The following is a 63,067-nucleotide window of genomic DNA, read 5'->3' as shown; positions in this document are numbered from 1 at the left end:
TGCCATGTAAGATATGCATTCACAGGCTCTGGGAATTAGCATGTGGACATCTTTGAGGAGCCATTATTCTGTTTACCACTTGTTTTAACCAATTTTCTAGGTCAAGGGAAGACAAATACTAATTCTACTCCTCAAATGGGATTTAAGAAGTTTCCTCTACCAGGACCAACCAATGCATAGCTCTTATACATTTTAAAAGAGATTCTAATTTAAAACAATGGCATATGCCCTGAGAAAACCATAATTCAAAATGAAACATGTACCACAATGTTCACTGCAGCACTATTTACAATAGCCAGGACATGGAAGCAACCTAAGTGTCCCATCAACAGATGAATGGATAAAGATGTGGCACATATGTACAATGGAATAGTAGCCATAAAAAGAAACGAAATTGAGTTATTTGTAGTGAGGTGGATGGACCTCTGTCATACAGAGTGAAGTAAGTCAGAAAGAGGAAAACAAATACTGTATGCTAATGCATATACATGGAATTAAAAAAAAAATGGTACGGATGAACCTGGTGGCAGGGCAGGAACAAAGACGCAGACGTAGAGAATGGACTTGTGAGGACGGGGGTGGGGGGGGCGGGGGCGGGGGAGCTGGGGTGAAGTGAGAGTGGCATGGACATATACACACTACCACATGTAAAACAGATAGCTGGTGGGAAGCAGCAGCATAGCACAGGGAGATCAGCTCGGTGCTTTGCGATGACCTAGAGGGGTGGGATAGGGAGGGTGGGAGGGAGATGCAAGAGGGAGGGGATATGGGGATATATGTATGCATATGGCTGATTCACTTTGTTGTACAACAGAAACTAACACCATTGTGAGGCAATTATACTCCAATAAAGATGTATAAAAATAAGATTCTAATTTAGAACCTAGAGGTGGTTCCATATTTCTGCTCTGTCCTCATTCGTGCACATATCTGGCTGACCTACTGGACACTAATTTTGTAGTATAGGCATTGGGTCTTAGTAACCATTATATTCCCCACTGTGCTGTGCATTCCAAGTAATAACTGCTAACAGTTTAAAAAGAATGCTACCAATGGGTCTCTGCTTATGCAAAAGACTGAAATGAGATTTACAATCTAGGACTTTTAAGGATATTTCATCACAGTTGCTGGGGATGGAAATGTTAGGATTCTGGAGGTGAGGACTGGACAAATCAAGATTAGAAGAGTGGCCTTGGTGTGGAATGAAAAGGGATGAATTAGAACCCCTTTCTGCCTTTTTGTAAGGAGCTGGCAGTAGGAGTGGAGATTTCCTTTGCTCCGCTGCAATGCCAGTAGCAGCTATGGTAAACTCTCAATTGAAGAAAAGAATGGGAACTATAATGCTAGAGCCTCTTGTCAGTTTATTAGAAGCAGTGAAAAGTGGCAGGTGGCTACAAACCAAGGGACTGAGGCACTCCTCAGCAGCACAAGGTACAGAGAAGTTGCTAATAGGAGCACTTCCCTGGTGGTTCAGTGGTTAAGAATCTATGCTTCCACTGCAGGGGGCATGGGTTCAATCCCTGGTCAGGGAACTAAGATCCCACATGGTGCCCGGCATGGCCAAAAAAAAAAGGAGCAAGTTACTATTCTTTGTGAGACACCCAAGATGCATGTTATCTTATAGATTTAACCGTTATAATCAGAAAGCAATAAACTTGAGGACAGGGGTCTAATTCTTCCAAAGTATTAAAGTAGAAAATGAGAAAATTATACAAATATACTATATTTTCAGTGATTGAACCAAATCAGCCATTCTTAAACTGAAGTACAGGCGCCAAGAGTCTGTGAACTACCTGAAATTTTAAGTAAAAAACTTTGTGTACATGCTCTTTGCTGGAGAGAGTCCATAACTTTCATACTCTCAAAGGAGCCTCTCAGTCACCAAAAGCTTAAGCCAACTGAACTAGGTAGTATTTAAGTTTCCTTTTACATATTCTTTATTATTACTCAACTGAGGCCTAAAACAGCTTTTAACAAAATGTGTTGCTTTGTCTACAGAATACTCTGATTTGTCCTGTAGAAAATTCAGGCAACTTTATTTATATCATTATTTTAATACTAAACATTATGCCATGTGTTTTCCGGTAATTTGATATTTTTCAGATTTTGCAGTTGCACAAGCTAAATTTACTTTATTTCCTAATAAAATTCTGAAGCCATGGGTAGGTATCACTAGAATACTAGCTTAATTTGAAAATGCTTGGAACAACTACTAATGCCCTATAACTTAGATTCTGTTTAGGTGAGCAGGTTAACCTAAGCCTCTTATGCTTCCTGTTATTTTAAAAAGAGCTAAAATTTTCAATTATTTAAGTTAAAATTACTATAGTATTAAAAATAACCACCAAGTATATATTTCACATTTCATCCTAGTTTGCCTACAACTTTCTTTGTTTTAGCATTTCCCATGTCTCAGAAAACCAGTCTGGGTAAACTGGGAACATCTGGTCACCCCAATTAGTTCCTAGGAAATAGATTCTTTTCTCAAAAGTTAAATTATCACTAAAGTAGTCTGATAAATTCAGGTGCCCTCAATCAGTTAGAGAGATTCAATGGTATGGGCATACCTTTCATTGCTCTTAGCTTTAATACACTTCACAGATGGGTTTTATACAAATTGAAGGTTTGTGGCAAATCTGCATCAAACATGTCTACTGCCACCATTTTCCAAAAGCATTTGCTCACTTCATGTCTGTGTCACATTTTGGTAAGCCGCAAAATACTTCAAACTTTTTCATTATTTTGTTATGGAGATCTGTGATAAGTGATCTTTATGTTTCTATTCTAATTGTTTTAGAGCACCAAAAACCATGCCCATAAAAGATGGTGAACTGATAAATGAGTTCCAATAACTGAACTGATAAATGCTCCACTGATGGGCCATACCCCTCTCTCTTTCCCTTCTCCTTGGGCCTAACCTATTCTCTTAAACACAATATTGACATGCGGGCAATTAATAAGCCCAAAATGGCCTGCCTCTAAGTGTTCAAGTGAAAGGAAGAGTCACATGTCTCACTTTAAATCAAAAGCTAGAAATGATTAAGCTTAGTGAATAAGGCATGTCAAAAACCAAAAGAGGCTGAAAGCTAGGCCTCCAGCGCCAGTTAGCCAAGTTGTGAATGTGAAGTTCTTTTTTAAAACAGATTACTTAACATATGAGTGTATTCAATGGGAGGGCTTTTTTTTTTTTTTTTTTTTTTCCTGTACACAGGCCTCTCACCATTGTGGAGCACAGGCTCCGGACGCGCAGGCTCAGCGGCCATGGCTCATGGGCCCAGGCCGTGGGATCTTCCCGGACCAGGGCACGAACCCGTGTCCCCTGCATCAGCAGGCGGACTCTCAACCACTGCGCCACCAGGGAAGCCTGGGAGGGCTTTTTTTTTTTTTAATTTTTAAAATTAATTTTTGGCTGCGCTGGGTCTTTGTTGCTGCGCATAGGCTTTCTTTAGTTGCGGCGAGCGGGGGCTACTCTTCATTGCAGTGCGTGAGCTTCTCATTGCGGTGGCTTCTCTTGTTGCAGAGCACGGGCTCTAGGCTCATGGGCTTCAGTAGTTGTGGCGCAGGGGCTTAGGTGCTCCGCAGCATGTGGGATCTTCCAGGACCAGGGCTTGAATCCGTGTCCCCTGCATTGGCAGGTGGATTCTTAATCACTGCGCCACCAGGGAAGCCCCAAGATAAAAGTTCTTGAAGGAAATTAAAAGTGCTACTCCAATGAATGCGTGAAACAGCCTCACTGCTGATAAGGAGAGTTTACTGGTCTTGATAGAAGATCAAACCAGCCACATTCCCTCAAACTAAAGCCTAAGCAACAGCAAGGTTCTAACTCTCTTCAATTCTACGAAGATTGAGAGAGGTGAGAAGCTAAAGAAAAGTTTGAATCTAGCAGAGGTTGGTTCATGAGGTTTAAGAAAAGCAGCCGTCTCTGTAAGAGTGCAAGGTGAAGCAGCAACTGCTGACATAGAAGCTGCAGCAAGTTATCCAGAAGTCTAGCTAAGATAATGAGGGTGGCTACGCTGAACAAGACCTTCAATGTAGACAGAACAGCCTTATGTTGGAGGAAGATGCTAGAGGAGGAGCCAACCCAATGCGTGGCTTCAGAGCTTCAAAGGACTAACTCTCTTGTTAGGGGATAATGCAGTTGAAGACAATGCTCATCTACCATTCTGCAAATCCTAGGGCCTTAACAATTATGCTAAATCTACTTTAAAAACAGAACAAAGCCTGGATGATAGCACATCTGTTTACAATGGTCTACTGAATGTTTTGAGACCTACTGCTCAGAAAAAGATTCCTTTCAAAATACTACTGCTGACAATGCACCTGGGCACCCAAGATCTCTGATGGAGATGTGTGAAAGTTAATATTGTTTTCATGTCTGCTAACACAACATCCTTTCTCCAGACCACAGATCAAGGAGTAATTTCAACGTTCAAGTCTTACAGATACTGATTCGTCTGACGGATCTGGGTAAAATAAGTTGATATCCTTCTGGAAAGGATTCACCAATCTAGATGCCATTAAGAACATTTGTGGGACTTCCCTGGTGGCGCGGTGGTTAAGAGTCCGCCGGCCAATGCAGGGGACGTGGGTTCAAGCCCTGGTCCTGTAAAATCCCACATGCCACGGAGCAACTAAGCCCGTGCGCCACAACTACTGAGCCTGTGCTCTAGAGCCTGCGAACCACAACTATTTAAGCCTGTGAGCCTAGAGCCTGTGCTCCGCAACAAAGAGGAGCCCCCACTCGCCACAACTGGAAAAAGCCCACGTACAGCAACAAAGACCCAACGCAGCCAAAAAAATAAATAAATTTATATATATATAAAAAAAACAGTTGTGATTCATGGGAAGAGGCCAAAATATCAACATTAACAGAGTTCGGGAGAAGTTCATTCCAACCCTCATGGATGACTTTGAAGGCTTCAAGACTTCAGTGGAGGAAGTAACTGCAGCTGCGGTGAAAACAGCAAGAGAACTAGAAGTGGGGTCTGAAGATGTGACTGGATTGCTGCCATCTCATGATAAAACTTGAACAGAGGAGTTGCTTCTTATGGATGAGCAAAGAAAGTGATTTCTTAAGATGGAATCTACGCCTGGTTGGTGAAGATGCTGTGAAGATTGTTGAAATGACAACAAAATATTATATATATGAGTCAACTGCTTTCAGATATTGGACAACAGGCAATGTAGAACTGTGACCCCCAAAATAAGGGAAAAAATTCAATGAGCCTAAGACCACCCTGACTTTGTGTGGAGGCATTCTGGATCATGACAAAGTGAGAAAGGAACAAACAGAGAAGAGCAGTCTCACTGAGTTAAAAGACACTGGAGTTTGAGGAGGGTAGTTAAAATTTGTGGGGCACAATACAGGACACAGCTGCAGAGAGAAGAGTTCTAGAAATCTGCATAGCAACTGCCTTAGGTTTCTAGCTAAATTCTGAGAACTATGCCTGCCTGAGTGGTTCTTTCAAGCTTCAGAGAATGTAATTTGATATCCCTTTTGGCCATTTCTGATTTCCCATTTCTAGTTGAAGTTGGAGGAATACGTACCAGTCAGGTGAGGCATTACTAAATTTATACCTTTTATGGGAGTTTTCACAACATGTGCAAAGGACACAAGAAAGCCATTGATCGAGGTTAGAAATTCGGTGTGGCTACTAAATGGAACTAGGGTCCGAGTGAGGGCATGAGAAGGGAGCTTAGCCTTTACTCCAAAGGCAATAGGAACCACTGGCTTAAGCAAAGAGGGGTGCAGTGGTGACCTTAAATTTGTATGGGAATGTTAATCTAACTGTAGTGTGGAGAACGGACTGTAGACAGGCAGAACTAAATAAGCAGGAAGATCAGTTAAGAGGCTGCATCAGTGTACATCCAAGTTAATGATAGCCTGAATAGAACAGAGGCAGCTAGTTTAGAATAGCACAACTGGAAGGTGTTCTGGAAGAAGAATTGACTAGATGTGGTGATATTTATGGCTTTGGCAGAAACTCCTATCTGTGTTTAAACAAAGAAAAACCAGTTGAACATGAACAGAGTACAGAGCATAGGATGAGTTAGGGGGTTTTCTTCAGTTTGTAAAGTACTTAAGTTTTTTTTTATTTCTGGACAGAAATGTATGTCCAGTAAGTAGTTGTTTACCAAGGTCTGGATGCTCAGAAAGAAAATCTCAGTTGGAGACACAGATTTGAGAGTCTCTAAACTGGACTAATCAGCTTATCAACAGTAACTGCTAAAGGTGATCTAAAGAACATATGTATAATGAGAAGAGGATGTTGAAAATGACATTAACACAAAATATAAGTTGCCCAAGATCATTCATGTGTCAGCAGCATTAAGACGTGAGCTCAGTTCTGTCTCATCCAAAAACTTTGTAATCTCTACTATACTGTGCTATTCTGAAATTAGAAATGTGAAAATTCATTGGAAACTTATAAAATGTTATAAGCGTATAAACATCTCCACTAAAATAAACTAGCTTAACAAATATCCTTTGAAATACATGTTAATGTAGAGTAACTTGTCAAATATCTAAACTTTATGCACTGGTGAAGCTTCTTTGCAAATATAATCTTTATTCAAGGGTTATGTAGCTTAATTTTTAATTTTGATTGAAATTTTAAAATAATTTTTACACTGGAAACTAACTTAAGAAAAGAGAACGCTGGCCTTGGTCTTAGATTTTTCAAAGACAAAGCTTGGGAAAAAGTAAAAATGTTCAGCCTTAGGTCAAAAGTTTTATTCAGATACAGAGGCCCATGTCAATTGTGTACTGGCCATATTTACTGCAAGAATAACAACTGCATTTCAAGGTTATTTATTCTAACTCCTGTAAGTAAATAACATCAATTGGTGTACTTGTGAAACGAAGTAGTTTTTCCTCTGATGTTTAAAACTAACAGATGTAATTAAGTGCCATTGTAAAATTTTTCTAATGTGTAAATAAGATCAACAATTAACTACATGGCCAGTATTCAATGTAATATTTTATTTCTATTGTATTAAACTAAAGTCAAGAAAATATCAAGTTAACTTTAAAGGCAAATCTTTACTCCTTAAAGAAAAAATACAAACTGTAGTACTTTTATAATAGAGCATGATATTTTACATAATATAAACAAAATCACCAATATACCTAAATGTTTAGTTTCCTTAAACTACGACAAACCACAGAACGGGTGAAAAATGGGTTTACTTATTGGCAGCACATAAACAACTTGGGGAAATGGGCAGCATGCATTATTTTACCTGTCAGTGCACAGGCACTGACACTCGCAAGCTTTAATAGCCACCGCCTCCTCTTCCTTGTCCAAAGTAGCCGCTCCCATAGCCCCCTCTGCCAGCTCCTCGCTGGGACCCCCCAGACCCTCTGTAGCCTCCCCCTGGGCCACCTCCATAGCCACCTCGGGAAGTCCCTCTGTAGCCTCCCCGGTAGCTGGAGCCAGCCCCATAGCCACTGCCACCGTAGCCTCCACCACCCCCATAGCCTCCACCGCCATAACTTGAACCTCCCCTTCTATATCCACTTCCATTGTCATATCGAGCCATCTTGGGAGGACGTGGACCATCTCCATACCTAGCAAGAGCACAAAACCACCACTTTAGCAAAGCATCCTTAGTACTTCTCAACTAGTCACAAAATATAAACATTCAGTCACATTCGAAAATTTAATGCATAAAGGGAATGAAGCCAAAGGCACAAATACTGAATACATCACAGACAGGTTAAATATTAAAATGAGTTAATATCAGAAAAGCACTTAACACAGTGTGGCACACCCTAAGTACTATGTTTCATTAGTTTAAAGAAGTAGTTAACTCAGTTATAGGCAAAATGGGAAGCCAGAATCCATAAAGCACACAGCACTTCTATACATTAAGATAACAGTTTATAACCAAATGCAGTAAGCGAATCGTGACGGGGAGATTAAAGAATATTTTTGAGTGAATAAAAAAAATTTTAATGGTTGTATATTAGATCGTGTTATTCTAACACATTTTTGGGGTGTGATCTAGTATTGTTTATGCTATGTTCTCAAAAGATACATGAAGCATACTGACGTAAAATGCAACTTAATCACAAACGATTAAGCAAAAGAAGTGTGTAATATTTATATGAAAGCAAGTGTCACAAAATGCTGACAATCAGTGAAACCTAAGAGACTATATGGGAGTTGACTGTACTGCTGTTCTGCCTGCAGGCATCAAGTATTTCCAAAGAAAGAGCTGTGGGCAAAGAAACTTTCTGAAGGTGAAAAAAACTGAAGCAGATAAAACATTTTAAGAATTAAGATAAACTTCATACTTCTTTACTTTTAGATATCCATGTTCTTGTATTTCCCTAAGATAAACCCTGATGCTTTTCATTTGAAGAATGAGTTTAACACCTCATCATTTTTTCTTTGGAGATGGCAAAGCAGTACTGAGAAGAGGACTGTCTGGGGTCTTTCACTTTCCTGTCATGTGACCTATCCTGGGCTCTATATGTACTTTAAAGATCTCCTTCTATCTCTAGCACGCACTGGTGTAATAGATCATAAACACAAAAGTAACACCCTTTTTTCTGAGTGTGCTAACCAGAACTAGACTTCATATTCAGCATTTGTCTAGAACTGTAACTCAAATAACAAGGCCTCTATTAACTAACTGTGGGAATTTTAGGCCAGTATAAGATTACTGTACTCTGCTTAGTTCAAAGAGAAGTTACTGTGGTACTCACCGTGTACTGCCAATCATAAGGTTGATGCCAGCAGCTGAGGGCCTAGAGATTTGGCGGATTGTGTTTAGCATACGTTCATTAACGGGGTCCAACTGGCTGATGATATCAGGCTGCTTGGTTACTTCAACAACCAGAGCCTCCATGGCTGCCCGGAGAGCAGTGATACAGGCAGCAGCTTCATGAGATATTTGCAGTCTGATCCTAAAATAGAGAAAAATGATTAAAAATGAGAGACGTGGTACACACAGAAAAAGACTATTATCTTTCAATTTCACACATGGCAAGTGATGGGATAAATTTAACTTCTTTCCAAGTACCAATACTTTCAACTAATGTAATGGCCCCAGAATTAGGCAAACACACGTACGAAGAATAATAATCTAAGGTAACTTCTTGAAATTCGCTGCTAGCTATTGGCAGGAGTTGTGAACCACAAAGTCTATCGAGCAAAATACTCTTACAATACAGATCACTCAGCCTCCAACAAAAGAATGAAATAAGACACTAAGATAGTTAGTTTTGCAAGTTTTCAAGAATATGACTGAGCCTACTAACCATTCGTTATATTCTATCAATTTCTGCCAAGTGCTTACTACCCACTCACCACCAGTCTCTAAGTACTATAAAGTATACAGAAAAAAGAAGTGCCCAAGCTCCAATCAGACTCTAATTCCTTACTGTAGTATTCATGGTAGTGGATGCGGCTCCAATGCCTAATGCATCTGCTTCTGCTGGTATAGTCAATTTAAGACTTGACTTTACTACCAACTATGAACCATACTCCTAAGATATACTACTCGCCAAGAAAAGACAGTGTTATAAAGCATCTCACTTGTGCCATCAAATTTTGCCATGTTTCACAAATTAAGTTAGATTAGCAGCTGAATCCCATTACATTTCAATTTAAGAATTCAGTTGAGTTCACATATGAAAATCCATACCAGTCATCTACAAGCACAATCTGTCCATCAGACTGGACTTTCTTGGAGGCAAAGAGAAGCAGCTGCAAGGGGGTGACTAAGGTCATGCCTTTAGCAGAGATGGCCCGGGTTCGAATCTGAAGACAGAGAAAGAGGCAAGAGGAAATAGTTGACATTCCAACTGTCAATCAACTACCATATAATGATAATGAACTATGCTTTGAAAATTAAAACTCATGTTCCCACTGCACATTAATAAGTAAAGATAATTTGGATTTTAAATGTAAACTTTTCTAAACTAATCTTTTCTTACCTTTTCACCAAAAACAAAGAAGGGAGATGGGTACTTCATGTCTTGGCTGCTAAAAGGACAATTAACAGATGACTTGTGGATAAGCGCATTACGCCCTTCAGTGGTGAGAATCTTTCTCTTTTCCTTATGATAGCACACATTGGGGTACACGCCAAAGGCCAGGAGAGAGATAACAACATCCAGATTATTGTCTGGTCCAGTGTTAGTAAACACTTGTGTCAATAAACACTCTGTTAAGAGGAAGGAGATTAAAAAAAAAAAAAAATCAGGTATCTGGCTAATCCTCACATTGCATGTATTTACCAGAATTAGATGACAATTAGAAGAATTAACTCCTCCTCCACCCTCCTTTTTCAAATAACCTGTCTAACTTCCTCTCTTCTCAGAACTCTTGCACTCAGATTAAATGCAAGGAGAAATTCTGCTGAGTAGCCACAATAAGAAAATTAAAATGTCTGTATTCTCTTATAGACTCAATAAAATAAGCTTGGAGTAAGTATTTTTAAAAAAACCCCAATAACCATCTACTCTCAGAATAAGAGCTAGACTGATATGACCACAGTGTTCCATATGCTGTTTTTAAAAAGCTGTTCCTTCTACAGAAGATGGAATGACAACTTAAGAGGAACCCACTAGAAGGTGGTGGACGTCTTCACCCAAACTATGCTTTAGGCACATGGAAAGTACAATGGTAAAAGAGCGGATATACTTTGTTCTAAAAAACTTGAATCCTAGTCTTATAAACTTCCTAATTAAGTCTGGACATGTAACTTAAGCTTCTGTGTCAGTCTCCTCATCTATAAAATGGGGTAGTAAATATATGCATCTCAGGACTGTTGTGAAGAGTCTATCACACAAAAATGTTTTTCTCTTTTCCTTTGATTTTGATTAAAAAGTTATGAATTGGGAAATCCCTGGTGGCACAATGGTTAAGAATCCGCCTGCTTGGGCTTCCCTGGTGGCACAGTGGTTGAGAATCTGCCTGCCAATGCAGGGGACACAGGTTTGAGCCCTGGTCTGGGAAGATCCCACATGCCGCGGAGCAACTAGCCCCGTGAGCCACAATTACTGAGCCTGCGCGTCTGGAGCTTGTGCTCCTCAACCAGAGAGGCCACGACAGTGAGAGGACCGCGCACTGCGATGAAGAGTGGCCCCCGCCGCTCACCGCAACTAGAGAAAGCCCTCGCACAGAAACGAAGACCCAACACAGCCATTAAAAAAAAAAAAAAAAATCCGCCTGCCAATGCAGGGGACACGGGTTTGAGCCCTGATCCGGGAAGATCGCACATGCCGCAGAGCAACTAAGCCGGTGCGTCACAACTACTGAGCCTGCGCTCTAGAGCCCGCTCGCCACAACTACTGAAGTCCGCGCACCTAGAGCCCGTGCTCCACAACAAGAGAAGCCACCGCAATGAGAAGCCCATGCACTGCAAAGAAGAGTAGCCCCCGCTCGCCACAACTAGAGAAAGCCTGTGTGCAGCAACGAAGACGCAAAACAGCCAAAATAAATACATTTTTTAAAATAATTAAAAGTTTAGTCAGTTTACAACAGAAGAGAATTACTTTAGTTATCTAGATACTGCCCAACTACCTTCTGTCTCTCAACTAAACAGCTGTTTCTGGTTATGTGTTCCAATTTTCAATGTTTCAGGAAATAACTCTTGTCTCTTAATCTAATTGGAGAAAAGTACAATAGTTCAAATTCACACAAGAAATAAACAGCTGGATTACTATTCCTATATCACGTATCAAAGTCCTCTGTAATTGTCCACTAAAACCTTATTTAAAGCCAATTAAAATTTAACACAGTAGAGTTTACTTCACATCTAAAACTGAACAGATGGGCAAATTAATAAATCACCTCACAAACCACTACTTGAGGTATTTCAACAAACTGTTCATTCAAAAGGTGCTAAAAGCTAGACCTGTGTTCTTCACAAGTGGATGGATTTAAAAAATCCTCCCATCTAAAGGAGTGGATATGTGTACAACTGATTCACTCTGCTGTACAGCAGAAACTAACACAACACTGTAAATCAACTATACTCCAATAAAAATTAGTAAGAACAAAAAGTCCTCCCAAAGTAGCACAATTCTCAAAAGGTCTATTAATCATCTCTGTACTAAATTACAATTTGAACATTATAACCTTTTGCATCCTGTAAAAGACTGAATTAATGTGAAAAACTGATTATCACCAGAGTTCAAAGAAATAAGAAATAGCCAGGAACATAGAAAAAGCAAAGGGTCTAATGTTTGAAGCTAAAATATACTGCACTGTCAATGTGCATGTATTACATTAAGGTTACCTCAGATCTGTCTTAAGAATGTGAGAATCTTACCTTCTGGAAATCCAGAATTAATCAGAATCTCTTTGAGCTGAACTTTGGCTTCCCAGGTCATTCTAAGTGTAGCCATATTGAGTCTTTTGTGCTCACAAAAACGTATCTCTGCTTCTTCTCCACCCATTCTAAAACAAACAGGTTGTTAAGAGTCATTCCCAAAAGCCTAAAGAACTAGATACAGATTACAAACTAGAGACAGTTCACCCAAATCTTATAATTCTCCTCTTTCAAGCCCATACCTAGCATCATCCCAAGCTTGGAATACTGATAAAAGGGCCACATGATCAGAAAATCTGTTTCCAGCAAAATTTCGATGGATATAACCCAGTCGCTTTCCTTCACTGATGAAAGGCTCCGGAAAGCAGGTGGCAGCAGAGATGGTACAAACAGCATCTCCCACACTGAAACAGACAGGAAAATTCAGCCTAGATCACATTCTTGTTCCAGCAGCTTGGGCAGTACTGTCAACTGTGGGTCAGTCTTTACTGGCTATGGTATTGCTTTAGCAGCACTGAAACTGGCTGAACAAAAAGAATTTTACAGCTGCTCTCCAGAGGCAAAAAGGGGAAAAAATAATGAGTTCTGATATTAATGGAAGCATATTTACCATAAACTGACCAAGTATTATATTTTTCCTTTCCCATTCTCCCTCATCTTACAAAATTTCTTAATCTTCAAAACCTTCTAATAACATATACCTGTTTTCCTAATCTTTCTCTTTGAAGGAAAACTACTTAACCTACTTAACTGCACTTCTGAGAAGTCTGTGCTCTTTCCCCAAAAAAGTTGGGCCCAGGTGTCCATCCATTGACTGTTCTTCTCATTTCACACTTTTCTCAGTATCTAAAGTATGCCACTTCTCTACTGAAGAATATTTAGTTTTTTTCTTCTATTCGAGCCCACCCTGTTTTTATTGGGAGGGGGATAAAATTCTAAAACTGTTTTACCATTTAACTATCAGCAATAAAACAAAGCACTTACTAGAAAATACACCCCATTATCATCATTTTGCCAAGACGAGGCTCAATGGGGAGCTTAGCCAGGATTCGTCCCAGAGGAGTCAACTCATCATTGGTATCTAATGCATCAAGCTCTGTGGGGAGATATTTCTTTGTGAGCAGAAACAGTAATGAACACCCCTTTAACCTAGGCAAAGATGAAACATTTGTTTATAGATTAAGGTTCAGATACTGCAGTTAAGTTTTCCTCAACTGTCAAGCCAACTGCCAGCACCATGCTCATAGCCAACAATTCTCTTCACTCAGAAACAGAACAAAACCAAATTCTAGAGCACCTAACATGAAGAATGTACTAGAATTAGGCCCTGTAGGCTGTAAAGCTGAGTACTGTCCATGAGAAGTCTATAAATACAGTAATAACTGTAATAGCAGCATAAACAGCTACATGCTCTAACAAGTCTGATAGCATCTGTTGATAATTTCTAGAAAGAAATGAAATCTGGAGAATAAAAATCTGAAGTTCACACAGCAGGTGAGCACGAGATTCAAATTCAGATCCCCTGGACTCCAACACCCTTATTTTTTCCCACTATACTACATTGCGTCTGTAAGTGTGATAAGAAAATATAAATAGATGTTCTATGAAATGTACATAAAACACTGTGGGTATCATGAATAATTCACGTTCTGATCATTAACCACCGGTTAAGAGATAACGCGTGCCTTTTCTCCATTTTTTCCCCCAAATAAGACTCACATCATCCTTTTCTTACCTTATGTTGCTCATTTTATATACACTGACCACACTAAGTACATTAAGCAACACCGGAAGTTTTGTTATCACAGCCCTGTGGACTATATCCTCTTCTTGACTCATTTGTTAAGTGTTACTTGCCAGGACAAGACAGATGGTATAATTAGCATGTGTTAGGCAGGTCTGTATTTGTAGGTACCTCTAAGTGTGTGCTCTGCTTCAATCACAGCATCCAAAGGCGGAGGTTCAATTGCCTTGGCCAGGAATTGGCCAATTCCTCCCAGACGCAGAAGTTTTATGCTCAAAGCAATTTCATGCAATGGTGTTCGGAACATCTCCGGGGTCATGTGGGTTTCGAGTCTAAGAGAAAATAAGCATAAAATAACCATCTTCACTTGTGTACACAAACGTTTATTTAAAAAAATCTTCGCAGAGAGATAATCAGGAATATATAGAGCTGCCCTTCCCTCATCGTTTTACAATTACAAAAGAACGTTTTATATTTACTACAAAGACTCTGGACAAGACCCTCTTAAGTGGTTGAGTAGTGGCTTACGACTTCACCCTTATGGCTTGAAGGCATTTTCAGCTGAGTGAAGGAGGATGAAAAATTATCCCAAATCTCTAATGTTATTACCCCCACCCATGGCTTCTTCAGGTCTGGCTACTGACAAACATGGGTTAAAAATGGTAGCAAGGGGCTTCCCTGGTGGCGCAGTGGTTGAGAGTCCGCCTGCCGATGCAGGGGACACGGGTTCGTGCCCCGGTCCGGGAAGATCCCACATGCCGCGGAGCCGCTGGGCCCATAAGCCATGGCCGCTGAGCCTGCGCGTCCGGAGCCTGTGCTCCGCAACGGGAGAGGCCACAGCAGTGAAAGGCCTGCGTACCGCAAAAAAAAAAAAAAAAAAAAAAAGTAGCAAGACCTTCTGTGGGAGATGCAGGCTAATTCTAATATCTCCCTGCTACCTCTTCCCCTACTTCCTGGTCTGTATAAATTTAGTGCCACTGGAAAGGATCTTACAGATTATCTAACCCTTTAAATTTTTAATAATAAAAACTATTAATATAAATCAGTATTAACAATAACAACAATAGCTAACATTTACTGAGAGTTTACCACGTGCCAAGTATTGTTCTCAGTATTTTCCATTACTGACTCACTTAATTCGCATTAGTATTGTATTACCTTCCTTTTTCAACTGAGGAAAGAGACACAGAAAGGTTAAGTAACTTAATCTCATTTTGTAGAATGGGGAAACAAAGGCCTAAAGAGTGTAAATGTTTAAGATTATGTGATACATTAGGCACAAATAGTATAAAATCCAAGTCTCTACGTTTCCAATTCAGGCTTATCCTATATAAACTATTTATAATGAAGATTCATAGGAACCATTTAGAGGTGAATTCCAACATTGCTGGTAAGACCCAGATCAGCTTTAATCAGGTTTACATAGATGCATATAGCATATCTACTCCTCATCCTACAGAGAAAAGAACAAAAATCCCTTACAGATCTATTCATGCTGTTAACTAATTAGGAGCTGGTTTTACTCTAATATTAGAGTACAGTACTTGTTTATTCAGGTCAAAGGACAAGCCAACCTTTAAAAAGAACTAAGTGTCTTCCAAATGTTGCAGCCAGTCTCCTGCATCAACTTCTGATGCTCAAATAAACTAACATTTGTAATTACTAGGGAGCCATATGTTACCAGTATAAAAGCAAATCAAAGCTTTGACCTTTCTTCAGTGTGCTATATACATCTGGTCACCTAAATTAGTCTGTCCCACAATTCTTCATTGTGGTACACACAAACACACCTCCTAACTCTACCTTTATTATCAACTGGTTAAAGCTAATGTACACCACACTGATTTCCAGAAACATACAACTAAATACATAACTTAAGCCTAGAATTCAGAGAGAGAAGTATTTTTTATTTTTTAAATTGGGGGGTGAGGTGGGAGGCAAGGAATAACGACTTTCGAACTGAGAAGATGGTGAGCTCGCACCCCAGAGAAGTATTTTTTAAACCAATTGGTCTCATCCACAAACATTCTCCAAAAGGATCTGTGGTATAAACGGAAACGGACAAGGTATTAACAGACTTGGGTTTCAGTCCTGGAGAAGTCAGCTAAGCTTCTTAAGCTTTGGCTTCCTTACCTAAATAATGCCCTCTGTTTCTCAGGCACATAAGGAGGATCATATGACAGAGGTGATGTGCTAATGGGGGGGTAGGGGAGAGTGTCTATAAATACGAGAGTATTGTTATTTTGAAGTTATTTTTCAGAAAAGTTAACCATTCCATAAATATCAGTAATCCCAAAGTGATAAAGATGTGTGGTGTGGAAAACATGTTATGCTTTTAAAAGGTTATTAGTAAATAGTAAATTGGTATCAAACATGCCACCATTGATAATTTCTGATTTCATCCTTACCACAATCTCACTACCTAAGCTAAGTTTCCTCCAATTAACTGGAAGCACTTATGTTCTGAGTTCATTAAGTTTATGTAAGGGCAGAGAGGTGTGGGGAGGGGTGTGTGTGTAAAAGGCTAAAAAAAAAAAACCCCCAAAAAACCAACTTCATTCTTTACTCAAGAATTGGTCTTACCTCTCAAAACGAGCTCGGCTACAGAGGTGAAAGCAGAAGCCAGGCCGTACACGGCCAGCTCGTCCTTTCCGCTGCTCGAGGTTTGTTTTGGATGCCCAAACTGTAGCATAATTGGTCATATTGTTGTGAGCAGTGAACAGCTTCACTTTTTGCCTAAATAGGAAAGAGCAGTCAATTCTAAAACTCACGTGTACTATCAATACATAACTATTACATTTCCACTGAGTGGCAGACGCTTTCCAGTCATGCCTACTCGCGATGTCTGTCTGTGAACAGCACCGCTAAGAATTTGACTCTGCACTCTTTCAGGCTGCCAACCTGCTAGGAGGCAATACAATATACATGTGCCACTTACCAGCTGGATGATGTCGGCCAAGTTACTAATCTTTCTGTGCCTCATCTGAAAATGAGTATAATACTATCACCTATCTTGCAGTGTTTTTATTTATGAACATTATGTGAATTAATGAACATATAGCACTTAAACAGGATCTGGCACGTGCAGGTGAGTGATAATTATTCAAAGCCAACTCTATTCTGAAGTTTAGTTTAACTTTTAGGCAATCTATGATCTAAAGGCTATGCGCTAAACTGGAACATGTAGCACTTCTGATGACCTCACCAAGTGGTGTTGGCACGGTCCTCTTGAACCCCTAAGCAACCTCAGAATTTGTCAATGTTACACATAGGCAGCTGGCACTAAATGACTGGGATTGGCACAAAAGAAGGGCATGCTATTCACCATTCCCTAAAGTGGGCATTGGCAAATCTTCAATTGCCAGGAAAGGCTTAGGGGCTACAGAGAGAAGACATGAGGCACAAACTGGCTAGACAGAACAATGTTTCGACGTTTTTGTCCTCTCTGTGTATCAATTAGCATGTAATTACCTATACACAATGCCTCCCTGTGTATTTCCCAGGGTATCTCATACCAAATATGAAGTCTTAATTCTTCAGTAGTGTCCTACAAATAGGTCACTTGTCATGAGCTAAATACTGGACATCTTTATACACCAAAGAGCATGCCACTGTGTGGCAGTGGTCAATGGAAACACCCAATGGGAAATGAGCAAAACACCAGCAGACAAGAATAAGTGGGAAGCAGCCAGAAGTTAGTGTTAGGCTTCGTCACTTTCTACCATAACTGATATGATGATCAACACCAAGAATCATTAATTACACTATAACTCAGTACATACAGATGCAGCACAGTAATTCTGATGGTAAGAGAACACAAGAGTTTTAAAAATAAGGTGTTTTTGATTCTGTTAACTGATTCTAGACACTACATGGAGTATTGTAAAGATTTACTGTATTCAAGGCAATGGGTTCCTTGGGAACTTACTTGCAGGAGTCAATGACATAAACAACATCATTTATGGTAATGCTTGTCTCAGCAATATTTGTGGACAAAATAACCTGTGAAGAAAGAAATGGTATTAAGAAAAATTACACTTCAGAAAATATTTTCCTATTATGTACTTAAAAGGAATGGTCTGCTTATGTAACAAATGACAACAGAATTACAGAAATCTTCAAATAAATCACTCATTCATTGACTGGATAATTGAAAAACCTACTAACTCATGAAGAAAGGACCCCTTTTTTCTTCCTCAATTCAGATGGATTAAATTTTTTTTTGGATAGCTCTTTGAAGGTCTGTAATAGTTGTCTAATATCTATGTTACTTCCAACCCCGTAACTGTAATGTCTACTACTTACCTTGGTTACTCCAGCTGGTACTGGATCAAATACTTTGCGCTGTTCCTCTCGAGGAATCTGAGAATGCAGAGGTAGAATCTGATACCTATGGCTTCCTATAAAAATATGGAAAAGTTAAGGTCTAAAAATAGGAGCCGAGTTTAAAACTTCTACATTATGCATGTTTTTAATCAAAAATTGATACAATACTATATTTTGTTTTCACATATTGGCTAGGGTGCAAGCAAAATCATTCATTTTTCACTCAAATAGTTGAGAATTCAAAGAAGACTCATACCAAAATGTGGATTCATTTCCAAATGCTTCTGCATAGTATAAATCAAATTCCAGCCAGGCAGAAAAACCAACACAGCTCCAGGAACATTGAGGGTCTCGATGTACTTAAGTAGAGCCTCGATGAGTTCAAAAGGAGTTTCTTTCTCATTCAGTTGAGCCATGCTCATCTTTGTTTCTGGACCATATTCATCACCACAGATCAGGTTGCAATTTGCCTGCAAAAAACAGGGAGACATATTTTGGACTGTCACCATTAGTACAGCTCATGAGTTAAGTCTCCTACATTTTACTTAATGTTCACATGACACCTAATGTCCTTATTGATTCTAGCTGATTAGTCTTATCTGGCATATAGAAGAAATTTAATTTTCAAAAACTACTGCACGCTGACATACTGAATTTTTCTACTGACCAATACTTCCCATAGGACATGACTAAAATTCAAGCACAAACTCTTAAATTTGACTCTAAAACTTCTAATGGCTCCTTCTACCAAGCTTATTTCTCTCTTATGACTATAAACTCTTGGTTTTTCAAAAATATTTTCCTTACTGATTAATAAACTGCTCCTGTGATCCTCTCTTTGTATCAATTATCATGTAATTATATATACACAATGTCTTCCTGTGTAATTCCCAGGCTCACTCATACCGGCAGACAGGGTATTTGATCACCTCTCATCGACATCTGAAATAATGTGGTCTGTATTTTCCAAAAAGTCTGCCTGAGAACCAATGATAAACCAAACCTTCAGTAACGGGAAATGAAGTTGTTACAATTGATTTTTTCTCCCCTAAGAAACTTTTTAATTCATCGGATTTGAAGATATAATTCATAATATAATTCATTTATATCCTCAAATCTGATTAAAAATACCCAATCCTAGGTTATGTTTATCATATTCTGCATTGCTGGCTGCCTTGTAGCATTCATTCTGTTCATGTTTCCAGATTCAAGATGCATTTTTAAATATCACTGGTCCAACTCTGAAACACTACGAAATAAGTGTCACTTTTCTTTCCTGTTTCTTAGGAAATCCCTCATCATCCCCCACTTTAATACTCTCTCCATCTGCTAATGTCATTACCATACAGTCTCTGTAACCTAGGACTGTAGCTGCTATTGCTTAAACTTTATTGTACATATGGGTCACCCGAAGGTCTTGTTAAAGTGTGGATTCTGATTTAGGAGATCTGGGGTGGGGCACAAGATTCCACCTCTCTTCCAGTTTCCCAGGTGCTGTGGCTCATGGAAAACACTCTGAGCAGCAAAGCCTTACAAAATGGGAGTTATTAAATATCTTACTCCTTTCTCTTTTTTTTAACCTTTATGCCAGAGATGATTTAACTCATGGTATGAAAAGTGCTTTTCACTGAACATGGAATTCTTTGGAGTGAAATATATCAATTAATTCAAAGATAGACATTACAGTCAATTTTTAGAAGTTTTTTGTAATGCTAACTCATTGCATGTTTTTACTAAAATCATTCCCTGCAATAACAATTTTGCCCACAATGAAAATTCTTCATGAAATTCACTTACATCATCATCTTCACCACTATCATCATCCTTATCCTTCTTCTTCTTGTCCTTTGGTGGAGGAATGAAGTGGGTCATCTGAATACAGTCTTCCAGAAAATATTCTGGCAGGACAATGCAGTCAGGTAAGTACTATCAACTTGCAGAACGGAGCAGTCTTTAAAACTCATTTTCTAATTCATAATTCAAAACTACTTCATACCCTTCCATCTGATTCTTCACAACTGCCAAGAAACTTCAGTGTCAATAAACTCTTTTTCCAATCAAACTCAGTGTTTCCATCTCTTGGACCTTGGAGGAGGGTGAGGTATCTCTTATACATGTTCCCACAAAGCCAGTCAGGGTATCCGCTATACACAATATTCAATCAAACATTCATGGAATGCATATTGTGCTCTATGTTGTATACTCCCACAGTGTGGGTGTTACATATAGAGAGAAATTACTATCAATACAATAATATACCATAGTCCATCCTTCCTCTATCAGGATGTACAGGTAAAAATGGGTTCCTTTTAGTTATTACTCTTAAAAAAGGACTTCAATGCGAAGGTTGGAACATCTACTGATCAATTATGCTCCTGAGGTTCTTTGAAGTGTTCCAGAAGTGTTTCAGAAGTATCTCATAATCTAAACACTTCCCCCTCTATACCCTTAGAGCCCCAAAGTACCATTCTCATCTCATTATATCAAAGGTACATACTATCAACATGACTCATCACCGATGACATTAAACTGGATCAACCTGAGGTAGTGTTTGCCAAGTTAACTCCATCGTTGAGTGACTCGTTTCCCCCTTTCCATACTCTACTCTTTGGAAGCAATTCATTAAGCACAGCACACACTGAAGGAGTTAAGCATCACTTTGCTAAGAGAGAGTATCTACGTCATTTTTTTCTAGTTCTTCCATATGACAGCTTTGTCTTTATTACCCACTTATTTATTCAACCACCATATAAATTCATGGGTATCTATTCTATACTTTAGGTTATAATCCAATACTACGTTTTCTACTTTTTTGTTCCAACTATTCCATTTTTGGGCACTGAGAGCTTTCATGTTGACTCCTAGGTCCCTTTGTCCCCTTCACTGTTTTTTTATTTTTTTAAAGCACTTCCTTACTTTCTGTCACTATAAGATGTTTCAGGCTCATCTTGTATATCCCCTGCCTCAGCTTCAGAATCAGTCATTTCTTCAAGGGCATCTGGTTCCTTTAACTGGAGAATGGTATTGGAAACATGATCTGGGTGTTGGAAACATGATCCCTGCTACTGGGATGTCATTACTTCTAGGCCTGCTCAGCAGACAGAGCTAGAAAATATATCTATGTATGCTAATCCATGGGTCCATACACATGTATATTTAGTTTTGTATCTATCCATTTCTATCTAAACACGAGTTCTCACTAATGTCTCCAATTGTAATCCAGTACCACAGGGTTCACTCAAGCCTTCCCTCATACTTACCTGTAACCTCCCACTCCAGCAGTAAACCTGGTTCCCACCATCTGTCATCCATTTAATTATTTTTTCAACGCCAGTACGCATGCAAAGCAGTTGCAGCATTATTAGCCATTATTAACCCTCGTGAGATATGAGCGCACTGACTTTTATTTCAGAGCTACCCTCACCTTCTGAATTTCAAGTTAGCATCCTGACGTAGCCATTCATCATTTCATATGTACACTGAAAAATTTTTAGCTTATTTTCATGCCCTCGATTAAACTGTGCTGTAATTTTTAAAACCAAGCTACTAGATGACTATTCTAGAAAATGGTGATGACAAAATCTTCTAAATAAACTCTTAACAATCAGAAATATTTGACCTTGAAACTCTCATCTTAATCTCACTTCAAAATCTGCCTGCTCTGGCTCTAGGAAAGATTGATTCTCTAGTTAATTTGACCCTGGCTGCTTAAACTTTTAACAGTTATTTCCCATGAACATCTATAGGCATATTAATTTACACTTGACTATAAAATCTTACAAGTTAACTTTAGCTGTAAGGACAGGAAATTCACTGGATATGCAAACTCCTCAAGTTGTAAATGAAACTCACTACTCCTTGACTAAAACCCCAAGAACGCTATGATGCATTTGATACCCTGATTTGGATTTTATTTTAAATATCCTTTAAACTATTACTCCAATCTCTAGGATTAAGAAAATCCACACTACAAAAAATGTTCACCCTCCCATCCCACCCCCACGATATTTACCTTGAACTGGGTAAGTCCTCCCATAAACTTCAATGATTGGGCAACTGAAGAAGTATTCACAGAACATGCTCGTATCAATAGTAGCAGACATGAGAACAATGCGAACTTCAGGATATGCCTGAACGACATCACGCAACACTACCAAAAGGAAGTCAGTCTATTAAAACACAAACACAAATGGAAAAATAAATGCATTGAAAAGTCCTTGCTCACAAGGTACAGCTAAAAGATTTCTTGTGTTAAGAAACCACAAGATATCAGTGAAATTCAGTTTCTTGGGCGGCTTGTAGAAGTAAGATGAAGGATTACAGTGGGATACGGTAACAGTATTTTTAAGAACAGTTGTAGCCTACTCGTGGGAATTAGAAATGAGCGCTACTAGGGTAGGGGAAGGGAAGAGAAAAAAAAAATTAACGAGAGGAAATTTTCAGTGAAATTTATATTTTCAGTTGCACAAACTACTAGAGAAAAGGGGAAAGCCATGATGTGCCAAAAATCAGTTTTCCAATCACCTGTAAAGTGAATCTTACAAATGCTGAAAAGGCTATATTTAGTCCATTCAAACAAAATGGTCGAGACATTTATTATTTAATAATGTAAAGTTTCCATCAACCCACCAAACAACAACATGAAAGCTAGAACTCTAATAAAACCTTTCTCTAGCTATGGGGTCTTCAAGTCCATCACTCTGTCTCCCCAAATAGAGAAATCCACCATCCTGAATCTTTTTAGTCCTTTTCATATACCTTTCCTCTGATCTATATGCATATCTAACTAGACATACATACATATATATGCATGCATACATATATTTTAAGATTTACCTATTCTATTCTTTTTTTTTTTTTTTTTTGCGGTATGCGGGCCTCTCACTGTTGTGGCCTCTCCCGTTGCGGAGCACAGGCTCCGGATGCGCAGGCTGCGTGGCATGTGGGATCTTCACGGACCGGGGCACAAACCCACGTCCCCTGCATTGGCAGGCAGACCCTCAACCACTGCGCCACCAGGGAAGCCCTGATTTACCTATTCTTAACTTTATGAGAAGGTATGATATTTTATGTAATCTTTGGGGATTTCCTTTTTCACATCCTATAGCGATGCTAAGACTCACCCACGTGTGAATCACCAGAGTTATTCTTTCTGATGACTATTTAAATATCCCACTGTGTGTATGTACCCATTAATTCACCAGTAGATTTCTGGTGGTAACTACTGCAAGTATGTGGGTTGTTTCCGGGATTTTACTCTTACAAACATTCGCTACTCTGAACATCCTAGTTCATGTCTCCTACAGTACGTTTGCCAAGTTTCTGTGGGTAAGTGTAGGTATGGAACTGCACTCATAGGATGTGTAAATGTTGAACTTTTGCAGATAATGCTCAACTGTTTTCCTAAGGCATTCCACCAGTTCATAAACCACTATGAGCAATGGATAAGAGATCCTGCTGATATTTATATTCTCCAATACTTGGCATCATCACTTAAAATTTTATTAACCAAATAGATATAAAGTAGATGTACCTTATTATGGTCTTGGTGTGCACTTTCCTATTTGCCAATGAGACTGAACACCCCATCATATGTACTAGCCAAATATCATTCCTCTTTGTAAAATGCCTATTTCCTTGTTTTTCTACTGAGTCATCTGTACTTTGCTTACTGATTTGTAGGAGGTGTTTATATTTTCTATACTAATCCTTTGTTGGCTATATTGGAATCTTCTAGCTTGTGGTTTTCCTTAAAGTATCCTTCGAATGAATACACGATCTTAATCTTAATATAGATGAATACCTCAGTCTTTTGTTTCATGGTTAATGCATTTCATGTTCTAAGAAATTCTTCCAGAAAGTATAGAACTATGTTGCCCAATATAGTTGTGGCTACTGAGCACATAAAATGTGCCTGGTCTAAACTGAGATGTGTTCTAAGTGTAAAATAGACAGATTTTGAAGACTTAATATGAAAAAAACCCGCAAAAAAAAGTCAATATATTTTTTATATTGACTACATGATGAAAATATACTGAGTTAATTTTACCTGTTTTTTTCACCTTTTAAAATATGATGCTAGAAAATTAAAAACTGCATGTGTAGGCCACATTATATTTCTACTGGATAGTGCTGTCTAGATGTCTACTTATATATTCTACTCAAGAGTTTTAAAACTGCTTTGGCATTTAAGTCCTTATCTGGAGCTGATTTCTGTATCTGGTTATAAGGTAAGGATCCAAGTTCAAGTATTTCCTTATGGATGACCACTGTTTCCAGCTCCATTTACTGAACAGTCCATTCCCTTTCCACTGATCTGACATGCCATCTCTCACTCACTCTATTATACCGAAGCTGCATGCAACACACAATCTGTTTCTACACTCTGTATTGTTGTTGGTCAAACTCTCATCTCATCTACTATACTAATTATTATAGGTTCAAATTAAGTCCTGAGATCTGTAAAGCAAGACCCTTCATTCTGCTCTTCTACAGGAGTCCTTGTTATTTTTGGCCATAAATCTTCCCTATAGGTATTTATAATCAGCCTATTAACAAAACCTACTGGGAATGGATTAGAATTGCATTCAGATGTGGATCAACTTCAGGCAAACTGACATCTATATTATATTGGCCGTGAACACAATCTGGTCTTTTCTAATGTCTTGTAATGAAGTTTTATTTTTCCTGTATAGGTTCTGCATATCTTTTTGTTGTACTTAGTCTTAGGTGTTTGACATTCTGACTAGTGCAGTGGTATCTTTAGTTGTTTTCTAGCTGTTTGTAATGTACACAATGCAACAGACTTTTGTATATTAATTTTTTTTCCCAGCCATATTGCTAAGTGTTTCTCTTTTTTTTGGCCGTGCGGCATGTGGGATCCTTATTCCCCGACCAGGGATTGAACCCGTGCCCCCTGCAGTGGAAGTGCAGAGTCCCAACCATTGGACCGCCAGGGAAGTCCCCTATTATTTCTAATAATTGGTCTTTTAAGTTCTCTTGGGTTTTCCCTGTAAAGTGACGTTTACATAAGGTTCATCTGAAAAAGAACATATGTTTCTGCAAAGGTGTTTTTCCATTTTTACTGTGAATAATACATTAATATAGACAATCTTTCAAGAAAAGTTGACCAAAGCCACTTACTTTGGGGGAAACTAGTAATGATGATCCATGATGTTTCTAGTGTGACCTGGAATAATTTAAACTCTAAGAACATTGGTATGTTACCATACTAGTAAAGAAAATACTGAAACATTTATTATGATTAAGTTAATTGGGGGGGAAAACATTAGTTTTCAAAAGATTCTGAATGACAAAAGCAGCAAAAACTTTATCCTACGGAACAGATTTGATTTAAAAAGGTCATCTGAAAGACCATGCAAACTTTCTTACTTGCTTTAGCTCAACCATAAAGATCAAAATTTTGCTAAAACTAAGTATGATGAACAACAACGGCTATGGAATTATTTTCTAAAGAGGATGAGCTCCAATGAATGTTTTAAGTAACAGTAGCTTGGAAACAGTCTGAATGACATACTGTCCACCCACTAATACCTTCGTGTGGATATGTAAAACAGTGCCATAAAAACAAGTCACTGATTTATGGTATCAATCTCTGAATTATACAATTGTATAATAAGTTAATTCTATACAAGTTTTGCCAAGGACCAAAAGAGGATAGAGTGTGAAAAAAATTCTAGTTTTTTCTTATTTCTGGCATGATTATCATTAATGTTGGAAAAGACTAAAGCTGCAAACATCCGAAAACACACCATTAACTATATATTAAATTTAAAACTGTGGAAATTCCCTGGCTGTACAGTGGTTTGGACTCGGCGCTTTCACTGCCATGGGCCCGGGTTTGATCCCTGGTCAGGGAACTAAGATCCCACAAGCCAGGCGGCGGGGGGGAAAACAATGTGAAGTTTATCACAGATAAATTTTCAATTCAAAGAAAAACTGATTATTAAAATTCCATCAGCTATTCAGTGATAAATCATTAGTTCAGTTGCTGAATTATGCTAACTTAATGATCACTGCAATAATACTCACTTTACAATAAGAAGAGGTCTTTACTTTTAGAACTCTGTGCTTTAACAAAGGGAAAAAAAGGGTTTAATGGCTTTGCTAAAAAAGGTGTCCAATATCTTAGTGACTGAAGTTCATAATTTTGATAGAAGTTGTAAGCTATGGGAAAATGGAAATAAAATAAAGACATTCTACTTCATTTCTCTTTATTCAGAATTTTAGCGCTGGTACCTTACCATCACTCTCAAGTTACTTACATTTATGTCTCTTTCATGTATTTCATCTACAATTACATGACTGATTCCTCGAATGCCTGCTTCTAATTTTCTTAGGAGTACACCTTGAAAAGAAAATCAGAGTAAACACTGGAGATGAGTTTCTATGTTTAAAGTAGGGAGGTAAGGAAAAGTGCAAAGAAACCGATTTCTAGACAATCAACTATGCTTCAACTACTATAACCCCAGCGTTTTAGGAAATAAATAATCATTGGTATATTTAAATTATTAAAGAAGTGATCATGTAGTCTGTAACACATTTGTCTAATGAAAACATATTTAACAGTTCCAGCAACCTAAGCTGATTTCATTTGCTCTGCACTACAACAGCCAGCAGGTACATAACACCCTCCATGAAGAAAAAAATTGCCAAAAGTTCTATTTAAACAAGAAACTGGGTTCTTGATTTATTATTTCCAGTCATTCTGTGCTATTATCAAGTTTTCTTCACAAACACAATGTAAACCCCAAGTGAAAGGCCAAAATAAAACAGATTACTGACCCACAGTACAAAACATTATACTGGCATGAGGGCGGGGAAGTATAGACTCAAATCGAACACTATAGCCACAACTTTTTCCAGGCTCTTCTCCTCTCTCATATGCAACTCGCTCTGCCACAGAAACTGCACTGATTCTCCTGGGCTGAGATAAGACAAAAAAAAAAGTGATTTAAAAGATACAAAATTATTTACACTTGTTTATTAGGGTTATTAAATCACTGTCGTAAATCTGACCCACTGCCAGCTGAGTAATCAACAGAAACAATAATAGTAGTGATAACATTTAGGAAGCTCCAAAGTTTATTAAAGAAACAAAAAAACATACCACTTAATTCTATTGTAGACAGTTAAAAATGCTGTTTTTCATTTTGTATATAAAGTGATTCCAAGGTTTTATAGAAAATAAAATTTCTTCACCATTGGCCCTAACTCTTAAATGGTATCAAGTGATTTTCCAGTAGGGAAGCAGACAGATCACACGTGGAGAGCTTGTTCTTATAACTTCCTACCACAGTGCAGGCACACTGCACTGTGTTTAAAGAACTATTTAACTGAGATGTACGGGTTATTAGGAAGGTGAACAACCTCCTTTGCCATATCTACGATTCATTCACTTATTAACTCATAAAGCAGTCATAGCTTATCTGTATTGATATCACGTGCCACAAAAGGTGCTAGAGATAAAAAAACCACCTCAATGAAATCACTCCTCGTTTTGATGAGCTTATGTAGCTGGGAAAACTGAGTGTATATTACCTTTTCCAGCAATATACATGCTATTAGCAATAAATATGCTGAACCCTAAGGACAATTATGGGTTAAAATTTTAAGTGTTGGACCTTAACTTTTATGAAAACTTCCAAAGTGTCCCCTGTCTTCTAAGTACACAAAACAGCATTTACTTGGTGGATACCATGGCTATTATGATATCCTGAATGTATAGCTATGGAGGTACATGCAGATTTAGACTAAATGCTTCCAGGTTGCCTTGTATTTGACTTTGTCAAAAAGTTCCTGATGATAGACTGTATTTTAGTTCCTAGACTGAGAAAGTTTTTTCCGAGTTCCATATTTAGTTAAGTACCTATGTGATTATACCCCAGGTTATATGACATGACCATTTAGGAAATCAGAGGCTAATACAATCTTAAAAAACAAAAACCAACCAAACCAAAAAAACCCCCAAACCAAAAAACCAGTAGCTTCACTAGAGCTATCAACATCCGTTTTTTTTTTTTTTTTGCAGTACGCGGGCCTCTCACTGTTGTGGCCTCTCCCGCTGTGGAACACAGGCTCCGGACGCGCAGGCTCAGCGGCCATGGCTCGCGGGCCCAGCCGCTCCGTGGCATGTGGGATCTTCCCGGACCTGGGCACGAACCCGTGTCCCCTGCATCGGCAGGTGGACTCTCAACCACTGCGCCACCAGGGAAGCCCTCAACATCCTTTGAATTAATATAAAACACGATATATTAATTTCTATATCCCCTAACACAAGAGTCCCTTATGGTATGTGGCTAGTAACATATACAGGTGAAGTGTACAATCACCTAGTTCATATTTACCCTGTCCAGCAAGGTAAGGGATTAAAAGATGCCATCTCGAACATACTGTACATTTTCCTGAGCTTATATTCTTTCTGGTTTATGTGCCTTGTTTCGCTGAACAATGCTAGCTTTTAATGACCATTGCCAACCAGTTCTCTGCACCTCACTAACACTGAATAAAAGTGTTACATGAAGGACTGAGTTATGCATTTGTCCATAAAGAGAAGCATTCTGCTATATACTTATGTCAGGCAATGTGAAGATGATATTCCACTGAAGGTATAAAATACAAAGTTTTTGGGCATTTTCAAGAAGTTCTTTGCATTCTACAAAGAATAGGTAAATGCTCAACACTATTATCGCTTTTCTCTCCTTTTGTCTTTCCTATAGTTTTCAACATTTCTACTAAATAGCTGGCTTCTAGAAAAACTTCAACTCAGTTAGGATATTGGATTCTTCTGAGGTGTATTTCTATGCTACTGGATACTCAAGGATTGCTTTTACCAGCTTGAGGCTACTTTCAGGTCAATCACCTTTGTAGTTTCCAGCCTTTTAAAGTGAATATGGGTACAGTCCTCACCTCCCAAGACATCCACGACAGAGGCTGTTACAAATTAACATAAGAAGTGCTAAAACAACCATCTTCAGAAGCCCTACTGGCCAAATTTCCTTGAGTAAAAGTAGAAAACATCAATATCAAGATGACTATTCAAACAGCAAAGAAACAAATGACCCTACAATCTCCTTTCCATGTTTTGTATGCTTCTCTAACTTACCGCCTTCCAATTTCAACAGCCCTAACTTCAAAATAAACATTTAAAATACATATTAAAAAGAGAAGTGCTTCTTTTATTCATAACTGATCCAACTGGAAATCAGTATGATTCTTCCTGAGGGGAGTATGGCAAAATGCATAAAACTTAAATATGCATACCCTTTGACCCAACAATTCCAGGTCTAGGAATTTATTCCAATGAAATAATCCAATGAGAGTATAAAATGTATGTACAAGTATATTCATCCCAGCATACATAAATATCAAAATATTAGAAACAATCTTAAAGTATCTCCATCATTTAAGAATAAAATAAACGTATATGCATAAAATGGAAAATTATGAAGTCATTAGAAAATTATTCTGTTGCTTTAATAGCAGGTGTGCTGTTACATAAAGGGGACAAGTTAGGATGGTGTACATACAGTATATGTACATGAAGTCTGAAAGCATAAAGGCCAAAAGTAAAAATGATTACTTCTGGATGGTGGGATTCTGCATGGGCTTTGGTTTCTTTTAAAATTTACTTTATTTTCTAATTTTTTCCCCAATGGGTATATAATACTTTTAGAGTCAGAAAAAAGAAACTAAAAATAAAATCTTATTCTCAGTATAATTCTTAGCTCATTATAAATATCCGCAGGATAGGCATTTTGTGTGGGAGAACAATGCTTAATGTAAAAGACTATTAATGTTTAAACACTTCTCAGACTGCGTGCTACCTGATAACCTATAAATAGGTTGCTCTATTTATCCCCTGAATATTTTCTCTCTTTTCCCTTGGATATTCAATAACTGTTTTACATACTGTCCTACAATGAATAAATACAAAGCAAGGTTCACCTTCTTTCTACACCCGCAGAACTACCTTTCCACATATGGTTTAACTTATCCTCTCTTAAATATTCTATAGTATATAGAAATATTCTATATTCTATAAATAAATATAAAGATTCAAGACTACAGAGACCCCCCAGAACAATCATAATTAACATCTGTGTAACAACAGTAAAAACTATGACTGCATGTACTATTTTATTTGTGCTTCAGAATAACAATGAGATTTTTTTCCCCGTTCTAATAGATAAAAACACAAGTTCACAGGTAAAGGTATTTTGCCTAAATTCATATACATGACTTCAGATGTAATACAAATTTTCTTTACTTCCAACTAAGCCTTTTCCCAATTATTCTGCCTCTTGTTATAATTTTATGTTGTATTTGGATTAAGTAACAGAATAACCCATTTAAGTGAGACTAGTAAAAAGTAGTGGTGATGAAAGCAAGGGATAATGTTAAGTCATTCCAACAGAATACTTCAAATTATCCTCCAGCACATGAGCTTTTCTTTACATTTTCACTGCGTATTTATCTGCTCTCATTTGCTCTGTACAATCTTATTACTCTTGCCTAGAGACCAGCCATAGCAGTAGTTAGTTCTAAGTGATTACCTCTTCTTCACAATTCTATGTTCACTTTAATTAATTAAAACAGCTAATATTACCAGTAAAACTTTCCATACCACAAGCAGCTAAAGGCCTGTCTCAAAGTGTTCTTTTGCAGTATTCAAAATCTGCATCCTTTATACCCCTCTTGACATTTATCCAGAACTGTAATTTCTCTTCTCAGCAATCTGTAACTGAAAGAGTACTGCTTTCAGAACTTTGCACCCCTATTTCTCATCTGGGTATTTAAATACATGGTAATAAAACTAGGCTGCAATAAAATACAAGATTTCTAAGGCATCAGATATCACAAAATATACCAGACTCCACTTTCTCTATTTTCTAAGTTCTGAGTTTATTTTACATGACAGACAGCTGTATCCTGAAATGATGGTACCTTGGGGTATGTGCAGGACTGCCAAAATATTCACAGATGTTAATTTAACATACTTGATTTGCATCCTAGCAATTTTTTTTTTTCTTTTGCGGTGCGCGGGCCTCTCACTGTTATAGCCTCTCCCGTTGCGGAGCACAGGCTCCGGACGCGCAGGCTCAGCGGACATGGCTCACGGGCCCAGCCACTCCACGGCATGTGGGATTCTCTCAGACCGGGGCACGAACCCATGTCCCCTGCATTGGCAGGCGGACTCTCAACCACTGCGCCACCAGGGAAGCCCAACATCCTAGCAATTTTAATTCACCTCTCTCAACATCTTTAAGGTCAGAAAATAACTATTTCCTATTTTCAATTGTTGCACACTCACACCCTAAGTTTTAAGTGGCTTGAGTATGAATAGCCTGAAGGCACAAAAAGGATACAGTGAGTTTGGTATAGAATTTACACTAAAGCTGGTGGTAAGGTTACGAGTTAAGGTTTGAGCTACTCATTCTATTTTATTCTAGTTCATAATATCTCTCAACTTGTGCTCTATGACTTGAAATAACACATTTAACCAAGCACATAAAAAACTTAGGTAATGACTTCATGTGGTTTCCTATATATGACTGCAAGTGGAGGAAAAAGGAAAAATGAGGGCTTCCCTGGTGGTGCAGTGGTTAAGAATCTGCCTGCCAATGCAGGGGACACGGGTTCGAGCTCTGGTCCAGGAAGATCCCACATGCTGTGGAGCAACTAAGCCTGCGCGCCACAACTACCGAGCCTGTACTCTAGAGCCCGCAAGCCACAACGACTGACTCCGTGTGCCACATCTTCTGAAGCCCGCGCACCTAGAGCCCACGCTTCGCAACAAGAAAAGACACCACAATAAGAAGCCCGCACACTGCAATGAAGAGTAGCCCCCGCTCGCCGCAACTAGAGAAAACCCACACAGGCAGCAACGAAGACCCAACGCAGCCATAAATGAATGAATGAATAAATAAATCAAAAGATGATACAACAGTGATATTACTACAAAAATTATTAATGCTGTCTCAGACTGCCTTAACAGAAGTACTATATAATACCACAATTATTAAGAACTGTATTCTACAATGACCAATCAGTATGTTCAGGCCTACCTTCTCAGGTAGGATGCTGATGCTTCGAATGTGCTTAACAACCTTAGACTCTATCTTCATGGCTAAACTACAGTTGTTTATAAAACAAAGGAGATATACTAGGACACTATACAAACTTTTGAAGACTTACTATAGGTATGAGAAATCAGAGACTGATTTGGGGACAAGCACTAGGACAAAAAGAAGGAAGCCACAGAATGTCGATTTCATGTGACAGGTCAGTCATTTGTCCAAAATCAGAAGACACAGGCTACATCTCCACACAACTGGAAATTTTCAAGCAGAAGTAAGGTGACCATCTATTATAAACATTCCACCCTGAGTAGAAAGATGGAATAATTCTGTGAAGTATCTTTCAATTTCATAAATCTATCACTTTATGAAGCAATATAAATAAAGAACTAGTGGATAAGTGAAAGTTGTTTTATACGCAAAAGAAGTACGTTTGTTACAGCCTACGTATAGAAATCTGTTCATTTTACAGATGAAACCACCAGAAATGTCCAAATTATTTGGGAAGGGACACAAGTTAGTAAGCAAATTATACAAAGTTGAAGACCACAGTACAAAAACTATTTTTGTCTGGAACAAACAGAAGCCATTTTTGTCTGGAACCATTTGGATTTGATAAGTCAGACAGCAGGCGAAAAAAAATCACTTCTCACTTGGGCGGGAGTTAGTTTTTTTCATACTCATGACATGCAAACAACTTCTGAGTGAGACCATAGGTGTTCAGCTCATTTGGTGAATTCAGCATTTCTGTGTATATGGCTGAATTGTTTTGAATTTAAAAATGGAGAGTGGTAGTAAGGAAGGAGGGCAGAGCAGAGCTCAAAGTTCTTCTGTAAAATGGCGCCCTCCTGAACAATACACCTCCTGAAAAATCAGATAAGCATTAAGAGCAAGTATATTATATTGATGTACTTGAGGTTGGAACTTCTGCTGTGAGGCAAAGAAATCATAACCAGTTTTGGGAGTGAGAAGGGCAATCAAAGAACATTTTGAGAAGAAGAAAGCTAAGGGTCCTATCCCAGAAAAATGGAGACCTATCATATTTTTTTCAAGCTTATAATATCATCCATTTTAAATGCATTCCTTCAGTCATCTTTTAAAGGCTCTGCCAAACCCAACTCTCCTATAAAATACAGAGGCCAATTTTAAGATATACTTCATTTCAGACATGTTAAAAAAATATGGTTTATACATGTCCACATAAATGCACGTGTACAAACATCTTTTGCTATTTCAAGATTCATGACTCTACCCTGAGTATCAATTAAGCTTCCCAGATTAAGAATCCCTAAGTCAAGGTCTGAGCCAGCCTGAGAGGTAGTATCTGGCTACTTGCAATGCTCTCCTTTCAAGTGCCAGAAGTACAGGGTTAGAGCTGACAGGAACCGCTTTAACCTAAGAAGACTGCTCTTGCCTAAGCACTGCAACAAACTTGCAGGCACTGCTTACTGCTAGCAAGGTAACAACAGGATGTAGCAGTCAAAAGGGGGAATACTGAAGGCCAACTGTTTGGTTATGAATCCTAGTTTCAACAACTTCCTGTGTTAACCTTGGACAATTTTAAATCTCTTTGTGCCTTAAGTTACTAAAAGAGAAATATTAAATAATATAGTACTTACATCTTAGCGTCATAAACTTTAAATGAGTTAAAAAAAAATATCAACTGTTTAAAACAGAAGCTGGATAGAACTACCATACGACCCAGCAATCCCACTACTGGGCATATACCCTGAGAAAACCATAATTCAAAAAGAGTCATGTACCACAATGTTCACTGCAGCTCTATTTACAATAGCCAGGACATGGAAGCAACCTAAGTGTCCATCAACAGATCAACGGATAAAGAAGATGTGGCACATATATACAATGGAATATTACTCAGCCATAAAAAGACACGAAATTGTTATTTGTAGTGAGGTGGATGGACCTAGAGTCTGTCATACAGACTGAAATAAGTCAGAAAGAGAAAAACAAATACCGTATGCTAACACATATATATGGAATCTAAGAAAAAAAAAAAGGTCATGAAGATCCTAGGGGTAAGACGGGAATAAAGACACAGACCTACTAGAGCATGGACTTGAGGATGTGGGGAGGGGAAGGGTAAGCTGTGACAAAGTGAGAGAGTGGCATGGACATATATACACTACCAAACGTAAAATAGATAGCTAGTGGGAAGTAGCCGTATAGCACAGGGAGAGCAGCTCGGTGGTTTGTGACCACCTGGAGGGGTGGGTTAGGGAGGGTGGAAGGAAGGGAGACGCAAGAGGGAAGAGATATGAGAACATATGTATATGTATAACTGATTCACTTTGTTATAAAGCAGAAAGTAACACACCATTGTAAAGCAATTATACTCCAATAAAAATGTTAAAACAAACAAATAAACAAAACAGAAGCTGGTGTATAGTAAGCATTCAGCTAAAGCCAACCATTTATCTGTTTTTCTATCTTTTTCTATCTTGTCTACTCTTGCTCTGACTGGTTTTTATTGAACATTAAGGTGATAAGATAAAGAGAACCAAGGTTTGGATGTAAACTTAAGGAGAAAGTACTCTGTTTTGTTCAATTCTAGGCCCAAAGACTCCCTCTAGCCCAGACAAAAAGAATCCTTCACATGGTTCAGTTTAGCTTATCCGTGAGTTATACTGGAGATTAACACAGACTTAAATTCCTTTCACGCCTTTTTCTTTTTTTAATTTAAAAGGGCCTAACACTCTACCACTTTCAGAATTTGTCACTACAAAGGGGAGTTGATCAAAGAATTAGGAATGGTCAGGCTTCTAGGTGTTTCCACCTCTCAAACCCTATCCACACCAGGCAAACACCTCGTAAGCTGGCTTGCTACTTACCTGAGTTACTACAATATTACACTCTGCTGCTCGGTCATTCTGGATAAAGTCATCTAGAATAAACTGGGGAACTTGTGTGGTTTTACCACATCCAGTAGCGCCTCGGATAATAACAACTGGATTTTGACTAATTTCTTCCAGGATTTCACTTTCAAATTTCTTCACAGGCAGTAACTCTCTCTCCTGTAAGATCTGTATTAGAAAAGTTACACCTCAAATTTCTACCAATATACATATTAGAAACAACTATCTTAATTCTAAAAAAAATTTGCCATCTCTATAAAAAGTTATTCCTTTCCACTGGCTGCATATTCAAAATATACTTTTTCATGAAAGAATGTATATATTTATACCTCTAGTTGAACAGTCTCTTTCCATTAAATTTCTGAAGAATCTATCTTTTGGCCTTATCCACACCCTTATTTTCCTCCTTTTCTCCCTAGATATTACATATACATTCCCTTTCTTCTAACATTTTAAGTTGTTTCATTCAGAAAATACCAAAAAACTACCAAAAAAAAAAAAGTTATTATCTCACATCTTCCACTTTAAGAATCACAGGCCCTTAAACTCACAACTACCCTCAGAGGTAACTAGGATTAGCAGTTAGGTTAGTATCTCAGATCTACCTTACTAGAAAGGGCAAAAACATATTATTCGCTGTCCTTCTGCCCATACCTAGAAAGTTCTGAGACTGCGAGCACCTTATGTCTAAATACTTCACAGACTTACTGCTTGCAAATCATGATCCTGTTCCAGCTGATACATTAATTCACTCTTGAGGTCCATGCTTATTTGTTCTGGAGTAGCCTGTAAAATGAGAAGGCAACAATCACACAAAAGCATAATTCAGCTTCAAAATGAATCATTTTTAATCTAGATATCCTAATGAAATATATTCAAAAGTAAAACACGGGAGTCTGATCTCAAAAATAATGTTGCACTCACGTAAGCCAGGGGCCCCTCATCAATGTTGCTACTAGTCCAAGGATTCCAGTTGGATTGTGGAGGTGACCAAGGAACCACGCCCACTTGGTTCTGCCGCTGAGATGGCTCAAAATGAGCCAATTTGCCAAGGTTGAGTACAACAGGCACAGAAGGATCATCAGGCTATTAAAAATAACAGAAAACAAAACAAAACCAAAAAACAATACTAGTTGTTTGTCTGACTAGAGAAGTACAATACAAAGGTAAACTAAATAGCTGTATGCTTACTAGGGGCACGATCTCAAGATTTAGCTCTTGAATGATGTTCTGCAGCTGATGCTCCAAATCTTGAGAAAGGTTAACTTTGTAAGGCTCCACCTGCAGAAGAGGGATGGCCATGAAAATCATGTAACATACACCCAAACACTACTCAAATCTACTACAGTAGGGTTAAGAGTATGCGGTCAACATTAGGTCTACAATAGTCCTAAAGCCAACAAGTCAGTTCCCTCGTGAAAGAATTACTTAATGATGATTAGTAGGGCCATTTCCATTTCTTGAGGCGAGAGTCCCAGAACTATCAAACTTCTTTAGCCAACTATTAAACAGAAGCTAAATTGAATCTTACAATATCTCTTTGGGCTACTAAGTCTAAAGACTCACTGTCTCTCCTTCTTTCTTCTTTGTAAGTCCAGAGTAAGCTTCAATCACTCCAAGGTGGTAGAGTTGTCTGACAAGTGACAGCGCACAGGACTGTGCTGCCAATTTTTTATTTGATCCATGTTCGCGTGCAAAAATCCCTATAATTTAAGGTCAGGATTATCAACGACAGAAGGATAAATCGTCTAAGTAAAGAAAACATCTCAACATAAGCAACTAGGAGGTAAGGTACAAAAGCTGCCCTAAAATACAGAGTACGTTATGAGTTCTAAGTTCCTTTTCATTCTAACTGTTAACCAAAAGCCATACTTTAACAGCTTATCAATTAAATAGCCAACCATCTTGATTACAGGCACACACTAAGACACATACAAATCATTATAAAAGCAAATAACCTATTTCAACAAAGTTGTTATTATTAACATCATTTGGCATTAAAACAGGGGAAGAAAAGAGAGTTTAACTTCTGAAAAGTAAAGGATCAAAAAGCAAATCAAAGGAAAGAAAATGGGCCCAAAGTGCCTAGACCAGGAGACACCAATCTTCTTCTATAAAGGGTCAGAAAATAAATATTTTAGGCTTTGCAGGCCACATCGTCTGTCACAATTACTCAGCTCTGTCTCTCAAGTGTGAAAGCATTCACTGACAATACTTAAACCAGGGTTTGACAAACCTATGGGCCCAGGAACTAAAAATGTTGTAAAAATTTTAAAGAGTCATAAATATAAGACAGAAATAATGTGTGATATATGTGACCGACTAAGCTTAAAATATTTATCTGGACTTTTACAGAAGTTTGCTCTTCCCTGACATAAACAAATGACTGTAGCTGTGTTCCAATAAGTTTAAAATAAACTCCCATTCACACAGAGTTAATTTATCTTTAAGGTCTAGGATAAAAAAATTCAACATCATCTCCTCGTGATTCATTCAAAGGCTTGATTCTATTAGAAGTCTTTGATATACTAAATTTAAGTCATCAGAGTTAGTTGCAGAATTCTCAAGCTGGAAAGAATCTTCAGCCATTTCTCCTAATTTTTAGTGAAGTAAATTGAGTCCCAGCAATGTAGGTGTGATTTATTCAAAGTCACAATACTCGCTAGTAACAAAACCAGGTACACAGGGCTATTCCGTACTTTCAAGCATGACACGCTGCTTGCTTTAAACTTACTAAGAATAAAGGCAATATATCTTTGCCTTTCTACTTCCTTTATGAATAACCCCAACCTATTCCTTAAGTGCTTCCTCAGGGTAACCTTCTCACCTTTTCTTCTTGACTCCGTGACTCTTAAATGCTCACATTCACTTTTAGGCCTCCAATCCTGTCATCTGATTAACTCCTTTCTAAATGTCACCTAGCTAGCCTTACCCAAAGGAATTATATCTTTTATGTAGAAAGATAAAAAAACATTTTAAAATTCTTTGACAGTGGCAGATTCTTCAGTAGGCTACCACCTCTTACCCTTTGAAATGTAAACTAACACAATCTTTCTTTTCACATGCAAAAATGGGAAAGTGGGCCTTCTAATATTCTAAAATACCCTAAATGCTACCTTATATCACGGACTCCATCAAATTAATAAAGCTTACATATATGTGGCTCAAGACTTTAAAGCGAATACTACTCCACTATACAAGGCTCAGAGTATCAGGGAAGCACTTACTTCTGCCCAGCTGCTTGATATAAATGGTCATTTCTGCAATAAAGCTCCTGTAAGAATATATATAAACAAGGTTAGAAATTTCACTCTTAGAAATTATTAAATCCAGGACTCCCCAATCAGGCAGGCTTTCCAACTGCTTAGGCAAATCAAAGCAAAAAACCACTGTAAACACTTATATCTGTTCAATCCTAGAACAAATGAAGTACATAAACTTTAAATAATGCACAACATGGCACGAGACAGCTGTAATCAAAGTTGATGAACCAACTGTTCACGAAAAGAAAATGTTAGGGTTTTTGGTTCTATATTTACTTACTTTTAACTCTTATTTCACAGGTTGCAGTCTGAATAGCTAGAATACATTCAGTGAAAAGGAATTTTCCACTCAGCTTGAGGCCGAGAAATAAAATAGGCCTAAAACCCCTTAAATTATAGTTGTGATTGTTTTAAGATTCCTTTGCATGGGCCATCCACTAATGATTTCAGTCTGCTAAGATAAGCTAAATATATGCAGGTATGCACACATACACATGGGTGTACAACCACTGTGCACATGTCAGTGGTTCCTGAGGCGGGGGTCTGATATCTGCCTGCAGTTGGAAGCAGCCCTTGATAACAAAAAATTTAGCTTACTTATATCACACTTTATTTAAATCAGGTCCTGGAGAACAAAGTATTTTTGAAAATTATAGCTAAAATTTCTAGCAGATTCTAGGGAATAAATTTAGGTTTTAACAAGGGCAAAAATGCCCTTTGAAATCTATGCTTTCTGATCCCTTCCACTACTCATGTACATTCTAACCTTGAGTTTGTGCTGTGAATAAAAGGTTAGGTGAGACTTTAGAAAAAAAATAAATGTTAGATTCCTTCCTATACCTCATGTGAACTGACCTTCAGGCACAGCGGCTTCAGGGGTCAAAGGCCACTGGCTTTCAAGGGAACAACATCCACCCTTTCATTAATGACACCGATGCCAGTATGTTTCTCAGCCAGGCTTAAAGTCAGCACTCAATCTCATTCTCCTCCACCTAGGGGGAACAGCAACACCAGAAATCAGTTTACAATAGTTTCCCATGTGATTGCTTAGTTCAGCCTAAGCAGCAGCACATGTGTGTATGAACACAGACCTCTGGTGTTGCTGTCTGTTATGCCTTTAAATAAAGGACATATAAAGAGCAATGCTGTCCTAGCTCCCCCAACTTCTCTGCCTTCCTCATCATAGCCTGAATTCTTCAACTTTGTATCAGAAGCCAATAAGACACTTAAAAAAAAAAGTTTATAATAAGCTTGAGGCATACTTAAATTATCTAACTGTTCTTAAAGTCACCAATTGCTACTAAGCCCAATCAGTGCAGAAAAACAAAATATTTTTTTAAAAAATCATCAACAAATGAATCTTTCCTTTATGATCTTTGAGGGTTTAAAAAAGTCTGACGTTAAATTTAAGTATTTGAGAATTCAGGATTGAACAAAACAGTGCGAAGCAGGGGGAACCATGCTCTGAACATCATTTTGACCAGTGTCAAAGTTTTTTGTTAGTTATAATTATTTTAGGGCTGCTAGATGCAACCAAAGAACCCTTTGATTTTCAAGGGAAAAACTTTTGATGTATTTTGAATAATTTATTTCATATAAGGACAGCAAATTAAATCATCCAGATTTCCATTGTAACATTCCCTCCCTTCCAATAAAATATAGTGCCCCCAGAAGAGTCTAATCCATATGAGCCTTCCTGGGAGTAATAATTACTACACCCTGGAATGCTCTCAGGAAGAACAGCAAGCAGGCTGAGAAACATACTGTCACTGTTAGAACAACCTCCTCCCTTTATGTTCAGTTTTATAAATTTAACAGAATAAAAGTGTGCTAATTTAACTCACATACAAAGATTGAGGCTCTCCTTCAGCTTTACAATAAGCCCTTAAAACTTCAATAATAGGACTGAAGAGCTGGCAACTTTCCAAGCTGATGGGAACTTTGGATCTAGATGCAATGCCATCTACCTCTGACCACTCTAAACTTAAGTGTCTAACTTGATGCGTTGAAGAAATAAACATTATAACTGCCTCTAATACCACAGTGAACAATAAACTCACTACCTCTGGCTGATTTTTAAGTCAATTATGGACAAACCACTACTTGTGGCTACGAGTTTTGCCTCTCAAATTCATACGAGAACCTAAAAGTCTAGCAACACAAGCAGCAGATTTTTGCATAACTTCTTACACAGCTAAAATCACACTCCTAAGTGAAAACCATGGTAAACTGCACATTACAAATCAATAACAATTTTTCTTGGGCAAAATAACATATCTTTTCTCAATTTGCTGCTAATCCACAAACTGAACCAGATAGCACATACAAAAATAGAATGACTATACAAAACCCTAACTTACTACAGAAGGCAAAGAGTGAAACAAGCAAACCTGTTGTGATCAGGACCCACTTGGGTGTACTTATATTCTCCTTGGATCTTTTCTTTTTGGAAATATTGGTTCAGACGAGCCTTAGCATTTTCCAAGGTCCAGTTTCCATGTAGCCCAGCATTTAAATCCACTTCTTCGGATTCAAGGGTCTGTTGAATCAATGATAATTAAATTTGCCTCCACTAAGTTTAGTTTAGTTATGTACACTTAACGCACAAAAATAACTTTTTTGTACCATGCTTTATAATGCAAAAGTTGTTTAATAGTTTCTAATCCTAGTCAAAATTGAGCCAGAATTTAGTTTTTACTCCATGTGATGGCCCTATTGTATAAACAAGCTATTAGTTAATGTACTGTATTTAAACTGTTCCAAAGAAACCTTTGACAAAATTTTTTACGCTGGTTTTAACACTTTACATATATCAAGTGGAAAAGTAAGTGTTCTGTCTTATGAAAACGCCTTTACCATGAGTGCTCATGAAAGGACGTTTACTGAGGCACCTACATTTCCTACAAAGCAGATGAAGAGATCTTTTATTAACACTGTGAAAAATTGTTTTATTTCACAGGCAATTCTAATGACCAGATTTAACAGGCAGCTTAGGTTTATGGTGTTTTGGGTGAACAATCAGTCTCAAATAACTACTTAAAACAATCACCAACTTATTAAGTTGCAAATATCTTAAACCTTGCCATGAACCAAGTCCTAAATCACATTCCAGGAGGTGTAATACAGGGTTACAGCCTTACCGCTTGTACTTCTTGCTCTTCTTTTCTTGAGTAATAATCCTTCAAATTGGCTCCTCGATCCCAGGTGGGCCCAGGAGCACCATAGCCAGAGGCCCCAATTCCAGAATTATTTTCTATTACGGGAAGAAAATGATTGTTCCCTTGATAAATCAAACTGTATGAAGATCCTAAATATTTTTTAAAAATACTCCTAATTTAGATTTTAGCACTCCATTATTAGAAATCCAACGTTTCAGTTATTTGGAAATGGGCCTGAAACCTCTATGACTTACCTGAAAAGTGTTACATGACTGAATACAGGTCTAAATTGCTAATTCCAAAGATGGTATACAGGGGGGTGCTACAAGTAATGATCATAAGTGACTGATAACCCAGCATACGTTATCAACGTAGCTTTAAGTTGTTGCATATGTATTGGGTTGGCCAAAAGGTTCATTCAGATTTTTCCTGTAAGATGGCTCTAGGAGCACTTAAAGTTGTCTTTAACTTCATTTAAAACAATTTTGTTAGACTGTATGTGACAGCTGTCATATCAGCGAGCATTTAATAAAAGACTTATCAAAATTGGTGAATTTTTGTGTAGTCATTTTTTTTTTTTTTTTTGCGGTACGCGGGTCTCTCACTGCTGTGGCCTCTCCCGTTGCAGAGCGCAGGCTCAGCGGCCATGGCTCACGGGCCCAGGCGCTCCGTGGCATGTGGGATCTTCCTGGACCGGGGCACAAACCCGTGTCCCCTGCATCGGCAGGCGGACTCTCAACCACTGCGCCACCAGGGAAGCCCTGTGTAGCTATTTTAATACTGAAGATGGAAGGAAAAAAAGCAACATTTTCGGCGTATTATGCTTTATTATTTCAAGAAAGGCGAAAACGCGACCGAAATGCAAAAGAAGATTTGTGCAGTGTATGGAAAAGGTGCGGTGACTGAGCGAACGTGTCAGAAGCGGTTTGTGAAATTTCGTGCTGGAGATTTCTCCACGGTCAGGTAGACCAGTTGAAGTTGACAGAGATCAAATCGAGACATTAATTGAGAACATTCAATGTTATACAACATGGGAAATAGTTGACATGCTCAAAATATCCAAATCAACTGCTGAAAATCATTTGCACCAGCTTGGTTATGTTAATCACTTTGATGTTTGGGTTCCACGTAAATTAAGCAGAAAAAGCTTCTTGACCGTACTTCCTGCATGTGATTCTCTACTTAAACATAATGAAAATGCTCCATTTTTATTTATTTTTTAATTATTACTTTAAAATTTATTTATTTATTTTTGGCTGCACTGGGTCTTCGTTGCTGCTTTCTCTAGTTGTGGTGAGTGGGGGCTACTCTTAGTTGCACTGTGTGGGCTCTAGGCGCACGGGCTTCAGTAGTTGTGGCTCGCGGGCTCTAGAGTGCAGGCTCAGTAGTGGCACATGGGCTTAGTTGCTCCATGGCATGTTGGATCTTCCCGGACCAGGGCTCAAACCCATGTCCCCGGCACTGGCAGGCGGGTTCTTAACCACTGTACCACCAGGGAAGTCCCAAACGTTCTGTTTTTTGGGTTTTTTTGGGTTTTTTTTTGCGGCACGCAGGCCTCTCACTGTGTGGCCTCTCCCGTTATGGAGCACAGGCTCTGGACGCGCAGGCTCAGCGGCCATGGCTCACGGGCCCAGCCGCTCCGCGGCATGTGGGATCTTCCCAGACCGGGGTACGAACCCACGTCCCCTCCATCGGCAGGCGGACTCCCAACCACTGCGCCACCAGGGAAGCCTCCAAACATTCTGTTTTTAAAACAAATTGTGACAGGTGATGAAAAGTGGGTACTGTACAATAATGTGGAACGGAAGAGATCATGGGGCAAGCGAAACGAAACCACTACCAACCACAACAAAGGCCTGTCTTCATCCAAAGAAGGTGATGTTGTGTATATGGTGGGACTGGAAGGGAGTCCTCTATTATGAGCTCCTTCCAGAAAACCAAACCATTAATTCCAACAAGTACTGCTCCCAATTAGACCAACTGAAAGCAGCACTCGACGAAAAGCGTCTGGAATTAGTCAACAGAAAACGCATAACCTTCCACCAGGATAATGCCAGACCACATGTTTCTTTGATGACCAGGCAAAAACTGCTACAGCTTGGCTGGGAAGTTCCGATTCATCCACCGTGTTCAGTAGACATTGCACCTTCAGATTTCCATTTATTTACCTCTTTATAAAATTCTCTTAATGGAAAAATTTCAATTCCCTGGAAGACTGTAAAAGGCACCTAGAATAGTTTTTTGCTCAAAAAGCTAAAAAGTTTTGGGAAGATGGAATTATGAAGTTGCCTAAAAAATGGTAGAAGGTAGTGGAACAAAAAGGGTGGATACGTTGTTCAATAAAGTTCTTGGTGAAAATGAAAAATGTGCCTTTTATTTTTACTTAAAAACCAAAGGCACTTTTTTGGCCAACCCAATAATAGCTGATTAAATGATAAAATGGTTTCTTTGCTAAGTATGATCCTGAAAGAAAGCTAACTACTAGTGCTAGAGACGGAAATAAGGAGAAGCTTAAAAGGTGTTGAAAAGTGATGAATCTTGACGAGAAAGCAGAATAACTAAAAATAGTAGTTAATATTGACTGAAACTCTATCAAGTTTATTATATGCTTTTTAAAAGTTTACTCTTCATAATAATCTTATAAGTAAGTACTACTGCTATTCTTGTTTCATAAACACTGGATCTGAGACTTAGGCAATTTGACAAATATTCCACTTAATCTACCCTACAGTGGACACACTAATAAAGTTTTGGTATATATAGAATTCAGCAATGACTGGGATCCATAGGGCAAACAAACAAGCCTACAATATATTTGGTAGAAATAAGTTAGAAACAAGAAAGAGCAGTAAATAAGACCCCTTTAACCAAATGTTCTAGCCTGTGCAAAATCTATCCAGGGATCAAAAACTAGTAAAAGCTAAAGACAGCAAGGAATTGAGCTGTACCAATTTATAAAAGAGATTAAATAATCTGGTGGTATTATGTGGTTCTTAGGTTCTCTGAATATTATGAGTTTACTATAGTTATTTCTATCTATCCAAGTGAGAAAGAAAGATGATGAATGCAAGATCGTGTATCTTATTCTCAGTCATGTGCACACATTCAAGTCCCTTACCTGTTTTGAGAGCCAGATGTGGAGGAAGAGGTCCTCCCATGGTTGTTGGTAAACCTCCACCAGTATCTGCTGTGCTGTCAGGTGCATCAGTAATTGGGGGCGGAGGGGGTGCTACCTGCAAGAGTTTGAAAAGTCAAGACAGTGTCAGTAATTTCGCCTTCAGAAAATATTAAATTCTTATTCTTAGAGGAGGTCCACGTGTCACCCCTCCTTTCCTCATAATATTAACATCTTTGTTTTTTCAGTATTATAAAACTGTTATGCTCTCATTTCAGGCAGAAAAGGATAGGGCAGTAAAAATATTCATAATTTTCCATCTGGAGATTACATAATTATGTAGATGAATACAGTTTTTCCACAAAAAGTGGGATCTTTTTTCCACAAAAAGTTTATGCTGTATAGTTAATTTACCTTTTCCACTTAATATCTTTTTTAAAATAAAATATTTATTTATTTATTTATTTGGCTGTGTCAGGCAGTTGCGGCACATGGGCTTCTCTCTAGTTGTGGTGCTCAGGCTCTAGAGCGCGCAGGCTCAGTAGTTGTGGAATGCATGGGCTTAGCTGCCCCGCAGCACGGGGGATCTTAGTTCCCCGACTAGGGATCGAACTCGCATCCCCTGCATCGGAAGGCAGATTCTGAACAACTGGACCACCAGGGAAGTCCCTCCACTTAATACCTTTATAAATATGTTCAACTTCCAAGAAGCATCTGTTAAGAGACGTCTACGTGGTAGACATTATTATGGGTACTGAGGATAAAATAATGAACCAACCAGATGTTCTGTAGTTACAGAGCTATATTCAAACAGCTACATTCTAATTCTGTATTCTTACAGAGCTAAATAAACAACAAGTAAATACACAGTATGTCAAGTATAATACAATACTACCAGAAAAGAAAAGTAGGAACTGTTAGAGATCAGTCTCCATGTTAGCAGACATTCAGATTGTAGCCAATCTTAAATCATAAAACAGCATTGCCATAAACTCTTTGTACTTTGGCTTATTTCTTTTGGGAAAAATTCACGAAAGGGAACTTGCTGGGTTAAAAGGCATCAAGATTTAAAAAAGCATCATAGCGCTCCACGGAAAGGCCGACTTCCAAGCTTGCACTCTATATGAGAACCTACTTCCCCACAGCCTCACCAATCCTCGGAATTACAGCATACGTCTTACATCTTTACCAGTATTAGTTCTGTTTTGTTGTTACGGTGACCGGTTATTTTCATTTACATTTTATTTGCCCATTACTCTATCTGGATAATTCATCATTCCCACTAATTTCTAAGAATTTAATATTTCAGTGCTATTCACTGTGTCATACACGTTGCAAAATAATTTGTCCTTTTCCTTTTAACTTTGTTAAACGCTGCTTAACATTATTTTGTTTTGGTTTCCGCAGTCAAATCTAGTTTCTGCTGAGACACCTCAGTAAAATGGCCTTTCCTATCCTGAGACCTGTTCTACGTTATTTGCATACACACATAGGCACATGTATGCATACACCATCCCTCCCCATCTTGAAACTAGTATCATGCAAATTTAGTTACTGCAAACTAAAAATAATTAAAAATCTTTATTAATATATAGTAGGGATGGCTAATACTTTTAACTTCTTCAAATTCTTCAGCAATAATTTTTCCAAATTACCCTTTTCATCTATTTTACCAAATATTATGTTAAATTTATAGAACTTACTCAGGGAGAACGGACTTCCTGACAATGAGCTGGCTGCTGTCTTACAATAACACTCCCACCGGCCGACATCTTCCAGTAACACGCGCGCCCAAATATGGGGCTCTACATTTCATCACTTTTCTATCTGCTGAGACAATTCCCCACAGATATCTCAAGCTTTTTCAAGTTTTATTTAAACATTTTTTCAAGGATGCTTGGAGAGCAAATAAACTTGCAAGATGAAGACAATATCTTCCTCCAGGGTAGGAGGCAGGTTTGTTTCCTAACAAGTATGATAAAGATAGCCGGCAGGTTTGCCAGCAGCCCCCCAACACTAGGGGCTTTCCTTAAGCTCAGGTGCCTCAGCTGTGATACAGACCCACTGTGTCCTCAGCATCCACCTGGACCTACTCCACACCGTCCCCCAAGGGGTTCAGGGACAAGGGGGAACTGAGGCAAACATGAAGAGTATGGTGCCTACTATCCCATGAGTAACATCCTTTGTCTCTGACTCAGAAGTCTTGTGTCTTCTGTCAGTATCTATGAAACTGTGGCAGTCTGAACGGTTAGCTTGCAAGTGTGGTAAAATCTCAGACTCTTAAGAGTTCTTGATGCTATCCTTCAGTGAAAATCCATTGCACTGTTCTTACAGGTCCTACAAACTACATATGCACAAGTTCTTTATAATTTTTACTATTATAGTAAGATATGTGTCCAATTAGATTCTTTATAATATTTACACCTCATTTCTTTCTACATATTCCTTTTTATTTACTGCATTACACTGAGTAATGGTGGTGACAGTGGACACCTTGGTCTTGTTTTAACTTTACAGAAGTTCCCCTAGAGCAGGGCATCTCCAACTATCCGCAATGAAGAACTGGCTTTGAGTTTTTTCCCCTCATCCACTGGGAACAATATTTTTGTAAAATATACCAAAAATAAATTCCTAGAAATATGAAATAGAAAAACATAAAATACAAACCCAAGTTTTCTAATTATTAGATTCAACAAATACAAGTTTACTGTCAAAACATCATTAAGTATTTCTAAATTCTTACTCATTTCTATATTTACCTCCTCACAAACTGTAACAAACACTTTGAGCAGCACTTTTTTAATACAGTGTTCACTATTATTTTTAGATGATACCTCTTAGCATGTCTAGGAAGTATTTCTCTACTCCATTTCCCAAGTACCTTATTGGTAATAAGCACTTAATCCTGTCACATGTGTTTTTTAAAACCTCTATTAAGTTGATCACTGAGTAGATATTTCTTCTAGACTCATCAATGTGATATAGTAAAAAAGTCGGATTACAGAGTTCTGACTCAGATCTGCTAGAGGTGTCATAAGATATGGTATGTGCAACAAATACTTTTCTCAAATACGAAACATGCTGCATTCTCAAACCCATCTAACCACGTGAGTTTTTGATAAAGGACTGTGAATCTAGTTACTTTTTTCTTAATTAGACTTGGGATGGACTATTTATCTTTTACAAAGAACATCAAAAATTTTTACTTATCACTTTTATTGATACTTTTTTCCTTTCTAATTCAGCAATTTCTGATTTTGCCTTTATTAATTTCTTCCTGTTTTATCTGGTGTTATCTTCCTGAATTGAAACTTATTAGCCCATTCATTTAAAAAACTATTCCTTGTATAAAAATAAAAGCATTCGATGATGTTCCTTTGAATAGAATATTCCTCTGGCACTCTAGAGTTTTGATAGAAAATGTTATCTAAACAGTCTGTAATTGTAATTTTAAATTTTCACTTAGAACTAAGAATTCAATTTTCCAAGTGTTTGGAATTTTTTGGTCCCTTTGCCACTGTCTCCCATTACCATCTTGGTTTTGCCAATACAAACATTAGTATTTCTAATGCTAGACAGACTGATACACTGTGAATTGATGTTTCTTTGTCTTTGTTGTCCTTGCTGCTTCCTTCCTTAAAGTTTGCTCTGATATTAATATTGCTACTCCTACTTTATTTTGTACTTCATCTGCCTGGTACAGCTTTATTTATGTCTTTATTTTCAATCTTTTTGACTGAAAGATTTCTTTATACAGATAGCATAGGGCTTGAGGCAAAGTACAGCCTACTCCTGGGACACCATTAATAGCCAGGTCCCAGCAAAAAACCAGTGAGCAGCACTGGTGCCACAATGTTTACTTGTCTTTCCTCTTTCCACCACCTTGCCACTCCAGGGCCACAATTCCATTCTACCTCACTCTCTATCTACATCAACTTAAGAAAAAGATTCTTCAAGATTGAGGTTTTGTTAGTGGGACAACCTCCTACTTTCCAGTGATGCGGAGTATTATGGATTAAATGCCTGAGTCTCCCCAAAATGCATATATTGAAATCCTAAGTTCCAATGTGATAGTACCAGAAGTCAGGGCCTATGGGAGGTGATAAGGCCATGAGAGTGGAGCCCACCTAAAAGGGTACAGTGCCCTTACTGAAAAAAAAAAAAAAAAAAAAAAAAAAAGCAAAGCAGAGAGCTCTTTCACCAGACACTGAATCAGACAGAACCTTTATCTTAACACTTCGCAGCTTACGTAAGTGTGATAAGTAAGCCACTCAGTCTATGGTACTTTGTTATAGCAGCACTAAGACAGGAAGGATTTCCTTTTTTACATTTACTGATCAATTAAGATTAAGATGCAGAAAGGGAAAAAAAAAAAAAGATGCAGAAAGGGGTATTAAAAGGCGTGTCATCGTGCATAAACTTGGCTCTGCCCTAAGGAAGGTTTAATGACATGAGAAAATGTTTATTATACTAAGATAAGCGAAAAAACAAGGTTATAAAATAGTATACGCAATTTGTATCCTATCGTGTTAAAATACACATTTAAATATCTAAATAAAAATACAGATTTTAGCGACACTGGCAATACTATGGTTTATTTATGTTGTCTTTTTAATAATCTTTATGTTTTCTAAAATTTCTGCAATGAACATGTATTAAACACTGTAAAAAATGTTATTTTTTTAAATTCGAGAACTAATAGTAAAACATGAACTACCAATAGATAAGCAAACAGACAATTCAAAGAAGGAAGTTAGAAATAATTAACATTTAGAACAAATGGTCTACTTATTAATAACGAAAGAAACAAATTAAAACACTATCACTTTTTCTCTCTTAAATTAAATAATTTTTAAAAAGACTACCAAAACTACTAAATCTGTTGATATAGGTGATACAGTGAAATGTACAATGGGTCAAGCATTCTGATAATCTTGCAATATTACATTAAGAATTCAACACAGTATTCGACGTAGACTCACCTACAGATTGATGTGACCAACCCCCCACCCAACACAGGTGACAAAATAGGTTCATTATTTCAGAAGGCATACTGTTCCTATGAATAAATCAAACAAAATCCCCATCAAAAACCAAAAAGATTTTCATCTAATAGAAGGAAGCAAGGCCAGAAAAACTGTTCACTGTACATAATTTAAAAATTCAAGTTTAGGAAAAGAGACAAGTTGTGCAGGGAAGTTTCATAAATTCTCACTGCGGTCACTTTTTTGGGGAATGCCTGTTTGTTTAAAGTTGATCTATTGAGGTGAACGGTTTTGTTCAAGATGAAGAAATATAAGCTCCATGTCAAGTGATATCAAAAGATTAATTATGGTTTAGTCTAAGTAAAAGTTAAGGATTGATGCATTCATTACAAAAAAGATTCAAGTACCAATACCTGATAGAATGCAAAGCTTACAGAGTAGTATGAACAAAGGATGGGATAACTATGGTATGGAATACTTAAGGGTATAGGACCATACCCCACTAAGTGAGGGAATGATAGAACACAAAATTAAGGAGCAGTCAGAGACAGGAAGAAAATCACAAAGACGGGGTAATAGAGAAGACAAAGGAAGAGTGTGTTGAGATGGAGGATGTGAAAAACAAAGCTGAATACCGGTAAAAAAAGGGAGGGGTGGGGGAGTATTCAGTTTACATTAAGAACATCTTTTTTGGTATGGCAGAAAATACCACATGCAAAAACAAAGATATAAAGGACAAACTGGAAAAAAAAATATTTGTAACGTATCACAGATAAAGGATTACTATTGCTAATACGCAAATAACTTAAAAAATAACAGAAAAATGAGTAAAATATATGAACAAGTTCATTGAAAAAGAAATGCAAATGGTCCTTAAATGCCAAAAGATCTTCAACTTCACTCAAAATAAAAGGAAGGCAAATTAAAGGTATACTGAGATATCTACCACAGACTGACAAAAATAGAGCAGTGGTGAGGTGGTAGACTGAGGTTTCTCTACCCCGACACTACTGACATTTTGGACAGTTAATTCTTTGTTGTGGGGGACTGTCCCTGGCCTCTACCCACTAGATGCCAGTAGCAGCCCACCCCTGCCCCCTTGGTCAAAAACGTTATCTATATATTGCCACTGACACCCCACCCCGGTGGGGGGCAGCTGCCCCTATTGAGAACCACTGGAAATGACTGAAATGGTGAAAATTGCAAAATAATACAATTCCTATCCTATGGAGAGAGAAAACTGTAATAGCTTGCAAAATCACATGGGCATATATCTTTTGACCCAGCAATCCCATTTCAAGGAATCTGTCCCACAGACAGACTAGCAAAAATACAAAAATTCATATGCATACATATACATAATATATAGGCTATTCATGTCAGCATTGTAAGTAACAGTAAAAAGATAGTACAAAACTCTATCAATAGAGGCTAGTTGAATAAACTATGGTACTATGGAAGTAAAAAACAGGTAGGAAAAGAAAAAGAAAAGTGTACAGAATAAGATAGCGTTAATTTAAGAAAGAGTTGGGATAAGGGATAGTAATACATATACATTTTTTTCTTTTTTTGCTTATAGTTAGAAAAAGGTTGACCCAAAACTATATAACAAAAACAAAAAACTGAAAGACAGGAAAAAGGATGGAGGAGGCAGGAACAGAAGCCAGACTTTTCTAAATATACTTCTTTTGTTAATTTAACATCAAAACTATGTAACTATTTAATTCAGTTCTCCAATTTTAAAAAGGTGATCCCTAAAAATCAAAAGCAAAATGAAACAGATGAACCTGAGTATAGAGCTGAGAGTATGACCACGAACAGGAATTATTTCAAACTTTAAAGTGCAGTAATTTGTATGTCTATAGTAGGATACACCCTAAATATGAAAAAAATTGCAAAAAATGTTAAACTTTTCAGTAATCGTATTATTGGTGGTAGCAGTGGAATTTACAGTGGAGACTGTTGTACATGTATATTGAATAAAGCAACAGAGTAATTATGTTGGGGCACTGCAAGGAACCATGGTTTTTGGATTGGGGAAAAATGGACATACAGATCTACACTGAAGTTAAGCAAAAGCCCTGCAATTCTGAATTTAAACTGGAAGCATCAGGTTGAACTCAAAATATATCTTGTCTTGGAAAAATTTTTCCCAAGCTGTGTACACTGAAAAAGCTAAAACAATGACCAATTTAGTAGTAACTTCTTGGCACTCAGTTTGTGGCCTCTAAAAATCAACCCCCAGTGAAAAGAACCAGGGATCTTAAGAAATGGCTGATTCCAGATCTGAGATAGGAAAATTCAAGTTGAGCCAAACATATGGTATGCCACAAAGCATGAAAGTGATCAAAGACTAAGGTTAAATGAACTTAGAAATCAATGTGAAGAGGGTCCTACTGGTCCAAAATGGGACAACTTAAAATAAACATCAACAATAAAAATAATGGCTTAAAATGTTATATATTTGAATCAATGAGTTCATAATAATTGTGGGAAAAAACCTAGCTGGTAACCTTTGGAAGATGCTAGGGACAAACTTATTTCTTTTAATTTTTTTTTTTTTTTTGCGGTACACCGGCCTCTCACTGTTGTGGCCTCTCCCGTTGTGGAGCACAGGCTCCGGATGCGCAGGCCCAGCCGCTCCGCGGCATGTGGGATCTTCCTGGACTGGGGCACGAACCCGTGTCCCCTGCATCGGCAGGCAGACTCTAAACCACTGCGCCACCAGGGAAGCCCTCTTTTAATTGTTAAAGGGAAAGAATCAAAACATTTATCTTGCTTTTTCTGTATAAATTATATCTCAGAGTGACTAAATTATTGATAAGGAGAGGTTCTGTTTTTGCTTTTTAAGGCGGTTTCTTGTTATAAAAGTATTCCAGCCAGAAATCAAAGGAATGTGCTAATGAAATAAATCTACACGGTGATATCAATGGCTGCTAACGTCACATCATGCACCTCCTCCTGATGAAGTACAGACCATCACCTTTGGAAATTTCTTGCTCCTGCCCCTCTACCCCAAACAAATCTGAATCTGATCAAGTCTCTAATCTAACCACTAAATATGGGAAATAGAGGAACAGAGAAACATGTTTTATGATACCAGAGGGATATAGCTGCAAAATCTAAACTGTGGGAAACTAAAGAATAAATAACATGCTTTCTTCAACAACAAATTCCAAAGAAAAATTAGAGACAAAGGAAGAGGGAGAGAGAATCTAATGATTAAAAGACTAGATATCAATCAATTGTAGTATATGGACATCATTTGGAGCATGATTTAAATAACCTATTAAAAATGGATTTATGAAACAAGGAAAATCTGAATACTGAGGGTATTTGGGAATATTGAGAAACTATTCTTCAATGTTTTTTTTTTTTAGGTTTGATAATGGAATTGCTATGTTTTTTAAAGGATTATCTTTTAGGGATACAAACTGAAACAGTAACAGATGAATCACAGGATGTCTGGGATTTGCTACAAAATAATCCAGAAGGAAAAATATAGATAGAAATTATAGAGATGAATCATGATTGGCCATGCTGAAAAAGGTTGCAACTGGATTATGGGAACATAGGGGTTCATATCATTCCTATACTTGCTTTGATACACATTTGACACTTTCCACGATAAAAAATTTAAGTAGGGCTTCCCTGGTGGTGCAGTGGTTGAGAGCCTGCCTGCCGATGCAGGGGACACGGGTTCTTGCCCCGGTCCAGGAAGATCCCACATGCCGCGGAGTGGCTAGGCCCGTGAGCCATGGCCGCTGAGCCTGCGCATCCGGAGCCTGTGCTCCGCAACGGGAGAGGCCACAACAGTGAGAGGCCCGCATACCGCAAAAAAAAAAAAAAAATTAAAATAAAAAAAATTTAAGTATCCTTTGCATTTAGAAACAGGTCATTTTTGGCAAGTGCATTCTGTTGAGTGAAAACGCAAGTGAAGTGACACAAACAGGGTTTGGCAGGGATGGGGAGGTGAAATAAAGATGGTATCTAAAAGTAAAGACTGGCTTGTGATATAATATTTTTCCAAATTCATCCATTCACCATTCATTCATTCATCTAACCAAAAAATATTAAATGCCTGCTATATGGGCCAGAACTATTCTAGATGCTAGAGACACAGCAATGAACTAAAAACAGACAAAAAAATCCTCTGCTCTCATGAATTTAATTCTAATATGACGATCTAGGGGGAAAAACTAGGTTAGAAGCAGGTTTTTCAATCTTAGTATAACAGACATTTTGGGCTGGATAATTCTTTGTTGTAGGATGCTGTCCTGTGCATTGTAGGATATTTGGCAGCACCCCTGGCCTCCACCTACTAGATGTCAGTGTCACCACCACTCCCTTCCAGTTGTAACAACAAAAATGTCTCCACAAATTGCCAAACATCCCTGTGGGACAAGATGACTTCCAGTTGAGAAGCAGCAGGCTATAAGTTAGTAAGTGCTATGAAGAAAAATGTAACAGTGAAAGGAAATAAGAAGTACCAGTGTTAACGGCAGATTTGCAATTTTAAACAGGATGGCTGAGGAAGAGCACTACAGGCAGAAGGAATAGTTAAGTACGAAAGTCTTGAGGTGGAAAAGATGCCAGTATATTTGAGGAACTGCAAGAAGACCAGTGTAGCTGGAAGAAGTGAGGGAGAAAGCAGAAAATGCATATTCAGAGCATTTAATGGGAAAAATCTGAATGTGTTAAAATGCTAACAAGAAAAAACTGAAAGTAGGATATTGTTTATGGTATGCCCAAGTAAGCTTCTACTAGACTGACTCCTGCAGATAACGTGAGCTCTAGGAAAATAAAAACAAGAACTAAAACACCCCTAAAACCCCCTCGACTATACACAGGCACTAAAAAGTAAACAAAAGCTGGCAGATTCTGGAAGGAACTTGAAATGAGAAAGCAAGAAATAGCAAGGGTATAATTCCTGTTTATTATGCCTTTTAGCTCTAGGGAAGACCATGTGAAGCAGCTAAAACTCAACAGAAAACCCAGTCTTCCTGGCCTGACATATCAGAGGGTAAGAATTTGGGGAAACCAAAGCTGCTAAAAAGTGCGAAAGGAATCCTGGAAAGGAAAGGAGCAATCTCAAATTTTGTGTATAAACTCTCCCCAAATCTCTGGCTAACCCCTGAACTACATATATACAGGAAAGACTCCAAGCCTCCTAGCATAGGATCAGAAAACTGAAGTGAGATTTGAGCTATCACTCAAAAGATAGTGTTTGCAGTTTGGGTCCAACTAAATTAATTGCTTAACAACACAATAACAAAATAAATACTCTTTGGAGGAATAACATTATTTAGAGTCTCCACAGCATAGTATTCACAATGCCCAGGATATAATCCAAAATTACTTGACATACAAAGAGGAGAAATCTCAAGAGAAAGCACAATCAACAGAGCCCAAGCTGAGATGGCCCGATGTTAGCAGGCCATGTTAGAATTAGCAGTCAAGGATTTTAAAGCAGCTATTGTAACTATGGTCAGTGACATAAAGGAAATTCAGTCATATTATGAACATATGCTTATAATAAATGAAAAGGTAAGAAATACTATCAGAAAAATGAAATTTGTTAAAAAAAGTGATAATTCTAGAAATGAAAAAACATTTGAAAAAAAATCACTGATGGACTTAACAGCAAAATGGAACTGAGAAAGCAATCAGTGAACCTGAATACACTGATTATATTCAACATATACTGAACATACATATATATATGAAATCATCTAATCTGAAGAGTAGAGACAGGATAAAAAGAAGAGAGCCTCCAGGACCTTTGAGATAATATCGGCAAGTTTAACATACACGTAACATAAGAGTCCCAGAAAAAGAAGACCAAAAAATGAGGCAGAAAAAGAATTCTTTTTAATAATAGCCCAAAGCTTCCCAAATTGGGTGAAAGACATAAATTTACAGATTCAAGAATATCAGCAAACCCCAAGCAGGATAAGTACAAAGAAAACCATGCATAGTTATATCACAGTGAAACTGCTAGAAACCAAAGATAAAAAAATGAAAGCAACCAAAGAAAACATTACATATAGGGGGAAATGATTTGATTACTGCTGACTTCTCATCAGACAACAGAACGTTATCTTTAAAGTGCTGAAAGAAAAGAGAACTGGCACCTCAGAATTGTATATCCAGTGAAAATATTCAAGAAAGAAGGTAAAATAAAAATAGTTTTCCATAAAAGAATTAAAGAGAATTTGCCACAGGCAGACCTACACTACAAGAGGGAGGAAGAAGCTACAAGAAACAGAATAGGTCATAACAGATGGAGCAAAGGCCAATAGCTTCAAACATTTGAAAGATATTTGCAACATTCTTCTCATAGCCAGAAAGAGTCTTCAATGTCATCTTGTCCAACCCCTTCATTTTATAGACGGCTCAACCAATCTAATTAAAAATCCTGTAATTATCTAGTGGTACAGTAGACTAGAAAATAAGACTCAATTTCTGGGTAAAAGCAATGGAAGGAAAAAAACCATGTATTTTTACCTTTATAAGCAAGTCAGAATACAAAAACTCAGTGAAAAATGTTAAAATTGATAGATTATTCCTAAAGGTTTTATAAAAACTGGGTACTACCTAAGGCATCTACTTAAATCATAATGTGAATCTTTTTATAATATCAACACCACCTGAATTTTTGTGAAAATGCAAGTTTTCATTTTTTAATTAAATGACAAACTTTATTTCTTAAAAACAGTACTGGAAAGGGGTTTTTGCTGCACACTCCCAATATAATTAAAATGATCATGGTATCAAAAACACAAGAATGATATTCCACTGCACCAAATACTATTTTGTCTCTACCATCTAAGGGAATGTCAATGGGAGGAAATGTACCTTAAAGTGTTACTGATTTTGGGACTTCCCTGGCGGTCCAATGGTTAAGACTCCAAGATCCCAATGCAGGGGGCCCGGGTTCGATCCCTGGTCAGGGAACTAGATCCTGCATGCCCAACTAAGGATCCTGCATGTTGCAACTAAAGATCCCACGTGCTGCAACTAAGACCCGCACAGCCAATTAATAAATATTTTTAAAAAGTTACTGATTTTTATATTCTGTTTAAAATGTTACCTTTGTAAGTACACAGAATACAACAGGCTCTGAAAAATCAGTTTTGAATGAATGAAATATATAAAACCTTAAGACATACAGATTAAAGGGATCTCCCAAGCCCACAAGTCAGGTACATAATGAGAATAAAATCCAAATCTTCAGGAAATCATCCTAGTTCTCCGAGAAAACAAAATGCCAAGGTTCACTCTGGAACACATTAAAATACTATTTGGAAACAACATTGAAAAATTATCACCCTGGGCCTCCATACATACTGGATTAGCATAACCTTATAACATATGTCTGAGTGCTTGGCCATACTTACCCCAATAGCTGGGACTTCTTCACTCTTTACTTCATTTATTCGAACCAAATAGTTAACAAAGTCTCTGGCAGCATTGCTCTGTGCATCCTTTTTATTGGTGGAATTACCCATGCCAGTGTAATTATATCCTTCCACTCGAACCTTTAACAGTCAAGAAAAAAATACCTTGAGAGACTGACCTGCGTAATTCTGGTATTTAAAAAAATCATAATTCACTAGTCCATTAAGAGACTACAGTTAGCTATTGGAAATATACTCTATAAACACACTGAAAATAACACACAAGAGAATTCACCAGTTGTCTTATTTAAAAAAGCTTAATTCGTGTTGTCTAGTAATAAACTAATCCAAAAACAAGAATGTTAACTTATGTGGCTCAGATATTCTCTTCTCACGTAACAGAATGTTCCAGTCTATGGCCATTACCACCCTGAATGCGCCCAATCTCGTCTCATGTAACAGAATGTTCCACATTAAAATCTGACTTTATAAGACCCAAGAACAAGCTCTCTACTTGTATTTATTTTAAAGTACTCTGACTTGAAGCAATCAACAATTGATCTACTTTCCATGGAAGCAACCTAAATGCCCACTGACAGACGAATGGATAAAGAAGATGTGGTACAAATATACAATGGAATATTACTCAGCCATAAAAAGGAATGAAATTGGGTCATTTGTAGAGACGTGGATGGATCTAGAGACTGTGATACAGAGTGAAGTAAGTCAGAAAGAGAAAAACAAATGTCGCATATTAACACATATATGCAGAACCTAGAAAAATGGTACAGATGAACTGGTTTGCCAGGCAGAAACAGAGACACAGATGTAGAGAACAAACGTATGGACACCAAGGGGGGAAAGTGGGGAAGGGCGTGGTGGCGGTGGGATGAATTGGGAGATTGGGATTGACGTGTATACACTGATGTGTATAAAATGGATAACTAATAAGAACCTGCTGTATAAAAAAATAAAATAAAATAAAATTTTTTAAAAAAAGAATTGATATACTTTCTACTGGAACTAGTAAAACTACAAACCGTTGGTCCAACTTTTCTAATCTGCACTACTGGTACTGTGGAAGCTGTGGAAGCTTCACGTTCTAATTAGAATAATTTACCTATCAGATTGTTTTAAAAGTAATGCTCAGGGAATTCTCTGGAGGTCCAGTGGTTAGGACTCTGCACTATCACTGCCAGGGGACCCAGGTTTAATCCCTGCTCGGGGACCTAAGATCCCACAAACTGCGTGGTGCAGCCCAAAAAACCCCAAAAACAGTTATGCTCACTTGAAAATGATTCATAATGAAGTAGACATAACAAGCAAGTCACAGTAAAGAAGATTCCCCAACGTACAACACATTAACATTTTCAAACAGAAAACATTGTTCTTTTAATAATAAAATAAGCCTCAAAAGTCACATAAATGTAAACTGTATTTTTTTAGTACCTCACACATGAATTTCTGCCTGTTTTTGTTCCCCACTGCTCTAATTTCATAGGTTGGGGTCATCTTCCTTTTGCCACACCAGGCATACAGAAAATTTTTAACATCACCCATGATTCAAGTGTCTTCTTCAGACCTAAGAAACAAGTTAGTTAAAAACAGCATTATTTATAAGAACAAACACTGGAAATTACCAACCTGGAATTTACTGAAAATCTAGGTTAAGTACAGGATATTCTATCATGCTGCTATTAACACTGCCTATGAAGAAATTTTAATGACATAACTGGAAAGACTACGACATGTTATAAGAAAAAGCAGGATACTAAAGTATGATCTGAACTACACAAAAAGTATGCATAGGTAAATCAAGACTGGAAAAGACATATCCCCCCAAGTGTTATCTTCAGGTAACTACAAGTGGTTTTTATCTTTTCTTGAAAGACATTTTATGGAACGTCCTACTTTTTACAAAAGGCACTTTATGTGTTTTAACTAATTTAATCCTTACAACAATGGTAGATAACATTATACACAGTAGATCCTACTATATCATCTTTTTACAGAGGAAGAATCTAGGGCATAGAAAGTTTTAGTAACTTTTCTAAGTTATCCACTGTGGAGGTCTAAATTCAAACCCAAACTACTATATTAAGAAATGGTCATCAATCATTTTATATATAAAGCCAATAGTTTATCCTCATTTGGATTATGTCTCGTAACAGACTGCCCTCAAAGTTGTAGGCAATATGTTAGTAAGTCCAAATACAGCACTTAAACTGGAAACAGTAATCACTTAACTTAAATATCCTGTGCCAAATCTCTCCTTTAGGCCTTGTTATTCATTAAAATTTGAGAATATTATGTCTTTTTGAAGTGCAACATACCATACTTGTTGGCATTCTCCCTCTACTCCAGATTATAAGATAGCAAAAGATATGGAGCCTGAGTCTGAGTTACAAGCAAGGTATCTGAGAGTAAATTAAGAACCAGAGAAAATATGCTACGAATTTAGTTTGCTGTGATGTGAGAAGAAACCCCACTGCTAGAGCATTGTCTCTGTCTTCTGTTAATGTGTAGTGCATTTTGTTAGCACCTAAGCCTTGTGTCATCCAACCTCACCCTAGTATAAAAAATTTATTCTGTAGTCATAGGTTAACCCTGGGGACATTCTATTAATGAAAAGCTGTGGAACGCTGATGATGTCTATCTACAAATTCCAACCATGAATAATTAAAAAACAAGCCCTCAGCATGAATGAGTAGCATGAAATATGAAGGACTACACTATCAAATTCCTTCCTCCCTCGGTAGTCTCTTCTAACTCCATAATATTAAATATCAACTATATGCTAATGATGCCCAAATATATATTGAAAGTTCAGTCTTTTCTCTTTAAGCTCCAAAATGAAGCTCATCCAACTGCAGCACTAACGGACCCATCTGAATGCTAACTTGGGATCTCAAACCTGTTCCTCTTCCCGCCAATCCCAGTGTTCCCATCTCCCTAAATGGCACCTCCATCCACCAAGTTACTCACATCACCATGTGGGAATTTCCCAGTCCCTCAAGATCCTCCATAGCTATCCCTTGTAGAGCCCTCATTATATGCCAGTCGGTATCCTTAAAGGAGCATCTATGTGAACTTTTTTACTTAACCCTTACAACACTGTATAGATAAACATCACTATTATTCCCTTTTTACAGGTGAGTAAACTGAGCCAAAGAATAACCTGCCCCGGGAGACAGAGCTCCTAACTGGGGGACCCAGAATTCCAAGCCAGGTAGTCCTGATCTACTACTGATTTACTGCGCACTTCTGCCTCCAAAACATGTCTCCATTCCATTCGCTTCTCTCCCTTCTCCCTGCTACCACTACTGCCCACCTGGAGTACGGCAAGAACGTCCTAAATAATTCCCATTTCCACTCTGGCTACCCCTAAATCCATTCTTCTCTTAAATTCTCACCACACCCCAATCACATGGCCTTCTTTCAGTTTCTTTCCAATCCCTGCCAGTAAACACTAACTAATCCCTTCTGCCTCTGCAGTTCTGCTTTTCCTCCGCGTCTTCATAGCTGACGCATTCTCCGCCCGATGGCCGAGATATCGGCTCAGAGGTCTGCCTCTTCCGAAAAGCCTGCCCTCGCCACCCTATCTAAAGTAGCTCCCTCCCTTTACACTAATTCCTCATGATCTTTTTACCGAAACCTGCAGACATTTGTTTCCCTACTGCCACCCCCGCGCCACGACCGCAACCTCTGGGAGGGAAGGGCAAGTGCCTAACCTGTTTACTCTGTCCACAGCACCCGCAGGACAGCACCCAGTATTTGTGGCATGGGCCCTAGGCGTGGGTGGCGCCTCGACGGGCTCACCCTCAGACGATTCACCCCCTTTCACTCTGTGGCGACGGCGACAGCGCCACCGCCGCGAGCAACGCGGAGGAGGAAGTGGGGTCTGATTGCTCCGGAGCCGGGACCGTGACCTGCTGCGCGGAGAACCGGGGGCCACCTCGCGGCCCCGAACAGCGCAAGCGCGGCGCGGCCAGCAGCACGCAACGCGCAATCCGGGAACTCGGCGGGGCGGCTCCCCTCCCCCTCCCCGCCCCCGCCGCCCGCGCCTGGCAACAAAGCCAGGCGGCAGAGCCGCGGGGCCCAACGAGTGACAAGGACGTCTTTCCCTTACCGGCGTCCGCTTCCTGGTACCCGAGAGCACAGGCCTCTTAGGACCGTCCGTGGCTTCGGCCTTAGCGACGGACACACAGCGAACGCAAACCCACACTCACGGAGTCAGAGGCAGCAGCGGCGGCGGCGAAATGGCTCCGGTCGCGGCGCCAAGGAGGGCGGGGTCAGTGCGCTAAGCATGCGCAGAAAGCGAGCCTGGGACAAAGGGCGCCTAGAGGGAGGGGCGGGGCTGCAGCTATCAAGCTGCTGGTAGAGTCTCGTCGGCTTCTTCCTGTAGTGCAATACCTACTTTTGAAAGTTTTTTGCGAGTTGGGGACCTGTAGCATTTTAATGCAGCAAAATGTTTTGCAGCTTCTGTCATAGGGACCTGTGATAGATGAGGTGCCCTTCGAAGACAGAACTGGAAATCTCAGGTGCTAACTTTATAGGGTTGTTGAGGCAATTGAACAGGATGGCATGTGAAGGGAGCTTATCATGTGTATGTGGCACACAATAGGTGTTCAGTAGGTGGTGGTGGAGTAAGTCAGATACTCTAACGTGAACGTCTCCTGAAAGACATAAGGTCAGTGAAGGCAGGAACCCTGCCTGGCTAGCTCGCTGCAGTGCTTGGTACATCCAGTGCTCAGTAAAAACTAGTTTAATGAATAGACAAAAACTGCAAGGTTGTTTTTGCTCACATTGGATAGCCTCTTGTCTTCAGAGTCTTTGGAATAAACTGGATTCTTAACGATTGTAGTAGTCACTTAAGTTTTTGAACTCTAGTGCTTCCCACGGAGGCAACAATACAAAATATTTCACCTGGGGTTGTTCCACAGACTCCAGGCTAATCAATTATCAGGCCCCATCACACCTATCATCCTCATATTTCACCTTTCACTACGTTTTTTCCCAACTCTTCTAGCTTACTGTGATTAATCCGTTTAAAACTCTGTTGCTCCCATGATCAGAATAACACAGCATTCTCGAGCATTACTCATTCTTTTATTTTCTCCATGTGTTTGCTCTCTTCAAATAGGAACAAAATCATTCGGGGAAACACGTTAATCTTTTGTTTCTTTGTCCCCTTCCAGGGTGCTTAAAGCAGCAGGTTTTTTTTTTTTTATGATAAGTGAAATCCAACTAGCATAAGTGAATTGCAAGTGTTTTGTAGCAGATAATGAACACAGCATTTTTATTACCAACTTTTTGAATTCATTGTCTGGTAGACTGATTATATGTTTCATTATTTTTTCTGGGGTTTTCTGTTGCTCTTTCAATTGAGAGTGTAAGGTCGGATCTTAACAAACGGCACCGCGAAACAGAGGAAAGCTTCAAGTGAGCTTTATTAGGGAGCGCTCCAGGGCGAGGTTCACTGGTCCGAGAGAAAGGGGCCAGAGAAGTCGCACCCGGGAGAGGGTTGGGCAAGATTTTATAGGGGAAGAAGGGAAAGAGCTGTGGTGAATCTGGGAGGGCGCAGGGTATTCCTTATTTGGTGGTCTTTTCGGGTATCCTGGGGGACCGTTGGTCCCGCCCCTCGAAAGGCGGGAAGGCTGGGCCGGGTTCAAAGTCCCTAGGTCAGTTTCTGGAACTGGGTGGTCCGGAATGTCTCCAGGGCAGTTTCTGGAACTGGGTGGTCCGGAGAATTCGGTCTGATGCAACCTGTGAATCTGATTGTGTTCCCCTGCCTCGGGCCACTTGGCCTTACA

At 38.4% G+C, this 63,067-nt stretch overlaps 1 protein-coding gene across 1 annotated transcript; it reads right to left on the bottom strand.

Moving 5' to 3' along the window:
* Window positions 1-5,910: 5,910 nt before the first annotated feature.
* DHX9 (DExH-box helicase 9) lies at window positions 5,911-61,208 on the bottom strand. Its single transcript, XM_060035128.2, is given in 29 exon segments — window positions 5,911-7,307; window positions 7,309-7,570; window positions 8,714-8,914; window positions 9,655-9,770; window positions 9,947-10,176; window positions 12,289-12,416; window positions 12,531-12,692; window positions 13,273-13,384; window positions 14,204-14,364; window positions 16,616-16,768; window positions 17,961-18,034; window positions 18,338-18,432; window positions 18,615-18,828; window positions 20,156-20,256; window positions 22,371-22,527; window positions 26,644-26,726; window positions 27,164-27,305; window positions 35,310-35,501; window positions 36,042-36,119; window positions 36,258-36,419; window positions 36,525-36,614; window positions 36,900-37,036; window positions 38,561-38,607; window positions 40,987-41,135; window positions 41,737-41,849; window positions 44,873-44,987; window positions 57,255-57,395; window positions 58,704-58,836; window positions 60,986-61,208. Coding segments are annotated over 28 exon segments (3,795 nt in total). The 5' UTR covers window positions 58,815-58,836; window positions 60,986-61,208; the 3' UTR covers window positions 5,911-7,238.
* Window positions 61,209-63,067: the final 1,859 nt, after the last annotated feature.

The sequence above is a fragment of the Delphinus delphis genome, chromosome 1 (genome assembly GCF_949987515.2).
Source record: "Delphinus delphis chromosome 1, mDelDel1.2, whole genome shotgun sequence".
Taxonomy (NCBI): Eukaryota; Metazoa; Chordata; class Mammalia; order Artiodactyla; family Delphinidae; genus Delphinus; species Delphinus delphis.
The sequence above is the reverse complement of the archived record's forward strand: the minus strand, read 5'-3'. Positions and strand labels throughout refer to the sequence as shown.